The following is a 69,838-nucleotide window of genomic DNA, read 5'->3' as shown; positions in this document are numbered from 1 at the left end:
TGATGACATTTGAGTGTGGAAAGACAATTTAAATGGAGAATACACACCAAAAAATGCATAACACCGGAGCAATAAAGTTGGGTTTGAAAGTTATTTACTTTCAGCTAGTATGCAATTTTTTATCTAACAAGTTTGTCATAATTTTATTTCAACTAAATTCGTCATACATCGTCGAAGAGTGAAAGTTATTACATGTCTATGTTGTAGTGGGTAAGATAAATATATTCTTCATTGCCTCGTCCTTTGTCGGCGATTTGTTGAAGTGTGGTTTGGGTGTGGATTCCTCAATGTGTCTTCGTTGTGCGCTAATACTCTTTTGAGTAATATCAGAGATATAATACAAATGTTAATTAGTAAAATTAAGAGTGTCTCTCCTATCATAATATGGAACTATGGTGCACTCACAACAAGTTGGTGTTGATGGTATCCAACTAATAGTCTCAACTACAATTTCAGTTTATTCGCAATTGCAAGTTTCACGGTGCGCATTCAACAATATTGTTTCAGCCGCTTGAGTTAGGCCTGCTCATGAAGTATGTTGGCAGCATGGTGATAATGATTAAACGGTTCTCAATGTGGATGGAAGCGTTTTTAACTAATCCAGGTAAAGTAGACTATGGTGAATTGGTTAGGAGTTTTGCCTTCTATGGTAGTGTAGGTTTGTCCAATATTTTGTATGTTTTGCTAGTTATAAGAAACTGATTTGTTTTTCTGACTCTCTTTATGTGGTGCATTTAGTGTCAAACACTATGCGGACCTCTTGAAGCTCATTCAGGTGTATTTGTTTAAGAAGTGAGATATTTCCATTCATTGTAATTTTGGGAAGGAAACTCTTGCGTGTATGTACTTGCTAAACTCAGCACTAATCATTCAGAGTATTTTGTGATGATGCTTCAACTGTTACCCTCCTGATCCTTGTTAGCCGATGCTATAGAAGTATCCTTTGTTGGGATGTAGTTTTTAGTTTTTACTTTGCCTTTTTTTTTTTTTTTTTTATGGATTTCTCGTGAAACCTAAAAAAAGAACGTAGACTTTGTTAGTTGGTCTGACCTATTATTATCATTCTTATGCACAAGTGTCGTGATTTTTTTCAGCTGCATACATATGAACTGATGTTGGGGTGAGTCAATTACCCGGAACAAATAGTCCGTTTATACATAATTCTTTGGGTCTGTTTATTTTAGCTTTTGATAAAGTTAATTTATATAAAATTATATTAGTGAATCGATTATTTATTGTAAATTTGACATTACACAAATTTATCTTTATAAATAAGATTTCAGAGGAAGGAAAAATGTAAGCATGCTCTAAAAAATGAAGTCACGTCACGTATATATATAGAATCGGTTTATATTAGAGAAGAAAAAGGGTTAAAAATTTCATTTCAATCAAAAATTAATTTTATCCATTGTAATATGATTTAACTTGCAGCCATCTTCTACACAAACACTCCTGATTCAGAAAGTTTGCTGTCTTAGGGTGAGAAGAATCCCACTAATGGAAGAACACTTTTGTGGAAGAGATTCGCTAATGCAATAATTTGTTATAAAGAATTGATATGTGATGCCATGCAGCACTTTCCATATCATCTAAACATTCTGCACTTAAAAAAAAATAAACATCGAATATTGGATATGCCAATCAAGTTCTTCATTATCTCTGCTTTATTTATAGCTTTTAACAAGTAGCTTTTCAAGCAAGCAATTATAAACAATTTTTCTTCACCCACTTGTGGAAAAATTGATTTACTAAGTAAATTCTTAAAGCATACCAAACTTATTGTACCTTTCATTTTTTAGCACATTAGCATTCTATTTTACGATCTTCGGGCCACCCAAACTCCTCCAAGAATGCCAGCACAACTCCATTTGACCAGCCAAAACCAGTCTGCATTGCAATACAATCAGTCAGATTCATGTGGAAGGAGATATTATTTACTTTTTTCCCTTTGAAATAAGAATACACGTAATAGATATATTGAAAATATACTAGGCTAATTTCCTCCAGTCATCATACACAAAAGTCACATCCTAGGTTTCTCATATGTTTCCCTGGACCAAAAATCACAATGATAAAGTATAGCCATAGTCACAATGTCATACCTGGGGTACATATTCACCCCCACCTCCAAATTCTCCGCAATGTTCCACGTCAAACTTTTCATGCATTACACCTGTTTTTTTGTAAACGATATAATTGGTTGTGATCCATCTTATGGCAATTTCTTCAGCCAACGACCTTGCTTCTTCCAACCCTGATTTTACAAGGCCTTCAACTAACATGTGTTGAAGTGGAGCCCAACCATTCGGGAAGTCCCTATTGCAAGTTTCATATGAGTCAATATTAACAAATGCAGATTAAGTCAAATATTTTATCTCTCCTTTTCTGCTCCCTACATATGTAGAAAAAAGTTCACACTACAACATCCACCAATTCCAAATTGCTTATTACTTACCACTGCTGTCCTGAATCACTCAAAGAAGTTGCAACTCCAGCAGCACGAAGCAGGCCAGAGGTTTTGAGACTTTCGAGAACATTACTCACTAGCAAAGCATCTTGATAAATATAAAACACATTAATCATCAACACAAAATACCTGAAATTCTTTTTAACATATCAGAGAGAAAGATAAAGTCATTGTGTAAAGGATTTATGCATTACATGTAATCGATATATGTTTGTGGACTGCGGTGCATGTTTGGTATCAAGCAAAAAAAAAGTGAAGAGAAAATGTGCTAAAAGCGTTTTCTAATCTATATTCCTTCATGTGCATTTAACAGAAATTCCTTCCTATTATAAATCAATAAATGACATCAATGAAAAGTAAACTAATCTCACACCGTTGAATAGAAAATCATGAACATTTATATTCAATAACTAGCAAGTCCAACATCTAGAAAACATGTATACCAATCAACAGCGTAATCTAGGACGGACATTTCTTCAATATTAAGCATATAGACTTAAGGAAATTATTGACATCTCTATATGCTAACCTCAAATTATTTAGCATTCTATCCAAATGTTTAAAGTTGAATACTCATACCGAAGACGATCACAATCAATAATAAGTCATGGATGGAACAATTATATGTCTTACACTTCTATTTGATCCTAAGTTCCTAATTTTCCATAGATATGCATGCACATTCAAGGTAACTGTGTTAATAAACTTCAGGATCGCTAATTAGAAAAATAGCACGACTGCAACAACAAGCCATGCACTCAATTTAACTGATACTAGAGTTAATGTGGATATATTATCATGAATACCTGAGTAAAATGGCTTCATCCACAAAGGAACAAAATTGGAAGCAAATACATTTTGATTCTGGTGCAGGGTATCCCAAACTTGAACCTTCTGGAAGTATGAAAAAGACAGTTAGCAGAAGGCTAAGACAGCTCCCCATATGGTAGATTTATACAAGTAGCACTTGAAAATACCTCATGTGTGGTATTGCTGAGCCAGGAATCAAGCCATTGGTTCATGTTTGCATTCCAGAAAACCGAGTTAATTGCCTCCTTTCTAACATCGGAAATTTGCAGGAAGTGTTCAGCAGTCCTATTATCTCCAGTAACATTTGCAAAGAAGGCAATATTAAGTTCCATCTGAATCAATGATGATCAAAGAATTTAATGAGCAGGTTGCAGAATACTTATTTTAGGTCATCTTTTACTCCATGGTCTGCAACTTACCCCAAGTAGAAATGCATTTAAATCAACAGGTATCACTGATGTTGTAGACAATGTTGTGAAGTTAGGAGGGTGTCTGCATCAAAACATGATTTCATGTCATAATATTGTAAGTATTATTGATAACTTAAAAAAAGCAACGTGTTAGAAATAAGCTGACGTGTGTTCTATGAAAGTGAGCTTTTGATTGAAAGTGCATTGCTTACACACACTAGGCAGCCTAATAAACACACATTTAGATGACTCATATATAAGGTAGTACCTCATCCATCTTGTGCTGAAATCCCATCCTGATTCAGCAGCTGATGCTAGTTCACGGTAAAAATGTTGTTTTTCTGAAACAGTCCTGAACTTGGAAGCAGATGCCTTGTCCTATGGCATGGAATTACCCAAAGTTGAACATTAAATATTATTTCATTTATACCTCGGTTATTAACATACCACACACACCATTGTGGACGATTCTGGCCTTGGTTTGTCCCACCTTGCATAATAGCGATTTAAGGTGCGAGTGCAACCTTGAGCATCCGAAATGTTCACTTTATGTATATCTATAAGACGATGAAAGGTAAAACAATGAACATGGGCAACCTAAGAGGTGTGTATATTCAAGCATAATCCAACCTTAGATAATAAACTCACAAGTGATATAGGCACACATTTTGGCATAATACCTGAATTCCAAAACTCGTGTTCTTTCAGTAGTGCAGGCAGAGACCTTTTAACTAATTCTATATCACCAGTCCTAGCGTATATCTCATAAATCATAGCGCTTAAAAGGGGAGGCTGGCTGTAAAGTTATAGTTAAACTCATTGTTATCTTTCTGTTTGAAAGTGCAAAAATTAGGATATATATGTTGCAAAAATAATAATTAGTTTGATTGCAAAAGGTGCAGTGCAGTATAGATATGATCACGGTAAAACAAGGAGAGTAAGATTATGCTATAATATTCAGCTAGAATGCTTTCATTAAGTTAATCTTTAGATCAATAGAATAAATTACAAAAAAAATAAGTGCAGAAAAGGATCAAAATCTATTTCAACAAAAAGATAAGCAATTAAACACCAATCCTAGCTATAAAAGGTACTCAAATAAGTCGCGTGGTTATAAAACAAAACAAATTCAAAAAGGTTAAAGTTGAGACTTAGACAGTTAGACTAGTCATTTGATGGTTTAGAAAGTACGAAAATACTATTTTGAGAGTTATTCACGGATTTGGATTCCACGCATTAAATGCATGGCATAGCAATTCATCTTGGTTGTTATATGATCTCAAATCAAAGGTGTAGATTATTTAAGGATGATTTGATAAAGATGTAACAAATCGATCTCAAATGAATGGCTGAGATCAATTAATTCGTGTAAATGTTTGTATTTGTTAACACAGAGAATCTGGTTCCGTATTTCACACCACAGCACATTGATTCCACATTAGCAGTATCTTATTCTAGATTGATATAGTAATAAATATTTCATAATTTCTTAGAGATGACATAAGTTTGCAATCAGTTAAAATTAAAATGCTGGGGGTGCACCAATGACAATGGATAAAATTACAGAAAGTAATAGCAGGGTACCTCCTGTTAGTGTAGTATGCTCTAGCACCATTAAGCACAAACCCGTATTCCTCAATCAATGAAATGAGATTGGTGACAATAGATTTAGCAGTCTTATACATTTTACTCGCCAACAACCCCCTGAAAACCAAAGATAAAAACAGAAATGATTTTTGTACAACCAATATTAGAAACTTGGGCGACAATATTTTAAATAGTTAACACAGTTCAAATAGGTGATTAATTAACTTAACAAGTGCCAAAATTAATCACAGGCATGGACCTTATTTGTTCAAATAACAGAAACAAAAGAGTAAGAAAGGAACAAACAAACCTAATTACCCAGTAGGAATCCCAGTAATATACTTCACGAAATCGCGAACCAGGGATAACAACAGAACCAGGAACAGGAAGCAGAGTATGGTAGTTAGGGTGAGTCTTGACCTCAGTGGATACTTTCCTACTCAAGTTTTTCCAAAGAGAATGAACCTTAATCGCCCATGCTCTGACCTCAGGGTTTTTTACTTTAGGCAAAAAACCCTCAGGCTCAGGGACAAAATCCTCTGGATCAGAGTACACGAGATCATCACCTGCACCATCAAAATAAGTTTCTATAAAACGATTCAAATCATGAACGGACACTGAACCAGTCGAGGATTTAGGAAGATTCTGGAAAGCGTGATCCGTATCGGAAAGGGGGAATTTGAGAGGTAAATCGACGTAGGTTTTAGGATCGAAATTGTGATTGCCGAATGTGTTGAATGCGGTGTGTTGGAGAATTTCGAGAAAGGATACGAGTGGAGTTGAAGGCTTCACGTCGTCGTCCATAGTTGATGCTGTCACTGTAACGGTGAAGAATAATGTTAGTAAAATGTATGAAAAATCCTTGGCCATTGCTGCTTAGCGTAAGAAACAAGGTGAAGGTGATAATGAATCAATGATTTTGTGAAGACAAGAAAATGGTGATAATGATTATGATGAAGAAGAAGAAGAAGACAAGAGAAGAGAGTGACCTGTAGAGTCGGCTGTTGACTTGAAGCAAAGTGGCGGACTTTTGTTTGCTTTGCTTGGAATGTCTTTTCAATGTTCCCCTTCCTTGCTTCCTTCCACCAATGAGGAATGAAGAGAACAATGCAAAATCAATGCCAACAAGAAAGAATAAAAATGAATAAGCTACGTAAAATTTTCTTATATATCCCATTATAAGAAATTTTATCTTAAAAATATAAAACAAACACATGTAAAAGTAATTGTTACATAATTTTTTATGCAAGAGTTATTATTTTTGGTTAAAAATTTAATCTTTTTTTTTTTGGTTACGTTAAAAATTTAATCTATATACATTAACTTTTATGCTTGTATTGTATTTCATTATGGAACATGTATTTAAAAAAAATCTTAAATATCTTTATTTGTCTATTAACAAAAATTATTATAAAAAAATATAAATGGATATTTTAAAAATAAATGATAAGGACACTCATTTATGTGCTGCTATCATTTGTCTTTATATATTAGCAATAAAAAAATTATTAATATTGTGCGCTTTTCGGTTTTTTGAATTGGTCTTGAGGAATCCAAAATTTGATCGATCCAAGCGATTGCTACAAAAGTACATCCTAACGCATCCAAATTTTTTTATATTGTGCGTTTTTGGGTTTTTTGAATTGGTTTACGCTTTTTTGGATCAGTTTGGATGTGAACATCACATATAGAAATATACCAGCTATAATTTGATCCCCCACCTCTTGTCTGCTCTTGATTGTTGGAATTAAGAATTGAAGTGAACATTACGGTTCTAGAAGGTGCGAGTTCATGGGCTTTTGGAAAAGCTCCATAGCATTGGACTTTTATGCATCAGATGAATTAGGGCTTTGGTCTATTTTTTATTGATATATGCACACAAAAAAATGTCGGTAGATGTCAATCTCTTCAATGGATATTAGTTGTCAAGAGAATAGTGATTCGATCTGGATCAAGATACGAGCTTTGTGAAATACAATCGAGCATCACTTCGTGTTTCTTACAGGAGTTGATACATGTAAACACTTCAACGATCATGGCTTATTTCAGGTGGACACAATTGTCGGTGCTATGTCTGTCGATCCAAGCAAACCTGCAATATTTTGTTTTGTCTACTCCAGGTCGAGTTAGCATTGGCCTGGAAAATTGAATGCCTCATTCTATGAACTCGACGTTTGCATATTCTTTGAAAGTGCGTTCAACAAATGCGGCGAAATCTTCTTCCTTTGTTTTTCTGGAAGAGTCTCTTTGAGAGGTGTCCTTCTTTGGCCGTTGCAGGACATCCTACTCTCTTTGCTTGATTCTCCCTGTGTCTAGCTTCTCTTCGTACTAGTTTTAAGCATGTGCTCTTGCGGGTATTTTTAGGTTTTTGCAGGGTGAGTGAGAAATATAGAGGGTGGAAAAAGAAATATTTTTTTTTTATATCCTTAGGCTATAGCTGATTCTCTCACTCCCATATTATTTTTCTGAATACTAATAATTGTTTTCTCTTTTATTTATATATTCTCTCTTTTATCTATATATTATGTAAAACTTGAAATTGGACATGTAATATAATATATATGAGAAATATCAAATTACATTGATGTAATGTTTAAGTAGTATTACACCACCACTCAACAACATTTTATTTTACAAAACCGACCATTGAATTTGGAGATTATATCTTTATAAATTTTCACACAAATCTAAAATTATTTGATATATTATCGAGATGTGTCGAAATTAACATTTTAAATACTTTTATTATATGATGTTAATATCGACGCATCTTGAAAACATATCAAAGAATTCTTTATTTATACCAAACTTTATAGAGATGATCTATATCGTATAACCCACAAATTCAATGGTCATTTTTGTAAAATATCATTATGCGGTATAACATTAATCAAATATTACACCTGTGTAACTTGATCACTTCTATAAATATATATTAGAAAATGTTATAACAAATTGATATAAGGATGAAATGTGATTGTATGTTTGAACACAAGTTTTTAATATTGACAAAGGATACCAATTTAATTTATAAAAAAAAAATCATAGAAAAAAAGGGAGAGATCGGAGAGACCTCAGTTGCTTTGCGCTTACGAGTGAGGTGCCAAGCACTGATCTGAACAATTCAAGATCAGAAAACAAAATATTTGGAATCGGGAACAAGTGAGAAATTCAACCTTAAAAATATGAGCATGGATTCATTCCCTAGTGTTTGAGAGTAAGGAAGATAAAAAAGACAGTCTGAAGAAAGAAAATATATGGAAGTGAGAAAAAGATAGTAAGTGGTAAGTGTGTAATGAAAAAGGTAGATTAAAAATGGAGGGGTAATATTTTTTTTTTTTTTGAGGGAGGAGGGGTAATAATGTTATTCTTTCAATATATATTTTTAAAATCTTAAATATATATCAAAATATTGACTTAACTTTTCAAAATCCATCAAATTCAACTGTCAAACATAAGGCGTGGGAGGGGAATGAATTCTCTCATATTATTTCTTCTCATGTTGAATCTAGTAACATTTTGAATAAGAGATATCATACTATGTTGTTAAAAACATCGATTTATGATCAGGGGTTAAGAATATGATCCCCTCACATTATTAATTTTCCAACATGAGAGAATCCACAAGGGACTAGGATTCAATATGATAAAAAGTAACATTTGAGGGGGTCATATTTTTATTGCCTACCATCAATTCCTTATCCTCGCTTTTAAACACACTATCTCTCATTTATCATAGGGTTAAATGTGTGATTCATCCTTGCAAATAGGGGTCGCTTAAAATTTCGTCCCTGTATTCGTTAATCCTTGTTTTTTGCCATTGTAAAGTTTAATCAGTTAAAATTTCGTCCCTTGACCCAGTTAATTACTGCCACATCACTGATTAGCTAACGTGGCAGTGGGACTCAACAATTATGGACATGAACAGACAAAAATACCCCTAAACCTTCTCCTCTTTCTTCGCCTCAGCAGCTGCAGGAGCACCACCACCACTCGCAGGTGCAGCAGCAACAGCAACACCGCCACGACTATTAGACAAGCAAGAGACTGAAAAACCCAGAGAATCATCTTCATCTTCATCATTTTGTTTATGATCTTCATAAGAAAAAAAACCCAGAAAATCATAAAAATAAAAAAACTGAATCATTACATTCTTCATCATTTTCATAGAACATCCCAGGTCCACAGATCTACACAAGGAGAGTTACGATGATGATGAAGCCAAGAGAGAAACAACCCATATCCCAATTCAATTCAGATTTAAAAACAAAAAGAACAAAATGAAACAACCCATTTTCTTGAAACATCTTCCATTATCGATTTCAATTCCTTCATTTCCGCCTCCCTTGCCGCCTCCGACGGACGTAATCCATCCATCCGTAAACACAAATTTAGGGATTAGGGTTCTGGAGAAGACAAAGACAAATTTAAATCTCAATTCATCACAAAATTATGAAGAACGCAAACTTGAAATCAAAACATTGTTAGAAGAATCGTAACAATTGAACATTATGCAGGTTCGTCTATGTTTTCAGAGTTTGTATGTTTTGTTTATGATTTTGTCATCATGCTTTATGTCAAATAAAATTCTATTGCCTTAAGCCTTAATTCTCTTGCAGATCAGCGTATAGCAAATAAAATGATATCTTTACGTGACCTGCTTTAATTCTTTGTCATGGAAGAAATTACAAACTTGCTTTAGGTGACATTAGTTGTCCTTGACATTTGAAGCTCTCCACCTCCTTAATTCCATTTTTTTTTCTAACAGATCCAGTATATTGTTTATGATCTTCAGCTCTTCTAATTTTCAATTTAAAATTTTCAATTGGGATTTGGCAATAAGAACAGATCTGCAAAAATGTTTATGAATGATGAATTCTGAATTTTGGTTTTTAGTGAACTACCATCAATTCCTTATCCTCGCTTTTAAACACACTATCTCTCATTTATCATAGGGTTAAATGTGTGATTCATCCTTGCAAATAGGGGTCGCTTAAAATTTCTTCCCTGTATTCGTTAATCCTTGTTTTTTGCCATTGTAAAGTTTAATCAGTTAAAATTTCGTCCCTTGACCCAGTTAATTACTGCCACATCACTGATTAGCTGACGTGGCAGTGGGACTCAACAATTATGGACATGAACAGACAAAAATACCCCTAAACCTTCTCCTCTTTCTTTGCCACAGCAGCTGCAGGAGCAGCACCACCACTCGCAGGTGCAGCAGCAACAGCAACACCGTCACGACTATTAGACAAGCAAGAGACTGAAAAACCCAGAGAATCATCTTCATCTTCATCATTTTGTTTATGATCTTCATAAGAAAAAAAACCCAGAAAATCATAAAAATAAAAAAACTGAATCATTACATTCTTCATCATTTTCATAGAACATCCCAGGTCCACAGATCTACACAAGGAGAGTTACGATGATGATGAAGCCAAGAGAGAAACAACCCATATCCCAATTCAATTCAGATTTAAAAACAAAAAGAACAAAATGAAACAACCCATTTTCTTGAAACATCTTCCATTATCGATTTCAATTCCTTCATTTCCGCCTCCCTTGCCGCCTCCGACGAACGTAATCCATCCATCCGGAAACACAAATTTAGGGATTAGGGTTCTGGAGAAGACAAAGACAAATTTAAATCTCAATTCATCACAAAATTATGAAGAACGCAAACTTGAAATCAAAACATTGTTAAAAGAATCGTAACAATTGAACATTATGCAGGTTCGTCTGTGTTTTCAGAGTTTGTATGTTTTGTTTCTGATTTTGTCATCTTGCTTTATGTCAAATAAAATTCTATTGCCTTAAGCCTTAATTCTCTTGCAGATCAGCGTATAGCAAATAAAATGATATCTTTACGTGACCTGCTTTAATTCTTTGTCATGGAAGAAATTACAAACTTGCTTTAGGTGACATTAGTTGTCCTTGACATTTGAAGCTCTCCACCTCCTTAATTCCATTTTTTTTTCTAACAGATCCAGTATATTGTTTATGATCTTCAGCTCTTCTAATTTTCAATTTAAAATTTTCAATTGGGATTTGGCAATAAGAACAGATCTGCAAAAATGTTTATGAATGATGAATTCTGAATTTTGGTTTTTAGTGAAAGGAGAACAGAGATGAAGAGAAGAACATGACCCAAATGAGGAAAATGAATTAAGGGTAGTTTTGTCATTTCGCGTCATCAGAAGTTAATCACATGACATGGCAGTCATTAACTGGGTCAAGGGACGAAATTTTAACTGATTAAACTTTGCAATGGCGAAAAACAAGGATTAACGAATATAGGGACGAAATTTTAAGCGACCCCTGTTTGCAAGGATGAGTCACATATTTAACCCTTTATCATATCATATTAGATAATGAGTTGAAATTCAACCTTAAAAATATGAGCATGGATTCATTCCCCAGTGTTTGAGAGTGAGGAAGATAAAAAAGACAGTCTGAAGAGAGAAAATATATGGAAGTGAGAAAAAGATAGTAAGTGGTAAGTGTGTAATGAAAAAGGTAGATTAAAAATGGAGGGGTAATAATTTTTTTTTTTTGAGGGAGGAGGGGTAATAATGTTATTCTTTCAATATATTTTTTAAAATCTTAAATATATATCAAAATATTGACTTAACTTTTCAAAATCCATCAAATTCAACTGTCAAACATAAGGCGTGGGAGGGGAATGAATTCTCTCATATTATTTCTTCTCATGTTGAATCTAGTAACATTTTGAATAAGAGATATCATACTATGTTGTTAAAAACATCGATTTATGATCAGGGGTTAAGAATATGGTCCCCTCACATTATTAGTTTTCCAACATGAGAGAATCCACAAGGGACTAGGATTCAATATGATAAAAAGTAACATTTGAGGGGGTCATATTTTTATTGCCTACCATCAATTCCTTATCCTCGCTTTTAAACACACTATCTCTCATTTATCATAGGGTTAAATGTGTGATTCATCCTTGCAAATAGGGGTCGCTTAAAATTTCGTCCTTGTATTCGTTAATCCTTGTTTTTTGCCATTGTAAAGTTTAATCAGTTAAAATTTCGTCCCTTGACCCAGTTAATTACTGCCACATCACTGATTAGCTAACGTGGCAGTGGGACTCAACAATTATGGACATGAACAGACAAAAATACCCCTAAACCTTCTCCTCTTTCTTTGCCTCACCAGCTGCAGGAGCAGCACCACCACTCGCAGGTGCAGCAACAACAGCAACACCGCCACGACTATTAGACAAGCAAGAGACTGAAAAACCCAGAGAATCATCTTCATCTTCATCATTTTGTTTATGATCTTCACAAGAAAAAAAAACCCAGAAAATCATAAAAATAAAAAAACTGAATCATTACATTCTTCATCATTTTCATAGAACATCCCAGGTCCACAGATCTACACAAGGAGAGTTACGATGATGATGAAGCCAAGAGAGAAACAACCCATATCCCAATTCAATTCAGATTTAAAAACAAAAAGAACAAAATGAAACAACCCATTTTCTTGAAACATCTTCCATTATCGATTTCAATTCCTTCATTTCTCCCTCCCTTGCCGCCTCCGACGGACGTAATCCATCCATCCGGAAACACAAATTTAGGGATTAGGGTTCTGGAGAAGACAAAGACAAATTTAAATCTCAATTCATCACAAAATTATGAAGAACACAAACTTGAAATCAAAACATTGTTAGAAGAATCGTAACAATTGAATATTATGCAGGTTCGTCTGTGTTTTCAGAGTTTGTATGTTTTGTTTCTGATTTTGTCATCTTGCTTTATGTCAAATAAAATTCTATTGCCTTAAGCCTTAATTCTCTTGCAGATCAGCGTATAGCAAATAAAATGATATCTTTACGTGACCTGCTTTAATTCTTTGTCATGGAAGAAATTACAAACTTGCTTTAGGTGACATTAGTTGTCCTTGACATTTGAAGCTCTCCACCTCCTTAATTCCATTTTTTTTCTAACAGATCCAGTATATTGTTTATGATCTCCAGCTCTTCTAATTTTCAATTTAAAATTTTCAACTGGGATTTGGCAATAAGAACAGATCTGCAAAAATGTTTATGAATGATGAATTCTGAATTTTGGTTTTTAGTGAAAGGAGAACAGAGATGAAGAGAAGAACAGGACCCAAATGAGGAAAATGAATTAAGGGTAGTTTTGTCATTTCGCGTCATCAGAAGTTAATCACATGACATGGCAGTCATTAACTGGGTCAAGGGACGAAATTTTAACTGATTAAACTTTGCAATGGCAAAAAACAAGGATTAACGAATATAGGGACGAAATTTTAAGCGACCCCTGTTTGCAAGGATGAATCACATATTTAACCCTTTATCATATCATATTAGATAATGAGTTGAAATTCAACCTTAAAAATATGAGCATGGATTCATTCCCTAGTGTTTGAGAGTGAGGAAGATAAAAAAGACGGTCTGAAGAGAGAAAAAAAATATCAAATAACAAAAACATCATGCATCCATTTATGTTTAAGTGAATTTTTCGTATCAAAACCTCTCATAATTTGTCCACAAAAAAAAAAAAAAAAAAAATCTGAACATAAGATGTACAACTGCATGTCTAAAAATGAAAAGCTAAAAAAATGTTGTAATTCTGTTGACACAAATTAAGACTTGAAATCTCAAAAAATGTTATTTTTATTTTTGAGAGACGGGAACAGGAATCTTAGCGAGTCGGAGTGCAAGTGCAAAAGTATCATAAATAATCTGTATACTTATGTCTCTATCAAATTTGACAGTTTACGCAGAAGATAAAATTAAAACCACAGGCAGTGAGTCAAGCTTAAGCATTTAATTATATTGCTCTAGTAAATAAATATTAATATATGGCTTAGATGCTAAGCTGTTAATTTGTCTTTTGGCAGTAAATAGAGAAGCAGAGCACAGAACAGAAGACATCAGTCCTGGGATTCCGGACGTTAGACCAGAGATGCCAAAGACCACTACTCAAAGCACAAACTCAGCTCTATGTTTGACCAAAGAAAACAAACTTCAATTCCTTACTATATTGCCGTTACTATCACCATCTTCATTATTATTATTCAACCTCAACCATAATTTGAGTATTAACTCTTACCAACTCAACATACATAAACTGAAAGATTCCTTATACACACTCCTGTGCTTGCTCGACTCAAAGGAAGAATCAATATGGAACCTTCTACATCTTCAGAAAAGCAGCCACCAAAAGGAAGAGTTTTGAAGGAGAAGAGAGCAAAGTTTTACATTATTCGAAGATGCATAGTCATGCTTCTCTGTTGGAAGGATAAAGGAGACAAGGAATAATACCGGTAAAACACTCACTCACTTCAAAGAACACTGTTTCTACTGTTCATGTATATTCCATTATTCTAAGGTAAATAAAAATGGTTATAATATTGCAGCTGTTTTATTCTGCTTATAGATTACCAGAGAAGCACTGCAAGATGACTAGCCTATGAAGGTCAAAAGCAACGTATAAAGAAGGCTTTTTCACCTACTCGGTGAATGAGATGCTGTTGATCTACTATATTATTCTTTTTTACTTTGAGTAAGTTTGTACTTTTTGAATATACAAAAGCAATACATCTGTAATAGGAGCTATAGAGAGTGAATCAGTGATTTTATCCACACACAAGCACAGGCAAAGAAATAGGGTAGATGTAGAAGATGAAACCTAGAACAAAAAGGAAATATAGACCTCAGCTTAGCTCAAATTAGTCTTATATGGCATCCTCTATACATGTAACATGTTACTTTATAGAGATATTCATTACCCCATGTTTCCCATCCACCATAACCAAATGTAATGGGCAGTCCAGAATCGTTTTCATTTTAGCGCAAAATATGATTTGAGTCCTAACTAAAGAATTAAGAAGCTAAATTTCACAATCATAATTTTTGTTTATAGACCAATTTGATATAAAGTATTGTATTACATGAACAAATTTAAAGGTTTTGCTAACAAAGACTAATGTCTAGACTCTAGATTAAATAAAATAAAATAATCGACAATTTAAAGGTTTTACAGCACATAAAATAACTCTTTCTAAAAATTTCTACTATTTCAGAGGCTAATGGCCTGTAATTTCAGAGATCATTTAAAGGTTACACATAAAATATTAACTAGGCAGAAATTCTTGTATAGACTTCGTTAGCCTCTTTGTTTTAACTAGATGGGTAATAGCACAAATTCTTGTTCCACACAATAATCTTACATTTTAACGATGTGTCAATTGTTCTTTCTTAAAAGGATTATTTGTCAACTGTTAATGGGTTTAATTTGCACAAGTCTCGCTCCTAATGCTAATAGCAAATCTCAAGGACTAAGTAGAACTTTGAATCTGCGCTAAAATTATGACTGAGAAATTGAAAATCAGAGTTTGGAGGTAAACAATATGACCAAACAGTTGTTCCAACCCATTCAATTTTGTTACTGTCTTCCATCCTATCATACAATTTGAATCTGCACTAAAATTATGACTGAGAAATTGAAAATCAGTGTTTGGAGATAAACAATACGACCATAACAGTTGTTCCACCCCATTCAATTTTGTTACTATCTTCCATCCTATCATACAATAATTGTAGCTAGATATAAATTTTACAAGTGTCATAAAAATATCAAATACTTTTTTAGACAAAATTAAAAAACTCAATGAAAAACCTTGATAAGTGTTGTGAGGTGTTAGAGCCCCATCAGGTTCTAGCCATAAACTAACGCAACCAGGACTTGCAACTAGCTAACTGGAAAGCATCAAAGGTATTTTAATTTACATGTCCATCAAGGGCTAATTAGACTGAACTTTTATCTTAACCTCTATTGCTAGTACTTACAGATTTATTGTATAAAGTAGAGGTGACCAAATAACGGGCTGGGATGAGTTATACATGTCTTTTAGACTCTAACCCGTCCCTAAACCCAAACAAAATCCAATTCTACGGGTCAAATTTAGACCGAGTTGGTTCAAAACAGTGAAACACAATTGAAACAAAATTTTAAGGTAATGATTCAATTATGACTTAAGATTGAATGTAAAAGATTGAAAGTTTTTTGGCATTTTATGTACTCAAACTCAAAACATGATTCGTAGGATAGTACTTTACTACAAGATTTCTACCTAAAGTAACATAGATTTCACATCAAATAGTGTTTATAAAACCTCATTACCAAAGTGAAAGGTCTAACAACTAGGTGTTTGGTTGAATAATGGACGGTTGGGACGACTTATACTCAAGCCGAACCCATCCCTAAATTTTGGTCAGGCCAATTCTTTATACCATAACCCGTCCCTAGACCTAAACAAACCCAACGCTTTGCGGGTCAAGTGGGACAAAGACTAGACGGGTTTAGGATTTGGGTCCTGCTTACCCTTGGTATAAGGTGGAAGCAGCTCGCAATGACATATTTTTCATTCTTCATTCTTTCTTTTATCACTGAGACATCTTTCTGTACTCATCCAATAAATCAAAACATTTCCCTGAATGTCCACACCTTCAGATAAAACTCATCACATTGCATCGCATTTACTTAAACCCAATACTATGCTTCTAATCAAGTCCTAAACATAGCTAGCATACTCATGAACAGATTGAACTACATCGGTTTGCTACATTAGAATTAAAATCCAAATCATTGATTAATTTCAACGGTTTCCAACAATTTAAATTCAAACACAAAATCTATTCGAAACAATGCAATTCTAAATATGGAAGAAAGAAATCAAATAAAATCAAATGATGAATGAAAGAAATAGAAACAATAGCATAACAGCATCAAGATTAACATGTATGATATAATAGGCAGCACATATAAGCAAAAGAGACACAAAATGGAATCACATGTTCATAATTCTGACATCGAAGTTCTACAAAGATGATGTTAATAAATTTGAAATCCAAATCCCTTACTTATACATGAAATAACAATAAAAAAAAAAGGTCTGTACATCGAACCAGTAGCATCGTTTTCAAACGGGGAGGTTGGTGATATCGTTTGGGGTCTTAACGGAGGGATCAGGATTGTTGACGGTGGTGGTGACGGAGTCGGAGTAATCATCGTCTTCGTCGTTATCAGGAGGATCAGAAGTGGTGACGTTGACGCAAGAAAAGCGTTCCAAGGAAGAGAAGAAAGCGGAAGAGACGGTGGACCCCACCCAGGTTGCCATCTGATCCAACTTCTCTTTAGATATCAGGCTGCCGTTGTTCTCCATCGTGGTCGACGCCCAATCAGATCTAAAATCTTTTTCTGTTAGTTCTAAGAATTACAACAACCACCCAAACAACAAGAATAAACAACCTCCTAAATTACCAATTGCCCCTCTAAATATACTAATTATTACACGTTTCCGCTAAGTCTAATTTCAAATCATCGCGTCATTCTTTTTTTTTTTTTTTTTAATCGGCAAATATTATTAAACGTCATCCCCGCAAGACGTAAGGTATAGACGAAACAAGATACAAATGGTGCCGCATATAGACGGTACACCATAACCACCTAAAAACACTCATGAAGATAAACCCACCAAAATATATCGCCACCTAAAATAGACTCAAAAAAAAAAGCACTGTAAACACGGTATTCACCACCGTCCATCGTCACTACTCACCCACAAAGAACACCCTCAAAATAAAACTCCCAGACCCCAACACCCAAGTTGAGCCACATTTCGAAGAGCACCTAACCGAAGGATCATTCAGCTATCACAAACCTCGCGACCTCCGATCCACCGAAAGAGCACAACACAAAGCCCAAAAACCAATTTGAGTTAAAGAATTGACTCCCGATCTCGAATCAAAAGCGATCGGCCCACCAGACTATAGTATCAAATTAGCAGGGCACCCCTCGCCCCCGGTACACCAGAGAAAAACCAAATCAAGTCAAACAAAGATTGCAGCTAGACCCCGACTCCCGATCTCGAAGGCAAATGAACCGGCCCACCGAAAACCAGCACACAATATGTAAGACGAAAGACATGGCATGCGAAGTTTAAACAACAAACAAATCAAAAGGAAAAGTCATCGCGTCATTCATTGGTCCATTCCGCCGGATTTCATAACGTGGATTTTAAAATTTACAGTCAATTATTATCCAACAAAAAAAAAATTACTGTCAATTGTTTAAATTGATCTTGTACTACACGTTCATGTGAAATAAGAAAACACATTCTAATACTACTAATTTGAATTTCTTGTTATTTCTTACAGTGATATATGTTAAGTCCAGAAAAATGATCGATCTAGATGTTAAATTTTTCTTGATTTTTTTAAACATGTTTTGGATGTTACAAACTTAAAATATAGTTTTACATAAAAAAATTATAATTTTATATCTTGAAAAAATAGAATTTTTCGACTAACACGAGTTAATTTTGAATTTTTAAGACTTCAAAAACTCAAAACAAAACAAATGAAATCTCGTCATAGAAACCAAATTTAGACATATGCAAAGTTTCATAGCATTTCGAATATGCCTCGAATATTCCGAGTAACGGATCAAATTTCATTCCCTAATTTTGTATGCATGATTAGAACATTATAAGAATCATCATCATTAAGAAATTTTGGAGTTTTTAAATGATAGACGAATATGAAAAAGATGTGATCAAGAATATTTAATAAATATGTGATAAAAACATAATATTTTGACATTCTTACCCAAAAAAACCAATGTGAAAGAAATGAAAATGGCTTTCTTTGTCGAGGGAGTGAAAACTTGTTACTGGTAGTTTTTTTTCCGAAAAACTCCATCGTAAAAAAATAGTTGGAATGAAAACATAGTTGGATTCTAACTTGTCATGTTCATAATTTTATATTATAACCTTGTCATTTGAAAATTCTTTGATTTTGAACTTTTATAAAAATTGACTGTGTAAATTTGATGAGATGGTACGCTGACTTGGCTTTTTATAAAAAAAAACAATTTTTTTAATTTCAACTTCTTTTTTTATTAGACACTTTAAAATAAACAAAAAGATATGCATCAAGTCGTAGTAATAATAATTATATCCTTTCAATTGCCTTCATAAACCCATAATTTTTATCAACTCACACTCAACGTGCACTTTCAAATCTGGTTTGGATGTATTTTTGTCCTTCGGTCAACCTCTTTACTTATGATCTTGTTTGTCCTTTCAAGAATCATGGTTTGGGTTCATGCTCTCCATTGTTCACCCTCTCTCTTTCAGATCTATTTTTTACTCGAGCCTATCAGTCTGACGCTGAAACCTGGTGAGTCATGTACGAAATGATGTGAATATGACCATATTGTAGAAGGCGATGAAGGGGGAGAAAGAAATTATTTGGATTTTTTAGGTTTATAAATGATTAAGGAGGGAGATAAATAACATGGGTTTTCAATGTTCATTGATTTTGTGCATTAATTTATTTTTTTAATTTATGTTAACAGGATGAAGGAGGAAAGTGTCGAGTTGATTTGCAAATTTTTCTGGGTTCGTAAGCCATGTATTTGTCTTCTCGGCCTTTGTGTTCATCTTTATGTTATTCGCCTCGGTGTTCTTGTTGGTGTGTTTTTATTGTTGTTTTTATCGATTGTTTGCTTGGTGTTTATGGGTTTATGTTTTTTTTTGGTATATGGGTTGTTTGGTGGTGAAAATAAAAAAACAAAATTTTTTTGGTTCATGGAGAGTGATGGACATTAGGGTTTATACAAAAACAAAATGATGAAGATTGTGGAATTTTGGAGTAATGATTTGGGGGAGATGAAATTTTTTAGGGGTGGATTACAGAGAAAAGAGGGATTAAGGGTAGTAAATTATTCGTGGGGTGAAAGGATACAAAGTCGTGAGTTTCTTTCGTGAATTTATGGGCTTGTGCCATGGAGGTTTGAATTTTTAGGGTTGAATATAAATATTCTAGGTTTGAAGTATTGATCTGACCTCATAAAGAGAAGATCGTCTGGTGCAGTGAGCTTCTTGCTAGTTGTTTTTGGAAATGCAGCGGGGAGGGGGTGGTTGTACATGCAGGCACACTGACACTCTAATCAGTATTTTGAGCAAGAAGTGGGGGTTAAAGATAGAATGAACTGTGCCCTGGAGGATGCAAATAATCATTTTATACAGTGGAGGTGCAGGGAGTCAGTTGTTATGGCAATTTAGTCGTTGGAAGACGTGGTATGTAACCGCACAACAGGATAATTAGATGGCAGATTAGACTATCATGATTCAATGTTTAAATCGATCTAGTACCGTTGCGAGCACACGTCCCCAATAGAGGAGGGTGTGAATGATATGATTGGACCAAGTGGATTTGGGTCTAGTGTTTGGATCCTGGATTTTGAGCAAGACCCTTTAGGCAGTCAAAGACAAGTATGAAAATCATGATGGCAAGGATGATGAAGGAAAAAGACAAGGTAAAATAAAAAAGATTTTATTTTGTTTTTAATTTTGTATTGGTTTGTATTTAATAACAAAAATGTCGTGTGGAAATTAAAAAATGGGAAAAAATTTAAAAAGTAAATTCAACGTGTTGTATCATCATTTTACACATTCAGTTGTCATGAATGTTCAAAATAAAATAATTTTCAAAATACAAGGTTGGAATCTATATTTTTTACAGGGGTTCAACCAAATTTTGCTCAAATGACAGGGAGCAAAACACTATTTAACCTTTCTTTTGTCAGGTGTTTATGGCTGATCCGTTACGCTTTCCGTGTTCTTAGAGCAAAGTACCAACTAGCAACAAATGAGAATAACAAAAGGCTTGAAGTGTAGCAACAAATGAGAACAACAAGAGGCTTGAGGTGAGATGTATTGCATTTTTTTAATAATAAATGTTAGTTTGTTAATTGTTATGTTAATACTTTCTCTCCGGTGAAATGAATTATACATCTTTAACTAATACACTAAACTAATACCAAAAAAAAACTAATACACTAAACTTAAAAACAAAAAATAACAACTATCGAGATCAATTATTGGAACATCCACTCAAAACAAACAAACTTATAATATATGATAAAACACCTTTCTGATGCATATATTTACTAAAGAAAATAAAATTTTAACAATGCGTTTGTTTCCCCTCTACAAATTAAATTCCTGAGAATGTAAGATGGGAATCATTTATTCCAATGTTTGGTACACATGCATACAAAAAGGTTCCAAGGAATTAATTATACCCGGTAATTATTTTCAACTATATTATCCCATTTTTTATTCTCAGCACAAAGGATGGGAATAACTTATTCCCAGCGGTTAACATCCATTAATATCACAAAAGTTCATTTCTACCCCATGTAACTGCATGGCATCCCACGTTTCTACCTATTTATGTGCCACGTTTTCTTCTTGCCTTTACACAGGTTTTGCAACAAATTACACAATTACACACTTGTAATACTCAAGGTGGATAATTCAATTAGTACTTAACAAAACTCATGTGATTCGAATTGTATCAGTAAGAGTACATAGACATGGATGAATTGATGTGTAATAAATTGAAATTATCAAATCCGTTAGTTTGATTATTCGATGCTTTGAAGAAGAAAAAAAATAGAGAGAAAATTGAGGAGACATATGTTTTACATAGTAGGGGTATTTTAATAAATTATATCACGGCTTTAAAAAAGAATTCCCATGAATTTAAATCATCAAACAAACACTTTTATCAAACTTTCCTAGGAATAAAATTCCCACTCTAACATTCCTAGGAAAGTTAATCCTGGGAATACATTTTCATTCCATGTAACAAACACACATGCCACATCCCCACTATAGAAAAGGTTTGTCCCTTGCTCCCTGCTTGTGTCATGTTATGTTAGTGATGCATTATATTTTTCATTGATAGAAAGGTAAGATGTATTGTCTAAATTGTCATTTGTAAAAAAAATACTTTTTTTTACTCCTAGTGTAAAAAAATCTTAAACAAATATATTATTTACATAAATCAATACAATTTCTTTAAATTGAAAATACTATTATGTTATATAAATATTATTAGTGTTGTTGTTGGCTTGTTGTTGTTTTCGGTTGTTTGTTTGTTTGGTGTTTATGGATTTATGTTAGTTTTTTTTGCATATATGAGTTGTTTTGTGATTTTATGCAAAATGATAAATACGATTTTTTTTATGCGATGCATATGCAAGAAAAAAGAAAGAAGAAAAAAAGATAAACACGTTTTTTTGGGTTCATGGAGGGTGATGAACAATGGGGTTTATATAAACACAATGATGAATATTATGAGGTTTTGGAGTAATGATTTGTGAGAGATGAATTTTTTTAGGGGTGGGTTACAGGGAAGAGAGAGATTAGGGGTAGTGAATTAGTTGTGGGTTGAAAGGATAAAGAATTGTCAGTTTTTTTCGTGAATTTCTAGGCTCGTGTAGTGGAGATTTGAATTTATGGGTTTGAGTACAGATATTTTGGGTTTCATGTATTGATATGACCTGATCAGGGGAACAACATTCAATGCGGTGAGCTTCCTGCTAATTGGTTGTTGGAACGACGGTGGGGGAGGGACAGAGAGTGGTGGTTATACATGCTGCCACTATGACGCTCAAGTCAATATTTTGAGCAAGAAGGTGGGTTAATGATACAATAAATTGTACCGTGGAGGATGTAATTGATCCTGTTATATAGTGGAGGTGCATGGAGCCAGTTGTTGTGGCTATTTATTCGTTGGTCCACTGTTACATATGACGTGGTCTGTAACCGTCGAGCGGCATGATTTGGTGGCAGGTATTGACTGTTACGATTCAATGTTTAAATCGATCTAGTATTGTTGCGAGCACATGTCCCAGGTAGATGAGGGTGTGAATAGTGTGATTGGACCACGTGGATTTGGGCTTAGTGTTGGGATCCTAGATCGCAAGCAAGACCCTTTGGGCGGTCCAGAAGAAGTATGGAGACCGTGGTGGACGGTTGCTTTTCTGACATTTAATATGTCTTAGCAACACAAGTAAAAGACCAAAAAACCCAACGGCAGTTAACTGCCGCTGGGTTTCTAGTTATAACCCAACGGTAGTTAACTACCGCTGGGGGGTATTTCAGTAATTTAGTTGTGTTATTAGGAACTTCTGAATGTCAAAAAAGCAATTGTCATCGTGGTGTAGGGATGATGAATGAAAGAGAAATGAAAAAAAAAGAATTTATTTTGTTTTTAATTTTGTATCAGTTTATCTATACTATATATAAAAGGAATACATGGTTTTGGGTTGACTTTTAACTTTCAATTATACCCTCCTTAAACAAATTTGCCTAGAATGCTATATTGTTGATGTCTTTCAAAAGGATAAGAATGTATATCATATATTTGCTGTATTGTTGATGTCATTGAAAAATACCAGTATATTTTGTTACAATATGAAAATGCAAAATATCTATACATATAATTTTAATAAAAATCAAAATAATTACCCCCCCCCCCCCCACAATTTTGAGCAACATGGCCACATGTACTATAATTTTTAGTACACAAACACTTAAGCCTTCACATTGTACTTTCAGCCACCTCCCATAAAATTTTGTGTGTCTAACCACAATTTTGTTCATATAAAGTTCAACTCAAACCCAAACATATTTTCCACTACATCCCTCCATAGCTTTGACCTCAACTGTAACTGAACTTTCAACAGTTGTATGAAGGGGGAAGAGTACACTCTCACTCCATATTACGTGACACCCAAGCTTGGATTACAAATCCAAGTCACAACTATATCAATGATTCAACTTTCTGAATCCAAATGTCGAACCCAATTATTCAATATGAGACAATGGTAAAACCATTTTGTAGTTTCTTTGTTGTTGTGAATCTTGCTCTTTTCTACCGAATAAGCGATACCTAGATTTATCATCCGATATGAGATTTTTTATTTTACGTTAAAATGAACTTCATTCAAATATAAAAATGAATAGTTAACCATATTTTGAAGCCAACACAGTTACTAATTTATGTATTGCAAGAAAATTTATTTGTTTAATTTTGCAAAACAAAAGAAAATAAAACAGAATTATAAACGAATATAGCGAATTGGACTGATAGGATCAAATAATTAAAGCCTAAGGAAAGGGAAATATATCAACAAATAAGATCGCAGTAGAGCGACTTACAAAGGGAAATGACATGCTCCCACACACAAGAGGCAATCCCATTGGCTAAAACCGTCCTAAATCGATTTACAATTGGTCCACCTAATCACCAATGACATGTTCGAAATTAAGAGTAAACACTATAAAAAGCGCAGAGCAACACTCGTATCATCATCAATACATCTTTCTTTGAATCACAACAAGACGGTGACGAATACATCTCACAACACCGCTAATATACATCCTCCGCTAATATACTTTTAAACGTAAAAGATAACTAGAAACATAAAATGACAACTATCGAGATCGATCACTAAATCATCCACCCAAACAAACAAATTTGTAATATAGATAAAACACTACTGTGATACATATATATTTACTGAACATAATAAAATTATAAGGGGTGTCATTGACCATGGCACATTCCCCGCTCCAGAGAAGGTTTGTTTGTCCCTGCTACATTTTCAATTGATAAAAAGGTAAGATGTATTACCACTTTTTAAAGTTGAAAATTCTATTATGTTATATAATATGATTATTATGTTATATAATATGATATGATTCCCATCAACATTCTAACATATGTATCTTTCTTCTAATCCTACGGTTCTCTGCATAAACGCCCGGGAAAGTCACAAAACAAGCACACGCAAGAATGCAGAGCATAAACGCCAAACAGTACAGAAAGCTGTAAATGTATTATCTCATATAAAAAAAAACTAGACACAAAAAAGGAAGTTACTAAGTCATTTATCTATGAATGAAAATTTCATGGGAATTCTTAACTCTCCCATGATCATAAAAATTTAACAAACTAAGATTCCGCTTGACCTACTAATTCTCATCATTTCTAGCTCTACTTTAGAAGCGGGAGCCAAATGTGAGCAAACACAAATATCTCTAGAGCTCGTCGCGAGAGTCTTCATCTTCATCCTCTCCTTCCCCTGATGCACCACCTGGAGCTCCACCTGACCTCTGGTAAACAGCAGTGATAATTGGGTTGCAAACGGCTTCAACTTCTTTAAGCTTCTCTTCAAACTCTTCTTTCTCAACAGTTTGGTTGTCATCCAGCCATTCAAGTGCTTCTTTCACGGCAGCCTCAATTTTTTCCTTTTCATCTGATTCCAACTTGTCAGCAAGTTTGTCCTTGTCACTGATTTGGTTTTTCATGTTGTAGACATAGGTTTCAAGAGCATTCCGAGCATCAATTCTTTCCTTCACTTTCTTGTCTTCCTCGGCAAACTCCTCGGCTTCACGAACCATCCGGTCAATTTCCTCCTGGCTCAGGCGTCCCTTTTCATTTGTAATGGTGATCTTTTCTGATTTACCTGTGCCCTTGTCTTCTGCCCTAACATTTAGAATACCGTTTGCATCTACTTCAAAGGTCACTTCAATTTGAGGGGTACCTCTGTTCAATTACCACAAGAAAAATTGATTAATCAATTAATTAGAATACAAACACCAATAGAGAAAGTTCATAGAAGACATTATGATATCACAAAACAAACCTTGGAGCTGGTGGGATTCCAGACAAATCAAAGTTCCCGAGAAGACGGCAATCCTTTGTGAGACTCCTCTCACCTTCAAACACCTATTCATAATAAAAACAGACAACACCCCGGTTGAGTACAACACCCCTCATTACACAATATTGTATTTAGAAGGAAAATGTCCTAGCAATATGCAGTGGAATAATGGTACAGTACCTGAATAGAAACAGTTGTTTGCTGATCCTGGTAGGTGGTAAACACCTGGGATTTTTTGGTGGGGATGACAGTGTTTCTAGGAATCAACTTTGTCATCACTCCTCCAACAGTTTCAATTCCAAGGGTAAGAGGTGCAACATCCAAGAGAAGGATATCTGGATACACAGAATAGCACAACAATGAGAGAGTGTAATACTAGGAAACCTACTTGCATCAATAACAAATAATAGCTACCTAATGCAATTGAAAGGCTAGAGTATAGACTATAATGGTACCTTTGGTTTCTTCACCACCCTCCCCACTCAAAATGCTTCCTTGCACTGCAGCACCAAAGGCAACTGCTTCATCAGGGTTGACCCCCTTGTTTGGTTCCTTTCCATCAAAGTAATCCTTCAAAAGTTGTTGTACCTTTGGAATCCTTGTGCTTCCACCAACAAGAACAATCTCATCAATTTGATTCTTCTGTAATCCAGCATCGTCCATTGCCTTCTTCACAGGTCCCATTGTCTTCCGGAACAAGTCATTGTTCAACTCTTCAAATCGAGCACGGGTAAGTGGCTCAGAGAAATCAACGCCATCAAAAAGTGACTCAATTTCCACACGGACTTGGTGCTGGCTACTAAGAGCTCTCTTGGCACGCTCACTCTCCCTCCTCAGCTTTCCAAGTGCTCTGTTGTCCTTGCTAATATCCTTGCTATGCTTTTTCTTGATCAATTTAATGAAGTACTCCATTATTCTCTGATCAAAGTCCTCACCTGGTAAACAATTGAAGAGTTAGCACTTGGCAAGCAATAACAACAGAAGTAAATTTTACAAGTAGAATTTGTCTTAATTTAATCTTATTCTTTCTCTTTTACATATATAAGTACTCACCTCCAAGATGGGTATCTCCGTTTGTAGAAAGAACCTCAAAAACACCATTGTCAATTGTCAAGATACTGACATCAAAAGTTCCACCTCCAAGATCAAAGACAAGAATGTTCTTCTCTCCACCTTTCTTGTCCAATCCATAAGCAATGGCAGCAGCGGTGGGTTCATTAATGATTCTAGCCACGTTCAAACCAGCAATGACACCGGCATCCTTGGTGGCCTGCCTCTGAGCATCATTGAAGTAAGCTGTATATTCAAAAGAAGACCAGAAATGTTAAAATGAAGACAAAATGGGGAAGAAAGTAACCAAATTGCATGAGGAACAAGTTGTAATTCGCCAATTCACCTGGGACAGTGACCACGGCATCACGAATAGTCTTGCCAAGGAATGCTTCAGCGGTTTCCTTCATCTTAGTCAGAATCATGGCACTGACTTCCTCAGGGCTGAACACCTTGGTCTCACCATCCTTTACTCTGACCTGAATGTATGGTTTTCCATCCTTGTTGACAATCTTGTAAGGAACAAGCTTCATGTCTCTTTGAACTTCCTTATCCTCAAATCTGAAGAAAGAAGCAACTCAGTCAACATTGATCCCATTACATCAAATTATAACAAATCATTAGTCATTATAAACAGCAAACATATATAATGATGTCTTACTTTCTTCCGATAAGTCTCTTGACATCAAAGATGGTCCTTTCAGGGTTGACAGCTGCCAGATTCTTCGCAGCCTCCCCAATCAATCTCTCATCGTCGGTGAAAGAAACCCATGATGGTGTGATACGATTTCCTTGGTCGTTGGCTATGATTTCAACATGTCCGTTCTTGTAAACACCAACACATGAATATGTTGTTCCAAGATCTATCCCAATAACAGTCCCTAACTTGGTGGTCCCTTCCTCTTTTGCAGCAGATGTTGCAAATAGACATCCTGCAATAAACCATCGCAATATTATAACGACAAAAACTCAAAACATTTAAATCGGTGTCAAACCAAACCATGTAATCACATCCCATAAAAGCATTACCCGAAAACAACATAAATCAACTATTTAAAGGCAACATTACAAATAGAACCTTAAACGGGAAAAAACATGATTATGGTGCTATCAAAACAAGAGTATTAAAAAAAATGTATCCATTTGAAGCCAGTAAAATAAATCACTAGTAAGCATGTAATTAATTACATTTGTTTGTACATGAAAACTGATAATCCAAACAAATAAAAAGGTCTAATTGGCATCTTCTTCTAAGATTCAAAGAAACCGCGCGTAATTGTATTAATTAACAGTCTTTAAAAGGCAATAAGAAAATCAATAACACATAACAATAACAGTTCCACAAAATTCAAAACAAAACAATAACTAAACACTTTCGATTGAGTTTCTTAGATGCAGATTGCATAGATGCATATTAAAACTATTACTCATTGATACTAACTACTTAATAATAATAACAACTAATTAGAATGTGATGCAAGTAGGGTTAAGATATCGATCTAATCAGATCCATAAAATCAAAGATCTAAAACAACAAAAGCAATGAGAAAAAAAGGTGAACAAGATCTGAATAGTGATAAAGAGAAGATAGTGAGATATGTGATAATTACCTAAGGAGATGATGGTGAGAAGAAACAGAGACCCGCAAGAAGAAGAGCGAGCCATGGTGTTGTGAGATGTATCACCGTCTTTGTTGTGATTCAAAGATGAAGATGTATTGATGATGATGCCAGTGTTACTCTGCGCTTTTTATAGTGTTTACTCTTAATTTCGAACATGTCATTGGTGATTACGTGGACCAATTGTAAATCAAGTTAGGACAGTTTTAGCCAATGGGATTGCCTCTTGTGTGTAGGAACATGTCACTTCCCTTTGTAAGTCGCTCTACTGCGATCTTATTTGTTGATGTATTCCCCTTTCCTTAGGCTTTAATTATTTGATACTATCAGTTCAATTTATTGCATTCGTTTATAATTCTGTTTTATTTTATTTTGTAAAATTAAATAGATAAATTTTGTTTCGATACATAAATTCAAAATATGGTCGGCAAATGTCTAAGTCATTTGATTATACTACATTCCTTTCTTTTTTTGAATGAAGTTTATTTTAACGTTAATTAAAAAATCTCATATGAGATATAAACCAAGGGACCGCTTATTCACTTGATAAGAGCAAAATTCACAACAACAAAGATACTATAAAATCGTTTTACCATTGTCTCGTATTGAATGAATATTTGGGTTAGAGGTTTGGATTCAGAAAGTTGAATCATTGATATAGTCATGACTTGGATTTGTAATCCAAACTTGGGTATCACATAATATGGAATGAGAGTGTACCCTTCCCCCTTGCTACGACAATTGAAAATTCAGTTACAGCTGACGTCTAAGCTATGGAAGGATCCGATGGAAAATATGTTCGGGTTTGAGTTGAATTTTTTATACGAACAAAATTGTGGGAGGTGGGTGAAAGTCCAGTGTGAAAGCTTACTCGTTTGTCTAAAAATTACAATACATGTGGCCATGTTGCACAAAATTGTTTTAAGAAGTTGTAGAAACCGATTGTGACGACAGAGACAACTGCGGCGATTCGCAGTTATAGTTAAGTCAGGTGGGATCATAATTAAACTACAGCTGACAATATGGTCGTCAAGTATTGGGAACTCAAACAAATTCTCATAAATATAAGGATTTGTTCGTTGTTTCCAAAAGCAAAAAATGAGCAATTTCTAACACTAGATTGGGTAACAATATTAAGAAGGGAAAGAAAATCGTCGGAATTCTAAGATGCACAAAAGTAAAGGTAACAAATTTAAATTATTCCATCTGACCAACAACGAGGCTAGAAAGGAAGTTACCTTAACTTTTTCCAATATGACAGCGTCTTCTCGTGAGAAAGTTTGGATAAAAATAAGGAAATAAGACAAGATTTAAGAGCGACTGAGACAATGATTGAAGGGCCCAACAAGACAACCCTAAAATTAAAACTCATGCCAAATCAATTGATAATTCTACTTTATTGCATGACCATTTTTCTTCCCATAAGGATAACCTGTTTTACTTTTAAGCTATTATCCCTTCTCTGTTTAATAAACAAGAAAGTAGAAGTAAGCAAAATAGTAGCATGGCAAACAATGATATTTGTATCCTTCAAAGACCTAAACTTCCATATATAATTGATTTTTGTTGTGGTTGACATACATGTTGAAGTTATTCCTAAACAACTTGTTGATGGTATGGAAAGTTTAGACTATCATGAAAATATGGATTCTGAAAAATGACCAACATACATCCTCACGACCCAGCTATTGTTTGTCCCATTGTTTGTTACTGTGTATGAATGAATCATCTAATTTGAAGTTGTAGAGGTGCATGTGGGTGTCATTTTTTTGATTACATTTGTGATATAACTCGTCCTCATAATCTGAGTTTTTTTGCTTTATCAGAACTTTGTCTTATTGATGCTCGTGTATATAAAGTTGTTGATTGCTTAGGCTTCGATGGTGTTTCTATAGCTGAAACTACTAGTTTACCAGCGGTATTTCGTGTCTTTGGGAACAAGGTTACATTTCAATCAATGTAATTTCTATGTTAATGTGTGTATTTGAAGGTGTCTCCTCCCTATAAAGCCCCTTGGATTATAACAAGGGTTTATGAGAGTTCCCAAGTTAGAATCCTCGAAGATTCGTTGACCAAGCTTTGTAATATGCATCAATATCTTAACCTACCTCGAAGTTTGACATGTGATTTTAATATAGTTCTCTATTAATATGGAAAGTCTGTAGGTGTTCCTACTAATACACCATCGACTTCTAAATTCTCTCAATATCTAAATGAGTGCAATTTGGTCGATCGAAAAGTTAAAAAACCCGACTTTATTTATATTAGAGGCAACATTCGTTAAAGATTATATATAGCTCCTGAAAATACTTTATGAAATTTGTTTCCTAACTGGCCGATACTAATTTTCCACTCTTGTCTTCAGATCAGTGTGGTAATATGGATCAATCTGGGATTGTTCAAACAAATTATAAGCCCAGCTTCAAATTCTTGGCTCCTTTGGTTTGATCATGGAAACTTTTCTACCATTCTTTACTAATTTTTGGCGCAACCTTGATTGATACTTGGGAGGTCAATATGAACAGGCTAACACCCTACTTGACAATTGGAATTAGAGAAATGATATTTGTACAACCATTTTGATACAACTATTGTACAACTTTATCTCTCATACTCACATTATGTTTTTATCCTCTCTTACGTTTTCTTTCTATATTCTTTTGAGTAATGATATTTTGACATCCATTTGATGACAACTTTGTTGACAACCTTGTTTTTCTCACTTTTTATTGGTCAAAAACAATGGAGAGAGAAAAAGGAAGAGAGAGGATAACAATATCATGTGAGTATGAGAGAGAAAGTTGTCCAAAAGTTGTTAAAAAATGGTTGTCAAAATATCATTTCTCTATTCTTTTTGACCAATAAAAAGAGAGAACAACAAAATTGTCTCAAAGGTTGTACCAAAATGGTTGTTAAAATATCACTACTCATTAAAAAAATATGAATACATTGTATTTCCGGTTTTGTCCAATTTTATATCGGTTTTCTGCTTTATTTTCCGGTTCAGTGATGAAGCGGTTTTCAGGTATTGCAGGGGTCGTTTGGTACAAGAGAAAGAGAGGAGAGATAGAAGAGAAAGAGATAGAAAAGTAGAAAGAAAAAATTAATACTCCCTCCGTTTCAAAATGAGTGTCGTTTTAGCCAATTGCACACAGATTAAGGAATGGAATAAAGTAGTCAAATGTCATAGCAATTTTACCAAATTATCCTAATCAACTATTGGTTTGTTTTTCATCAAAGAAAAAATAATACTTTGAAAGTAGTGTAACATAGTATTAATTGAAGGGTACAATTGAAAAGAAAAAGTTATTATTGCATTGAAAACCGAAAGTGACATTCATTTTGAAACAAATTTTTTTGGCTAAAGCGACACTCATTTTAAAACGGAGGGAGTATTATTTTGCAAATGACATTAATATCCATACATACAAGTTAATAGTGTGATAATTAATAATACATCACAAATTTAAACAATACGTTACTGTAGTCCTAAAAATTAATTATTCAAACATAAGAAAAAAAATATTTCAAATTTAAATAGTAAACATTGATATAATTTTAGGACAAAAATTTTATATGAAGAAAACAAATTAAAATCAAACTAAAACACACATGCTAGAATCTTCCCACCTCTTCTTCACCAAAGAAAAAAACTTATTCATCAAAAAAAATAAAAACCTTCTCTACCATATGACTATCCAATTTACGGATGGAACAGATAGCAACATATGGGCTTCCTCTTTGAAATGATGGCAGAGGCAGCAAAGCAGGAACCACGTTTTTCCTATATTCTCACCGGAGCCACAAGCCTCAATGGAGTCGAAGACGGCATCGAGGGACAATATCGGAGATTGCATAGGGACATGAAGCTGAAGCTGAAGCAGCAACACCCAATAACAAAAGTGATTTGACAATATGGTTTGGTGTGTTAGAGACAAGGGTATTTTCGGAACACCAAAAAAATGGGGACTTTTTAGTCTTTCTCCTCTCACTCTCTTGTCTTGTATTTCTCTCCTAAACCAAACAGAAGAGATTATGTATCTCTCCCCTGCATTTCTCTCTCTGCAATTTCACCTCTACCAAACACACCGGTAATAACCACCTCACGTCAACGCCCGACTCACTAACAACAACATCACCCGTCCAAGGATTCGGGACCTAGATTGAGTAACTTCGTAGAATCAAAGCATAGCATATACCATACCGACCCTCTCGCAATTTCCACTTCAACAAACAACAGAGACAAATTCACATTCATTCATAATAATCACGATGAGGCTCTTGAAGGTAGCTACTTGCAATCTCAACCAATGGGCTATGGAATTCGATTCCAATCTTCTCCAAATCAAAGACTCCATCTCCAAATCCAAACAAGTCGGCGCCGTCATCCGTCTTGGACCCGAACTCGAAATCCCCGGTTATGGCTGTGAAGACCACTTCTTAGAACTCGACACCATTAACCATTCGTAATAACTCTCTCTTTTTCTTCTTTTTCACACATGTCAAAGAGTGTTTTTCTGTTCAGTTTTTGTCACTGAAATTGGTTTTGTTGCTGCAGATGGGAATGTTTGAAAGAAATATTGATTGGTGATTGGACTGATAACATAGTGTGTAGTATTGGAATGCCTATTATCAAAGGTTCCGAGAGATACAATTGTCAGGTTTTGTGTTTCAATCGAAAGATTATTATGATACGACCCAAGATGTGGCTTGCAAATGATGGTAATTACAGAGAACTTCGATGGTTTACTGCTTGGAAACAAAGGGACCAACTTGATGATTTTCAACTTCCTCCTAATGTTTCTGAGGCATTGGGACAAAAATCAGTTCCATTTGGTTATGGTTTTGTTAAGTTTCAAGACACGTAAGTGCCATATTCACACGTTATTTTTGTTTCACTTAACATAGTGTTTGCTATGATGCACTTACACCGACACGAACACGGGTCATGACACCGACATGTAGACACCAGTAATGATTTGAGAAATTACAAGTGTCAATGTCATTTGGTGTCCGATGCTCAAATTTTCCTTCAACGGAAGTGTTGGTGATATGTAGTGTTTGGGTTGATGCATAGGTTAAAGAGCCGCACTAACTTTTTTAGTTTAAGAGCACATGTTAAGGAATCTACAAACAGTAGTATGTCTTGAAAAAAAAAACATTTTTTAACTTTTTGAGAAATAGAATGCACAATTTCCAATACAAAATTTCTATAACAAGTGTCATAAGGGTACATGTTAGCATTTCCCTAGGTTAAAATATGACACAATAGTTATATGTTTTGTGCATGTTGAAAGTAGAACATGCCATGACATAATGTAAAAAGAAATGGTACACTGGTTGTAGGTGAAACCAGAGATAGCAAAACAAAATACGCTGTCCTGTTGTACCGTTCTGTTCTCCATCAGACACTAATGTTACGTCCTTACTTTCCCTGGCTCTCTTTTTCTATTATTATTGTTTGACGGTGTCGACGATGTGTTTACTCGGCTGAGTTGAATTATTTGTTGGTCACTGATACCTTTTACGCTCATGCATTCTAAAGTTATATGCATCAGCATTGCATCCATGCGGCAATCTTGTGATTGACATATCTACATATTCTTTCATACACCTAAGTAGTGTGTTCAAACTATTGTGTGTGTATGTGTTTCATTTATGTTTTTGGGGCTTTCCAACTTATACTCAGATGTTTATTATTATGTGCTTAACATAAAGCATTTTCCCATTCTTAGAGCTATTGCAGTGGAAGTTTGTGAAGAACTTTTTACTCCATCTCCCCCTCATGCTGAGCTTGCATTAAATGGGGTTGAAGTGTTTATGAATGCAAGCGGAAGTCACCATCAACTTAGAAAGCTTGATGTTCGTCTTCGTGCTTTTATAGGTGCTACTCATACTCGTGGAGGTGTCTATATGTACAGTAATCACCAAGGCTGTGATGGTGGTCGCCTTTACTATGGTAGGAAAATATTTCCCTTAACAGAATTCCGTTCGTCTTTTTTCACATTTAATATCCATTGTGTGTTTGGGAGGGCGAGGTAAATTCAACATTCAGGAAATCCGTATAAGGATATTTATTTTCCATTTAGATTGTTTAAATGTCAATTATATAGGATTTTTTCATTTGTCTAAAATTTATCTTGTTTTTCATTTCATTTGTAACAGATGGATGTTCCAGTGTTGTGGTTAATGGTGATGTTGTTGCTCAAGGTTCCCAATTTTCTTTAAATGATGTTGAGGTTGTGGTTGCTCAGATAGATCTTGACGTGGTATGCATTAGTTTCCATATTTAAATGCTTTGCAATGCAAAGTCATTTTGACCATAAACATTAAAGGATTTACATCAGATTGGTTCCTTTACTGGTAGGTTGCAAGCCTTAGAGGATCTTTAAGTAGCTTCCAAGAGCAAGCAAGTTGTAAAGTCAAGGTTCCTTCAGTAGATGTACCATATAGTCTTTGTCTTCCTTTTGACCTTAAAATACGCCTTTCTGTTCCTCTTAAGGTTAGTTTATTGTCATTTTGAGTTGCAATTTTCAGTTAGCTAAACATTATGAGCTTTAAAGGTGCACCTATGATGTCGCCATGAATACCGTATTCCCTTAAAAGAGTATTTGGCTCCAAGGTTTTATTTTTCACCAAAAGTTTTAATCTTTATATGTGCTTGTTTGGATTTGAGTTAAAAATCACATCACGTTGAAATACCGCATCCAAAGCAGTGAAATTGTGAAAATTTAGAAGCTGCTATTTGGAGCTTTCACGTTGCCGTGACTTTTTGTCGCACATTTGATCAAATCCACACAAGCACTTTATTGATTTAATAATGTTACTGCTGAAATTAATCAGGCCTCCAAGTTACTAAGTTGAAACATGATTATATATTTATAGATAAAATATCACTCTCCTGAGGAGGAAATAGCATTTGGACCTGGTTGCTGGTTATGGGATTATTTACGAAGAAGTGGAGCATCTGGCTTTCTGCTCCCTCTTTCTGGTGGAGCAGACAGTTCCTCTGTTGCTGCGATTGTTGGATGCATGTGCCAGATGGTCGTGAAAGGTAAGTTCAAATGCAATGACAACTGCAGTTAGATTGGATTGTGGAATGTGAATTACCTTTCTTATCAACTTGCGACAGTATTTTAAAGCTACATTATTGTGTATACTATTATAGGACTGCTTATTTAGTAATAAACAAATGATTCACGCGACCACTATAAAGATCTCAAAGAAGATTAGTTAAGAGGTCACACATATAATTGACCGACAGCTGAATTAATTGGAGAAACAGACCTGAATGTTTATATTTCCTTTCTCAAAAGTCTTGCAAAATTGCTTGAATATAGAGCATAGTGTCCTTTTAGTAGTTCACCGTGCTTTACTTCTTACAGAAAAACTGAGTTGTGTAATCATGGTCTATAGTTAAAATGATACTGACTATTTACCTCTCCTTTTCTCTTTCATTTACAATTTTTGAACGTGGCAGAGGTGAAATAAACAACATTATTTGACCTTACAAATCCGAACCTTGTAGTTTGGATATCATTAACTAGTGATTCATATTTTCCTTCAGAAATTGCAAATGGGGATGAACAAGTTAAAGCTGATGCAATACGGATTGGAAACTATATAGATGGACAGTATCCTACAGACAGCACAGAATTTGCCAAAAGAGTATTTTATACTGTGTTTATGGGATCTGAAAACAGGTAAGTGATAATTTTCATGTTCTAGTGTTTTACAATCATTGGCTGTGTCTATCTAAGTTTCCATATCGGCTATATTCCTTCAATACTTCATCAATGATATTGCAGATGTATGACCGTTAACATTTTTTCAATCCAATGTGTTTTAATGGGGTTGAGACTTGATAAGGTGCTTTTCATAACTTTAAACAATTAGAATAGTAATTCTATTCTACTGTACAGTGTAATACCTGAAGAAATCCTTTTATTTTGTCGATCAGTTTAAGTTCAAACAGAAGAACACATTCTAATATGTTATTTGAAATCAACTGGAAAAAAAACCCTCTTTAGATGTTATGGTGCACTAACAGTATTCACGTTGCAGTTCGGAAATGACAAGGTCGCGAGCCAAGGTACTGGCAGAGGAAATTGGTTCATGGCACCTTGATGTTAGCATTGATGGAGTCATATCTGCCCTTTTGTCTTTGTTTCAAACACTTACGGGAAAGCGACCACGCTACAAGGTGACTGAATTATGGACTAGTGCATTATTTCAATCATAAATACAATTCCAGAACTGTGTAGTCTATGATGTGGTTGCTTGTCACACTTGATTTTTCCACCGGAGTATGTTGATATTAATGAAAAATGGTATTTTGATTTTAAAACAAGTCAACATAGAACTCCACCTCAGGACCTCTGATAGGACACCGAATGAGAAAGTGGGCTCAGCGGGACAGTTAGCACATCAGTTGCCCAAACCAAAAGTCTGTGGATATTTGATGTTAAAAGAAATACTGAAGGGCATGATGGGAATATCACATGACTTATCCTATTGTATTTTCCTTCGTGTTTATGAAATAACAGTCTTTATTTTCCATTATTGCTCTGTTTTCTTCTATAAACTGTTTCTGTAATCCAGATTCGTATCAATGCCGGACTAAGATTAAGTTCATGTTATATTTCTAATGATATTTTTTGTCATCTTGTAGCCTCAAATGATATTTTTTGTATGATTTTGTTTATACAGGTAGATGGTGGATCTAATGTTGAGAATTTAAGCTTGCAAAACATTCAAGCTCGAATCAGAATGGTGCTAGCTTTCATGTTAGCATCACTCTTGCCTTGGGTTCACAACAAACCTGGGTTTTATCTTGTCTTGGGGAGCTCCAACGTGGATGAAGGGTTGCGTGGCTACTTGACGAAGGTATCTCAATACATCGTTAGATTACACGTTTTTATAGGGGACCTATATAGTTGAACTTATAGGGTACCTATAAGTTCAAAACATGTCGCTTTATTTTCACTTTGTTTTTTGGCTGAATCTATGGAAACAAGAAACAAATAAAAAATAAGATGATATTTTTGTAATTATTAGTCAAACATAAAATAGTAACATAAATTTTTTGTCTTCAAATGGCCACTTAGTTTCTCATTATTGTGGTCTGCTACACTCTAGTTATCAAAGTTCATCTTCTTACAGTATGATTGCAGCTCAGCGGATATAAATCCCATTGGCAGTATAAGTAAGCAGGATCTTCGGTCATTCCTGCGATGGGCAGCCAGCCATCTTGGTTACTCATCTTTGGCAGATATTGAAGCAGCTCCACCCACAGCTGAACTGGAGCCTATACGTTCTAACTACAGTCAGGTAGTGTTATGTTCTGTTACACTTTTCAGTACTCACCGGTCTTGAAACATCTCAATGAATCCTTTCATTTGCATATGTGTTGGCATACTGTATTTGGGACGTTATTTTTGTCTATGCTACAATGTTAGATGGAAGACAAGAGACAATTCAACAGAAGCAAGAGCTTAATTATCAGCTCACAATAACCTTTTAAAAATGTCTTGACTTCTATCTATCCAGACATTTTCTGGCAATCTGTTATAAGGGTGATGGTTTTGGGTGAAGTCTTGGAACTAGTTTACTCATTTGTTCTCCCTTTAACAGTATCTATTAGTTTTTGGTTATTGTGTATTTGACTTTTCAGTGGCCTTGTTCTCCTGGGTATTTTTTATTTTTTTGTATCCATTAGTAATATATTTTTGATCAATTTTTAAAATTATAATCGAATACCTCACTCGTTCTTAATTGAGCAGCTTGATGAAGTTGATATGGGAATGACTTACGAGGAACTATCTGTTTATGGAAGACTACGCAAAATTTTCCGTTGTGGTCCAGTTTCCATGTTCCAGGTATATCTCATGTTTGTCCATCCTATCTATTGACTTCTTTAACCTTTCCCTTGATTTTTGTCGTTTTTGTATTTTTCATATTAAAATGGTTGAAGGAACAGTGAAAGCATGTGGTAATCTTATGCATGACCATCTCACAATATCAATCTTTGTTAGGCCAGATACAATGAAGAATGATGCAAAGCCGAGAAAGATAAACCCCATAGGCTATAAGCCTATAACTAACTTACCTGCATGTCATTTGACAGGTCGATGAAATTGGTTTTATTGTTCGCTGGTCCTGCAAGGCCAAAATAAGTTCAATATCAGTAACTTATTGACTCATTTTTTCTGTTGGCAAGAAACTAGAGTAAACTGTCATTTTGCTCTTTAAATTTGTTAGTCACTGTCACAGTAGTCTTTGGACGTATCAACATTACAAAGGCATACCAAATGTGTCTTTTGTTAATCATTTTGGTCCTCGAATATGTCTTACGTTAATCAATTTGGTCCATAATATTACTAGCAAAAGAGACACTTAGGGATGTGTTTGTAATTTCGCACCTACAACTGTCTGTAAAAACACAATACCAGATCTTGTCTATATATTGAACAGACGGACATATCAAACATCCAGTTACAAAACTTTACCTGCTTTTTTGAAAATAAAAGAGGAGTTCCTTGTGTGAGCTTTTATTGCAAAAGGCTATTTATCTGAAAAATGGTTAGAAGTTAGCATTTTTTTTCTTTAGGACGAGAGCTAATGAAATAACAAAAGAATTCACATTTTTTATGCTAAGTATCACTAGAAGAAACTCCTTACCATGTATCCTAAGTCACATTAGATTGATTTTAGAACTGCCATGTTTTCAATCGATACGGAGAGCTCTACTTGGTAGAAGATTTTTGCATCTACTAGTTAGCAGTCTCTGTAGAAGCTTGTAATTTAAGGCTGTCCATCTTTAAGTTCAGTCCTAACCTTTTTTTTTTTAATTTGCCATCTCAGAATCTATGTTACAGATGGGGTGCAAAATTGACTCCATCACAAGTGGCTGAAAAAGTAAAACACTTCTTCAAGTATTATTCGATAAATCGGCACAAAATGACCACCTTGACACCTTCCTATCATGCCGAGGTATGTAGTTCTTATGATTTAAAGTCAGGGTTGAATTGCTAGGTAGCTATTCACGCTCCTAAAGATTTTGGCCGGTTCTCTCTCTCTCTGTTTTTTTTTTTTTTTTTTTTGACTGATGAAAATGCACAATCTTTCACTCAACTTGCAGAGTTATTCACCAGAGGATAATAGGTTTGATCTTCGCCAATTTCTTTATAATGCAAGATGGCCGTATCAATTTCGGAAAATCGATGAACTCGTACATGAGCTGGATGTCAAAAATGTTCAAGAATCAGCAAACCATGAGTCAGTGGCAGCTTCATTAGATGGTGTTGGTGGAATGGGAGTTGCTGCCGCAGGTTCAGGCAATCCAAATGTCGGAATCTAATTGAAATTAACCTCCCCTAATAAAACAAAATAAAGTAAATTATAGATTTGCATGTGCAAGACTGCAAATCTGGCCCAAACAAATATATAGATTCCATATTTTTATAGCACACTATGTGAATAATGAAACTCCCTTTCATCCCATGTGTAGTGTAAAAACATTTTTAAATTATCATTGAGTGTTTTGATTTATTACAAAGAGAAAGATTTAGATGACGATGCAATATGAAAGGAAAAGTTCAGATTTGACAACAACTATAACAAACTGAACTTGTTGGTTGTGATTCTTTAGTCTTATGCTAAAAAATTTATGGTGAAGGATTCTCAACTGAGTTGATTCTATCGTAAATGTATGAAATTAATTTGATGATATTGCAGCACCAGACGTTGTGTATGATTACTACAAGATTATCACAATATATCTTGTAGTTTTGTGATTGAGAAAAACCACCCGACTCATTTAGTTTAGAGGATTGTTTCTCTCACTTGTGTTCAGATTTCTGAAGTTGAACTATGCTTTTTGGTATGAGCTCAAACATGTGTATCACTATTTATTCCTACTCATTGTTCTATTTCTCTCGAGTGTAAAATATACAACATTGATTCATTATGTTATTTCACCTTTTAAACAACCACATTCAACTTAAACTTAGTCTAAATAACATTTACAATCAAAACATGCAAATATTTGATCATTTACTACCAAAAAAAAAAATTGACATAAACCCTGAACACTAACAATTTACCAATTTAAACAAGAAAATCCATCATGTAAAACAAATAACCTCAATACAAAGGGCTCATGAACACTTGTAATTTAATCAATGATTTGCTTGAAGTCAGAAATTGGTTTGTGGGGGTTTGAAGGGAGAAAAATTAGTGGTCTTTGTGTTTTGAAAAAAGTGAGGTAACTTTTATTACTCTAATAGAAAAAACCAAAACACAACAGCAGTCAACTGTTAATGGTTCATTTAGTGAGCGACATTAATTGTCGTTGGAAGCAAACGATAGTTAGTCATCACTGAGTTAACAAATTAAAGTGAAAAGAGCAATTTTCAAAATTGTATTGAATCAACCCAAACTATTGATTTGGTTTTTATTTTAAAAGTCAATCAAATCATACCGCAATGCAAACATAGCTTGACTCCTAATTAATAGGGGTTGACTGTGGTGTGGTCGTATTTGGTTTGTGTTTTTGCCTGTTTTTTCATTGCTCTGTTTTTTGCTACACTGTTTTACTCTTTTTTTTTTTTTTTTTTTTGTATCTAAACTTGCTTATATCCATTTTTTTCAATTTGGCATAACTTTAAAAAGGTTGCGTAAAAATAGATATTGATCAAAAGACCTATTGCTAATCAATTTGGATTATCACTTATCGCTATCTTAATTTTAACATTATGTTTTAAATGTTGTTGTTAGAGATTTCTTAAAAATGGAATTCCCTCTTAATTTTACGCAACAAGTTCTTATCGCACTAGAACTTGTTGCGCACTAGAACTTGTTGCGTAAAAATGGAATTCCCTCTGTTTGCATATTTCTTAAAATTTCTTATCCCCCGGTTTTTACACATGTTTTAAATGTTGTTGTTAGAGATTTGACCTTTATTATATTAATTTCCCTACTTTTGTTATTAGATTTATGTTTCTCTTTATTTCATATTTACTATGATTTGGAAGTTTTTTGTTATGTTTCTCTTTATTTCATATTTACTATGTTTTGGAAGTTTTTTGTGATTCATTTTGCCTTTGTTGTTCAACATTGTCATGGATGTTTTTATTATTATAATAGCAGTTAAAGCTAAAATCTTTCAAATCTTTTGTACACACATTTTGTGTTGCTATGTCTGCCTGTTGCTTTTAGTATTGGAGATATGTATGCACTTGATCAACACTATGGTCATTTCAAGGGTTAAGTCAAACCCAAATTTTTGTATCAAAACGTGTTTGGTTAGCGATTGACAATTGCCTCATTGAGTTTATAGCTCATTCACTGTTATTTTTAGAAGCTCTAAGTGTAGTTTTTGGTTCTCTGTAATTTTCTGCGTGATTGCGGTGTTTACTGAAGGCACACTTCGTGCATGTTTGGATTGACTGTGACTTTGACGAAATTACGTTGTCACGGGGTTTGGTTGAATTCCCAAATTGGGTGATTTCGCCAAACTTACTGCCAATCTAACCATTTATTTGTCTTGATTCTCACTTTTTAAAGGACCCCCTTTCATTAGATGATATTACTTATACCTCTTGTTCTCTTTTTTATTTTACATACATGTATGTTTAAATTTTTAGGTTTGGTTTGACTAAAAAATAAATAAAAAGAAAGGGAAGTTATTTAAGTGAAGGATGAAGAGTAAAGAGATGGAAAAGAGGAAAGAGATATGGACTCAGTGACTTGCCTACCTTTGTTTTGCTCCATACAGTGAAATTTATGTGCACAAAAGAAATTGTTTAGACTTGTGTATTGTCTACTATGTGGAAGGACCTTTGGCGACTTCTCACTAATCTTGTATTGAATTACCCAAACTTCGCTCGCAGCCTTCCCAATTATAAGAAGTTTGTGTTTTTCGGTTCTGTTTCATTGCGACAACTCAATTCCGTTGCATGATATTGATTTAAGGTGGAGTTTTTGCATTGAACCTAACTCTTATGATAGAACATATGCCATGATTTATAGAGTTTCTGTTCAATGAACCATTCCTCCTTAAATCAATATCATGCATGCAAAGAAATTGAGTACAAAACTGAATGAAATACAAATTGGCTATAATTGAGAAGGCTGCGAACGAAGTGTGAGTATTTTAATGCAAGATTAGTGAGATGTCGCCAAAGGTCATTCCATCTAGTAGACAATACACAAGTCTGAACGACTATGTTTGTGCTCATAAATTTCTTTATATGGAGCAAAACAAAGTCATGCAAGTCACTTAGTCTACCCCTTTTCCTCTTTTCTATCTCTTTTACTCTTCATCCTTCACTTAAATAACTTACATTTCTTTCTTATCCTTTAGTCACACCTAACATAAGAAATTTAAACATGTATGTATCATCACAAGACTCATTTAGAAGATATGTTTAAAATAAAAAAGTAAGATCTAATGAAAGAAGACACTATTATAAACACATTGATATCGCGTGTTGCATTGCTATGTATGTCTCCTAGTTTAACATTGAAAATATATATACACTTATGAAAGTCTGATTTTGGGATTGGCCTAATTGAGCACATTCGTTGGGGATGTGAAACTCTGATTTTCAGGTTCATGCTCATTGGCTGCTGTTCAATTCATTCCCATAGGAAAGGTTTGTCCAACATATTTATGTCGTTGTTTGTTTTTGTTTTTCAGGTTCTTACAAATATGTCTTTGTTTGTAAGAATGGGTCTACTGCTGACCTGTAACAGCCGTTCATGGTGGCGGTGAGATCTTCTTTCCTTACATTTCCTTTTTGTTTGTTCTGTTTGTATTTTGGTTCTTTTTCTTTTTAATTAGATAACTTTTATCCTTTGTTTTGTGTCCCAAAAAATGGGGTTTAAAAGTTATGGAACAATGAGTATAACTGCCACTCTCGTGAATTTATCCTTTTAAATTGTTGTCATAATTCACCAATGGAATAGTTGATTATGGAATTCTGGTTTTATTTTTACATAATTCATAATCAAATTTGCCTTTGGTGTGTGGATTAATGTCATCAATTCAAAAGAAATATTGGTATCCAAATGAAATTGATTCTTTTCAATATTATTTTCTCTTCCATTTTTAAATTGCTTGGAAACATCTAATTTATGAATGTACTTGCACGTTCTCTCTTTAGTAGTCTCTGTAGGAATTTTTTAGCATATCTAATATAAATTGCATGTCTTATATAAGTTTTTAAAAGTATTTTTCAGGTGTAGCTTTGTAACTGCTTCCTAGCTTGATCAACAGGTTAATAAAAACTTTTTTCTTAAAGTTTTTTATATATATATATATATATATATATAGTGTTTTAGCAACATTCACCTTAAGGTGTATTTAACAACTTTTTAGTTATATCTTCGCTAAAACACACCTTAATAAAAACTAGTGGGTGTATCCTAGCAAACCCCTATATATATATATATATATATATATATATATATATATATATTCTAGACCGATTTCTTCTATTGTCAATTTATCATTATCACAGAAAATTCTCACAATTGTTGGTCCCCCTTTTTACAGAGCTACTGCGCTTTTGGGCAAATCTGCTTTCATGATTGCATTGTGTATGTCACCTGCTTGCATGTTCTATCAGATTGGAATAGATGGTTTGACGTCGAAGACAAGAGTGCATAGTCACACGGATGAAAGCTAATAGCTCGAAGTTTGACACCTCTTTTGGAACAAACATGCTTCAAAGATAATGGGGGATGAAACAATGTCTTCTCATAACTTGAAACTGTCGGGACCTTTTTAGTTGATGAGGATGCGGCTTGTTTGTTTCAAGGCTCCGAAATAGCATTTTCTTTAATAATATATGGGAAGGTTTCTCGTGAAAGGATCTTATATTTGCATTCTAGTAGTGAGTAGGTATATGATTACTACAAGATTTTAACCTTATCTTATACTTTTGTGAAGTAATCGAGGAAAACTACCAATTCCTTTAGTTGCGGAAAGTGTTGCTTTCATTTTTGTTCAGATTTCTGAAGTTGAACTATGCTTATTCCTGCTAATTCACTGTTTTATTTCTCTAAACTAATAGCGGCTCACTTTTAACTGCATAAAACATCTGAGTTGTGACTCTATGACTTAAGTCAAATACTCTACAATCAGTTTGGAGTTGATAAGCTGATTTTAATAAATAAGTTTGGATTTATTTACTACTGTTATGTGGATATTGTTTATTTTTCAAATTGTCAAAGTAGACTTACATATGTCTCCACTGTTTGGGTATCAGTACTGAACAGAACCATGCACATAGTGAATCTTTTGTGCAGGAAAAGTGAACTAATCTAATCCCTGTGTGGGGATCCTATTCTTTAAGTTTTAAAATATATTCGAGAAATTTTTTGATAGTATCATTTTCTTATAATTTATCAAAATGCTTTAGAGGGTAAGACCTTCGGCAACTATTCTCGGCTTTACCATTTTTTTGTTTACATCTCATAACTTACCATCTAACTTCCTCTAACTTACTATTGGTGAATTGTTTAATACAAAAAATATGCATTTAAATACACTTTTTTCATAATTTATCATCTATTTTTTTGACAGAATCATTTAGCTTTTACTAAATATTGATTGGTTTTGGTCATTTATATACATATTTGTTCATTTTAGTCTCTCTTTTTTTTTTTTTATACATTTAGTATTGGTGAAGATGCTGTCTTCTAAAGAATACTATATCCAATATCGTATACCAGAAGTTACCATGTAAGTCGGAAAACATACATGGTTGAATACTTGCCAGTGTGTTTTAAAATTATAATGGTGGGAGGAAGAGGTGAGAATGCAAGTTTCAACTGTTATGTCATGAGAAAGAAAATAATCATATTGAAATAGAAGCTATGTACAAAATTGGAATGTGTTCTGCTCATTGGAAATTAAGAATATCTAGAAATATTGTTAGAGGAAATTTTATTTCAAATCTCTTAAACTACCAGATATGGGGAAGTAATTTTTCCAAACTCATTTATCCATGAGTAACATTACAAAGAACAGTTCGTACTAAATCTTTCTTTAATCTTAAACACATATGCAGCACAGCTTATAAAGAACCAGAACATGGGACAACCATATTCTCGTGTTTTTCCCCTTTCTGCAGCAAATCATTCAGTGAAGTATAATCATAAAGCTGGGTTCCAATCTAACGAACCTTCAAAGCCAAGGAAATAGTTTCACGATCCTCTAAAAAATGAAAGAATGAAAGCCACACAGTTAATTACAACAACAAAAAAAAGTATCTCAGTAGCTGCATTAGTAATAGTAATGAGAAGAAGATTGGTAAGTTGAGAATCGAGGAACACGTCTTTTTTTTTTAAATCCCGAGGAACACATCTAATCTGAGCTCAAACATTACCCTTCGCATCGAAAAGAGAATGAGGTAGGGTCAGAAAATTATACATTAATTAAACAAACTGTCTGGGAAGAAAATGAATGAACACCGCCCCCTCCCCCATCTTATTGACATATAATTTTGTCAGTCAAGATCTGCAGGACTACTTCGCTTAGGCAATTGCATGTTTACTATGTCTTCTCTTGGATGACAATAAATTGATCTGTTTACTTGTTCATTTACCATTTACCGACTTTCGGGTGCTATTTGTTAGAGCCAAAAGGTGTGCACCCTCTTTATTTTTGTGAAGTACAAGATAAGCTATACCAGCCAAATATACTGCCATGCCTGAAAATCCTAATATCCCAAGAAACACCTTGGCCACAATTTCTATTTCACTATGAAGAAGCAGCTTAATGAAACCATTCACCAAGTAGTATATATATTATTAACCATAATAAGGGAACTGGTTATCCAAGTAACAGGCGGATATCTTCAATTAAGAATTAGAAGTAAATACTATGTCAGACAACATACAAAACAAAAATCTTTTTCTAGCAAGTTCTCCAATTCATTAACTTTTCAAGAATTATGGTCAATGGAAGTGCAGGAAAACAAAATGAAAAATTGAGTCTCGGTCAGAATTTTGATCCATTATTGATCCATTATATTTACAGTAAATAAAACAATGTATGCATATATTATAATTACAGATTTAAAACAGCATATCTGCAGAATGATTCCGAACTTTTTGAACAATTTTGTCAGGTATGTATCAATTTACCATATGCTTGCAAGGTAGAAGTACAAATTTGTGTTAACAAAGAAACTATACCATGGTAGAGTTGACAAAAATGACAGCATATCTTGGTTTTGCTACTAGTGAACTTGAGGAGTGGAACCAAAGCAAAGGGAAGCTCAAATGACAGGAACAACAAAAATGATGCTGCAATGACAGATATTTTTGTTAGAGAACAAATCTATGCTTATGTAACTTCATATTGGTTCTCAGCCCCTAAAACAGCATATCTTCAGACGAAGCCAAACAGTGCAGTTATGAACAGTGGCGGCCACAAGGCAGTTGAGTTACAAATATACGAGAAACTTCCGTGATATCATAACATGAAGATTTAAACAATGCATTGTTTATAACATGGACATATTCTCAAGTGAAAAGCATTAGAAGATATTTCAGGACCAAAACAACTTGATTAAAATTGATGGCGAGGATATCTTACAGATGCAATTATTATGAGCTTCCCAGCCCCCGCAGAGCCACTGATGACCGCAACAATCAAACTAGGAACTATCGCTAAGCAACGAGTTAACATATTCCGAATCCATGGAATCAGTCGTAAATGAAGAAAGCCATAAAAGAAGGAAATGATTCATAGGGGGGGAAAATAGAAACATCATGAGGTGATCGTTGCTTAAAAGTGGACACTATGCAAGTGAATTTTGGCAAAATTAAGAAAAACTGTTGAACTCAAAGCCCATTAAGGACACATATTGCTACTATTAAATTTTATAAAGGATACGACAGATTGACAGGTATCGTATGTTGAACATAAAAATACCCAACACAATGGTACATGATAGCATTCATAATGTAATTTGAGGAATTAATGCATTATAATTGAGGCTCTGTACTTTTTTTAAAACAAAGATCACAAATTAAGTTAAAATCAATTCAAATCGATGTCACTCAAACATGTCAAAACCAATTATATATGATTAGAATCACCTTTCACTCTCCCTACCGTGAAAACCAACAGATACAAAAGCAAACGAACAAGTTCAGAATATAAAATTTGTATCCCAATTTGGACCGGAACTAACTACAATTCAAATCCCAACTTATATCTTATTAAAAGCAAATAAATATTTACAATGTTAAAGCAAAAACCAGTAGCACAAAATGAAGAAACTCAGATGAGAATTGATTTTACACAAATTGGTGACTCAAAATAATGCTTATTAGAGAGATCATATTCCAATCACATCAAGGGGTGTCCAACAAATAGCAGCTAAGCATAACCATGCAAGCCTCAAGCCTCAGATAAGTACCAGAGGACTTCAGTCGTATGAGGTTCATATGTGTACCATCTCATCACCAATAGATTAGCACTAGCACAAGCAGAGGACTTCAGTCATGTGAGGTTTCCATCAATTCACTTAACTGAAAATAGGGGACCATTCCAATAAAATCCACTCTACTAACCAAAAACACTCTCTTCACTGTGCTTGAGGACCTCAAATATATGGTTGAACATAGAAGTGTGAAGTTAAGTAGTGATATTAGTTAGCACATCAAGCAGATAACTCCGAACTGGTTGTAATAGTTAGTTTGTTACCAAGCGATTAGCATTAACCAACCTCAATCCACCATTTTTATCTTCACAATGCTTCATGTGATGAAAAAGGGAAGTAAAATCAGTTGTTAGGTTGGCCCTACAATCATACTTGGGAGGATAATGGAAACAAGGCTCCATGGACTTGGCTCGTTGACAAGGTGGATTTGGGATGGTTTCACCATATGCCCTGTGCAGAATCCATGGCTTCAAACCTCCAAGACTATGAGCAACATACCCAAAAGTAGACTTGGGGCTTGTAATCAATGCATCACATAAACTCAGTAGATATATTTCAGTCCACGCTTTAATATTGTGTGTGTCATTATTTGATTTTTGACGCCCTTCGTGACTTGGCTGATAAACTTTTATTACCTCCCCGGTTACAGTTGTATTTGCCTTATATATAGTCTTCAGCTGCTCACCATATTCGGAATATAGAGAAGCCACTAGAACAGCTTTTGATGTCTGCCTCTTCAAAAAAGATTTTGCTGTCTTCTGCACGTTCAATTCGGGCAACAACTTATGCTGAAGACTGCAAGCTATAATTTCATTGACGATGGTGCGATGTGGTACTTGGTGAGGGTTATACACTCTAATCTGCAATCCAATTTTCTCATTTGCCTTGGCTAAGTGCGTCTCATAGAACCTGCTAATTAGTTCCCATGCCTCATTGGAAGGGTGAAAAAGGTAACGTCCCAAATGGTGAAAAACAGTGTCTTTCTCGGGAAACATTTTGCTTAGTTCTTGGCTAAATGAAGGAATCATAAAAAGAGAAGGGACAAAATATTGATCCGACCACAAAATTAGAACAGGAACTTTCTGGAGAAGACCTTGACTTTTATCACAATGAAAAAAGTTGTTATGACCATCATGGGTGTGCTGTAGATTAAGAACGAGAAACTGTGGCAAAAGCTCCTTTGATCTGTTTTTCTTGCTATTCATTAGCAAGCTTTCATAGGTTTCAATATGTTTCTGATCTTTCCAATATGGAAAGTTCCTAGGCAATAACCACGAGGAATCAGGAAATGGCTCACAAAAGAGACCAGACATGTCAGCGCCAAATTTGACAAGTAGAACCCGGTCCGTAAGAATAGCATAAAGAAACGCCGCAGCCAAGGTTATCATCCTATTCCCCAATCCATTGGAAGCTGTCCATACAAGGTATTTGCACTTTGTATTGGCATCACCTCTGCTAAATTTTGGACCCTTTCTCATGATTTTGCTGTATGGTTTGGTATTTGGTCCACAACTTGTATGAAGATGTTCATAGTTCCGTAGCTTGGATAACAGATATGCAGAAGGTTTATAAGGGGAAGCTTTGCGGTATAAGTGAGATTTAAATCTACTTAAGCACGATGCTTGATCAAATGTGGAAACTAGAAGTCCATCAAGTAATCGGTCATTAGCAATTCTGGCAGAAGGTAGAGATGTATCCTTCTTTTGGTGTTCAAGTGAATCGTACTTTGGACCTGTAGTGTGGAAATAAAATATGCATCATGCACAATTCCTTATGAAATTTAACTCCAGATTGCAATGTTAATAAGCTTGAAGCAGTACTACTACTACTACTACTACTACTATTGGTAAGTAAGCAAGTTTTGAAATTTAACAAAAATAAAACAATTCATTCAGAGTAATTTTGTTTAACCTTTACTACTAATATCCGAGAAAGTTTGAGATTGATTGATCCTAGCAGGCATAACATTTTGATCTTTGTCGCCCAATACCTTATCTAATGATAAAAATTAGAGACATGAAATGTTAACAACATAACTAAAAATGAATTAAAGGACAATAATAATAGGAAGATTGAAAACAATGGCCTGACTCACTCACTCACTCACCTACCAGTGTAACATTGTTGTGAGGTCCTTGTTTGAAGAAATTTGCATTTGCAGTAGTAGTAAGATTATTTGGAGGCAATAAATTGATGTCGGAAAATCCATCAAGATTGAAGATTGAGTTTGAGTTTTGGTAAATGAGAGTGAAAATGAGTAATATAGAGAAGGTTATAAAACCCAGAATCAATAATAATGTTTTGAATCTCCTCAAACTCAAACTCAACCCCAATTTATCCATCTTGAAAAGATTCCCAGGAAGAGGATTTAATCAAACAAAACAAATATCAACAATACATACATACATACAGCAGATCCCGTCTCTCTCTTTATTGTATGACCGACCAATTATTATTACCAAATTTACCCATTTGTGAATTTTACCATAATACCCCTCCCTAAAAATAAATAAGGGTTAATATGTCTTTACCCCCTGTAATATAGGCGAGTTCTGGTTTTCCCCCCTGTAAAAAAGATTCTTTCGATTCCAACCCTGTAATATAAAGATTCCGTCGAAAACCCCCCTGAGCACATTTGAGACCCCCCCAGCTGATGACGTGGCGTGACGTGGCGCGCTGAGTCACCTTTTCTGCTGACGTGGCGTGCTGACTGTATAATTAATTTTATTTTTTATTTTTTTTATAGGGTACACGTGGCATTTGTCATTTTTTTTATGTCTTTACCCCCTGTAATTTAGGCGAGTTCCAGTTTTCCCCCTGTAAAAATTTTAAAAATAAAAAATAAAATCTGAAAAATTTTAAAAAAATAATTATTTTTTTAAAAAATGCTGGAAAATTAATAAAAATTGAAAATAATGAAAAAAAATAAAAAAATTAAAAAAATTAAAAGTCTGGAAAAAAAAATTCACATGACATGTGTGTATATACATACCACATCATTAAATCAGATTATTTTTTCGAAAAATAAAATAAGTTCGGATTTAAAAAATTGTAAAAAAGTTCAGATTTTTTTTGAAATTTAGAAGATATTTAAAAATACTGAAATTTAATTTTCAAAATAAAAAAGTTTAGATTTTTTTGCGAAATAAAAAAACTGGAAAATATTTTAAATTTTAAAAATCTGGATATATTTTTTTTTTAAAATCCAATTACAATATGAAAATTAAATTTAAAAAATCATATAATCTGAAGAAGAAAAAAATTGATTTTAGTTTAATTAAAAATTTAGAAAAAAAACTGAGAAGCTTGAATTACATAGGAATATTTTTGTAAAAAGAATTATTAATGCGTGTAAAATTTTAAAAAGTGTCCGCTTACACTCAGGTTCATCGAGCTCGAAAGAGCTTTATGCTTGCTGCTTGAGCAGGGAGTTGTTGGCACTTGGGTTTGTTATTGTGTTGGCAGTCAATCCATTCGCTAAAATTAAATCCTAATTGTTTTTGACAAATGTTCACTGTTCATATTTTTTTTTGTAATCTGGTTTCGTTCCCGTACGCGGGTTCGCTATGTTATGCTCATGATTAGTGAATTTTTGTTAGGATATTTTAGGACTGTTTCGCTTGATCTGATTTATAATGATGTATGTCCGTTTTGGGTTTTAAAAAGTGTTTCGCTTAAATTTTTTTTTAAAAAGTGTCTTATTTAAGAGACATTAAAATTTAAAAAGTGAGTACCTCAAGTTGCTCTTTCAATGTCTTTTGAGCTTCGCAAAAAAATCTAAACTTTTTTATTTTGAAAATTAAATTCCAGTATTTTTAAATATCTTCTAAATTCCAAAAAAAATCCGAACTTTTTTATAATTTTTAAAATTTCAAAAAAAATCTATTTTTTTCATTTTATTAATTTTTTAAATGTTTTTGGAATTTTTTCATTATTTTCAATTTTTATTAATTTTCCAGAATTTTTTAAAAAAATAATTATTTTTTTAAATTTTCCAGATTTTATTTTTTATTTTTAAAATTTTTACAGGGGGTAAAATTGGAACTCGCCTAAATTACAGGGGGGTAAAGACATAAAAAAAATTACAAATGCCACGTGTACCCTATAAAAAAATAAAAAATAAAATTAATTATACAGTCAGCAAGCCACGTCAGCAGACAAGGGTGACTCAGCGCGCCACGTCACGCCACGTCATCAGCTGGGGGGTCTCAAATGTGCGCAGGGGGGTTTTCGATGGAATCTTTATATTACAGGGTTGGAATCGAAAGAATCTTTTTTACAGGGGGGAAAACCGGAACTCGCCTATATTACAGGGGGTAAAGACATATTAACCCAATAAATAATTAGGAAAAGAAAACCCTATTACTATTAATTAGGTAGGGGGTCGAACAGAACAGAAGGAACGCAGCAGCACCATGAAGCTCATCGACGACATCAATGGAACCACTCTCTGTCTCTCCCTCTACACAGACGTCACCAATTCAAAGTTAGTCTTTCTCTTTTTTATGTCATTCTTGTGCTAAGCTCTTAAACATTATGTTCCTATAAAAATTATCATTTTCTCTTACCGCCGGCTTACTGTATTGCTTCAGTCAAATAAAAATTGTTGCTTTGCATTTTTAGTCCGGACTGGCCGGCCAATCCAGACCGAGAATTAAGTGTTTCTCATCCCGTTTTAAGTTAATTATTATTATTATTCAAATGTTGTTATTAACAGCATAAGAGCAATATATGAATTTGGAGTATAAGCAATATTTCTTCTATCCAAATTTAAAGTGTAAGAGTACGTACCAAAGAACTTACTTGACATCGTAATATTTTCAAGTGTTGGTGGACTGGAGAAATTATAGGAACATTTGGCCTCACCACTCCCACTAACTCTCCACACTATAAATAAGAGTTCATGGATGGACTCACTTCTTCTTCCCCACATCGCCAATTCACAAGAGAATATGTAGGACGAGGGTCCTCCCTGTCGCGCTACAATCAAAATACCCGACCTTACTGCTCACTGCTGCCAAGATCCCTTTAGCTCAAAGCTCCTCTCACCACCAAGGGGGAGGGGGTCGATGCCCTTGTACTTACCACAAGTATAACAATAGAACATTATTGTGCAATTTCGTCTATGTAGCTAATCCCATTTAGTGGGATAAGACTTGGTTGTTGTTGTATTTTGTTGCAAGTAAAATATGTGTCTTTCTTATGTATTAATATTATTTGTGTATGAGTTTCTTTGATGTAGAACCAAACCCAATTTTTTATTTTTTAAACTTTTATTGTGTTGTTTTTGTTGTGAATTGAAGAATTTAACTCTTTTATTTTATATTATATAACTAAACTCATGCATTTTATCGTCGTACTCATACCTTAATATTTTTCAAACTGTCAGCAATATTCTCGTTTATGTAACTATGCAACATAGGATAACTATCAACGAGGTCTTGTTCAGTACATAGTTATGTTTAGATTTAAGTTTCAACACTTTTTCACTTCTTTGGTATGGCACTATGGTAAATGGTTATCAAGGAGTGTGCTTGATTTTAGTGGCCATCAAATATTGCTATTGAGTGTTACAAGTGACCACTTAATCTCAAAAGTCAGTTTAACTGTAGTTACTAGTTAGAGTTTCATTTGCTTCTTTTTATTAGTGTCGCCATAACTATTCACAACATTTGGTGCTGGTTGTGCTGTTGCAACAATTCATTTGCGATCAATTGTACTTCGTATGCCGATTCCTCCTAATCAAGATGGCGATTGCAAATAAAATTCTATTTTTAATCACATACACCAATCTATAAAAGTAGATATACAGAATACATTATGAAAATACTATCTATTTATCTGTAATTGATCCATAAAATTAGGAACCAGCTCTTAGCTGAAGTGTTTATGTAACTATGTTTCTTGCAGGGAACTATTGGAAAGCATGCAAGCTGGGACATTGGAGCCAGAAGTTGCATTCCTCAACGCTTCACTTGTATAATTTCTTATGACCCACATTCAATTATAGAGGATCTACTAATTTTTGCTTCTTTTTCTCTCATAACATGATCCTCTTATGTTGGTAATGAGAGAATCCGAATGATGCTAGGACTTGTATTTTTAACAATGACTGTATCAACACGTTTGCTTCTTTCTAATGTTACCACTGTTCTCAACTGCACCAGATTCCAGATATTTTCCCTGTTCTAGCAGCTGCACACAAGACACTTGTAACCAAGTCACGGGACTCTTTGACCACACGCACTCTTCATTCCGAGCTCGTTTACAACTACTCAGGGTCCAAACATGTAATTATGTATTTATATTTAACTTGTTATGGTTCGTATTTCCAGTTAAAGTTTCTAATTTCAGCATGTCTTGCAATTAGATTACTGAATCTTTAAAAAGATGTGGCATCTCTGAAAGCACAACCTATATCCTTGCTGCTCGATTTGATGCTACTCCTGATGAGGTGAGAAGATTCTACAGTAAAATATGGCACTTATTTTTTGTCACTTACATAACTAAAATGATATATGTCTCTCTTTACTAGATAAAAGCCATAGAGAAACTCGTCATTGGAAAAGAGATTGACCTAGAGGAGCTGAAAGGGAGAGCAAACCTGCCCCAGATACAAAAGGTTTGTCAGGGCTTTCATATTACTTTGCACCTTTTTTGTGCCAACTAGCATATTCAATAATTTGTTATGTTTCAGCATTACAAGATATCTGCCTTGGAACTTGGAATATCATCACTTGAAGATGCAATAACTTGCCGAATAGCTGCTCGTGATGCTTTGTAGAAGAATGATTCTGATCTGCTTGTATGTTTAGCTCCTAGCCTTATCGTGTAAGGATGATTTAGATTGAGTTGATCTACCATTAAACATTAGTTATGATGAGATATTATGGCATCATTTTGATATATGAAGTTGACTTCCATCTTGTCGCAAAGCATATTTATAGCTGAAAAAGAACACTTTGTAGTAACTGCCGGCACTTAGACTAACGGTTGTTAACTGCCGCTGGGGTAAAAACGTCATTTACTTGTGTCAATAGGAAGTATTCATTGTCAAAAAAGCAATTTTCCCGAAATTATGCTACTCATAGCGGGAAGTTATATTATGGACTCTAACTTATAAGATTTGGCCTGCCTTAATCATTCATTTACTTGATTCTTTTCTAGCTTTGTAGTTTGGAAATTATAGTAGTTGAGAGTTGGTAATGGAAGAGCTGATATTTCTTCATGAGAAGCTACTAGCGTGGGTTTCTTTTACAGTGGGTTTTGATAGAAGTTTCATTGCCAATCTCAACTCATATAGATAAACCAAATCACCTCCTCAATATACTTAGTCGGATGCTTGGCGGTTTTCATGGCTAATCAGACCGGACACAAATCATTGCTAAGTTTAAACATCTTGCTATACTTTTGATTAATTTCATAACAAAACATGTTTGTTTTTGGGTCAAATAATCTAATTGCTAAAAATTCATCCCTTAAGGTGAATAAGTGAAACATTCCTGACATTCCTGTCAACTGAGTTACACTCACGAAGACAACATAACATGTTATTAATTACTAATATTTATTTATGCTATTATGTTTTTTATTCAGTTTATAATTATGTTATTATGTTCAAATCAACTAAATTTATAAGAAGTCATAAGTTGGAGGCTCATCATCAATATCATAAAGACAGTCTCTTATATAATCATGTTGATGTTTCTATGATAAAAGCTCAAAAAATTCTCAGTAACAGTTATATGTGCAGTATGAATTTTGTTTTAAGCAAATCCTGGCAGGGGACGGGTTGGAGTCCTAAGAAAAGGGAGCGTACATCCAAATGATACAAGGTTGGTTGCAACCCTTTTCTTTATCAAGTCCTAATCATTCAGTTGATTACGCACTCCAATCCACATGCCACCGATCACTAGCTATTTCCGTTTTCCAGTCCAGTTTGCATTTACCAAATCTAGTGATGACAAAATTAGATCCCTCGGTCTCCACTGCCCAATTATGCAGTGCAAGTTTGTGGAGCATTTTTCCAGTTTTTGCAACAAAATAATGACGTTGATTATTTTTTACAGACATTGCACTTAGGCTGTAGTGGAGTTCTTTTGTATTATTTTTCAAAGCTATGTTCACAAAACTGAACAGAATGATATAGATAAATCGTATGAGTCAAGTCATTGGCAATTAACACCACTTCTTTTTCAAAATAAATTAAACAGCTGCTTTTGACACAAGTCTCAGATTCATAAACAGCTAAAAACTTCACATGTTTTTTCAATTTTGCACGATATCTAAGATTCATAGCATAGTCTAATACTCCCTCTCCTTCTTTGACTCTCAGTTTCGCATCTGATCTTTTATTTTCTCCTCAGATAATCAACGTTTAAATTCTCTTTTTAGACTATCAATGCTTTAGAAATAATGATATAAATAAATATCACCTGCAAGACTTTGAAGAACATGAGATGTTAAAATCGAGGACACAAGTTGGAGCATTAAAAACTATACCTGATTTGTGTTATTCTTTGCTGAAATCTAGAAAAGCACAAGGCTATCCTCTTGTGTATCGTGTGATGACTCTTATTCTCACAGTTCGTGTTTCTACACCTAACAACCACTGGTTTTCAGTGGCAGTTAACTGCCGTTGTGTTCGTAGTATATTCAAGTCCATAATCGAGACACTCACTCCATCATCACCATCTTTCTCTCAAATTTTCACTCTCTCTCTAAAAAATCTCTACCAAATCATCCAAAAAAATTTCCACTAAATCACAAGTAAGCTATCACTTATGCTATTGTCATACATTTTAGTTAGTATATGTGTTTATATGTTTATAATTTTAGTTGTTGTTTAATTATTAAATTTTGAATTTTTGTTTTTAATATAGTTATGTTGTAGATCTGAAATGCTATTAACATATATTATGAATACCTGTTATAATGAAGTTATATTGCTTGAATTTATACTTTTTTTCGAATTTTATAAATTTTTTAGGGTTTGTTTAGGACTTTTAGGGTTTATGTCAAATTTTCACTACAAGTGTTTGAATGAGTTTTTCATTGATTATTTTTAATTTCTAATTGTGTAGATATGAAGCAATGGCCGGATGGATCGACGTTTATGCAGAATTTAACGGCGGAGAACCTCAAAGGTTGAAGGTTCGGTGCCTTGATGTAATGTTAAGAGGTCTCAAGGATCAACTGAATGAATTCAACCAAGCACTCAACCCCAGAGACACAAGGAGGGTGCAAAACGTTCGGTATAAACGTCCAAAGCTCGATGAGGGGAGAGTATCATTCACTTGGGTGGAGTTAAAGAACGACGAAAACGTGACGAGCATGTTTTGGGAGCACAGCATGTTCCAGTGGATCGATATGCGGGTAACGTTGCAGAGATCAACTGAAGATATCATCAACAGCTTGATTCCGCCAGAAGATCGTCATTAGTTAGGGTAAGGTGCATTCCAACTAGAACAATTGTCTTACCTCTGAAATGGGGTAATTCAAACTTGCCAAACGGCCAGGACTCAAGCATTTCGCTCGGCATTCATGTTTTTCCTTTGAAAAGATTAAATTCTTGTTAGGCTGGTTTAAATGAAGGTATTAAGTGTCGAGGAATGGACCTTATTTCGTTGGCACTTGAATACCATCATCTAAAGCAAGCCTAACAAAAATTTATTCTTTTCAAAGGAAAACATGAATGTCGGGTGAAATGTTTGAGTCATGTTGTTTGGCGAGTTTGAATTTACCCCATTTCAGAGGCAAGACAATTGTTGTAGTTGGAATGCACATTCCAACTACAACAATTGTCTTACTCTGGATGAGGCAATTCAAACTTGTTAATCAGCATGACTCCAACATTCGATAAGCATCTTGAATGTTGGTATTCAAGTGTGAAGGAATGGACCTCATTTCGTTGGCACTTGAATACCATCATTCAAGATGTTGATCGTACGTTGGAGTCCTGCTACTTAGCAAGTTTGAATTTGCCACATTCAGGGGTAAGACAATTGTTGTAGTTGGAAGGTGCATGTAATGTAATGTAATTGTTGACATACATGTCGTTTATGTAATGTAACGAAACCTTAATTCGAATTTTTATTCGAATTCACGCTATCGCAATATTTATTCGAATTCACGCTATCGCAATATTTATTCGAATTCACGCTATTGCAATATTTATTCGAATTCACGCTATCGCAATTTTTATTCGAATTCACGCTATCGCAATATTTATTCGAATTCACGCTATCGCAATATTTATTCGAATTCAAGCCATCACAATATTTATTCGAATTCACGCTATCGCAATTTTAATTAATCGAGTCCACGTTAGATTTAATTAGTTTTTATTCGAATTCACGTTAGATTCACGTTAGATTTCTTTAATACACATTTTTTATTTGAATTTTTGTATTTCATATAAATAAATGCAAATAAAAACTAAAATAAAGGAACACACGTAATAGATATAAAATCACATTTTATTAATATAATAATACATTTACAATGGGGTAAAACTAAATCTGCTTCGTCGTACCAATAACATTAAAAATAACATCTTCGTCGTACATTTATTCCTTAATAGATGGAGTCATCTTTATTCCTAGAACTTCTGGATACTCTTCTCCAAGATACTCATACAAGACAACACCAAGATGACCCAAAATTGTTCATCACCTTTTCACTCTTGTTGTTTAATAATACATTTAACTCTAAAGACAAAAAAGCACAAACTATAAACCCTAAATCCTTAATAGGCGGAGTCATATTTATTCCTAGAACTTCTGGATACTCTTTTCCAAGATACTCATACAAGACAACACCAAGAAGACCCAAAATTGTTCCTCACCTTTGCACTCTTGTTGTTTAATAATACATTTAACTAACGCTTGGGTTAAAACAAAGGCAAAAAACCACAAACCATAAACCATAAACCCTAAATCCTGGGGTAAAACCAATTCAAAGAAACCTCTTGAAATTTTCAAATTTTCAATGAAAAGCGAATGATGACAAACCAACATTTTGTAGAAGAAAGAGTAAGAATGAGAGTAAAGAGGAGAGAATGATAGGAAATGAGAGTAAGGAGGAGAGAATGTGAGGCTAAAGTCAAATCACTAGCTGAAGAAAGTCAAACTAAACTGGGACATGATGAATCTGAAGAAAGTCAAATCACTAGCTGAGGACATAAAGAAATTACGAAGAAAAAACTAAAAATAGTTGGATAAAAATTGTAGTATTCCCATTTGATACTAGAATATTATGCTGTCATTTGATCAATGTAAGGGGCTCCACTTGACTTGTTGTTTTTGTTGTCAGATCTTTCAGTGTTCAGAGAATTAAATTAAATGAAGAGGATAGGATAATGAGAGGGTCTATTTCCATACACTTGACTATATGTCCAAACCGTACTAGTCTGGGATGGAAAGACAACGCATACAAGAACGGAGAGTACGCAAGCACGAACACAGGCAGTCAGGCGTGATAATAAGAGAATTAAAGTAAACAAAAACTCAGGGTCATAGAGCAGAATAAGTTCCCTCATAAAACCAGCAAAAGTAAAGTACAAATAATTTTGCAAGTATATTCGCCAACAAAAAAGTAAGCACAGGGGAAATTTTTAATTCCCACCTATCAGAAAAATTAACAGACTCTGCCTATTCTATTACTTCTCATCATTATCTAGTCTAGAGTTCATCATGAGATTCATCCTCCTCGTCTCCCCCTGATGCACCACCCCCAGGGGCACCACCAGATCTCTGATAGACTGCGGTGATGATTGGATTACAAACAGCTTCCACTTCTTTAAGCTTCTCTTCATATTCTTCTTTCTCTACACTCTGGTTGTCATCCAACCATTCCAATGCTTCCTTAACAGCGGTCTCGATTTTCTCCTTTTCATCCGACTCCAACTTGTCAGCCAGCTTGTCTTTGTCACTGACTTGGTTTTTCATGTTGTAGACATAGGTTTCCAGAGCATTCCGAGCGTCAATTCTTTCCTTGACTTTTTTATCCTCCTCGGCAAATTCCTCAGCTTCACGAACCATCCGTTCAATTTCCTCCTGGCTTAGACGTCCCTTTTCATTTGTAATGGTGATCTTTTCTGATTTACCGGTGCCCTTGTCTTCTGCCTTTACATTTAAGATACCGTTTGCATCAACTTCAAAGGTGACTTCAATTTGAGGGGTACCTCTGTTCAATTGCCACAAGAAAAACCAATTAATTACAAAACAAAACATCAAAAGAGAAAAATTCAGAAGACATAGTGGAAGTAGGAAACAAACCTTGGAGCTGGTGGAATTCCAGACAGATCAAATTTGCCAAGGAGGCGACAATCCTTTGTTAGACTCCTCTCACCTTCAAACACCTATACGTAATTAAAAACAAACAAGACCCCGGTTGAGTTCAAGTTCACCGCCAAGCAACTTGTATTTATAAGGAAAACATGCAGTGGAATAATGGTACCGTACCTGAATGGAGACAGTTGTCTGCTGATCCTGGTAGGTGGTAAACACCTGGGATTTTTTGGTTGGGATAACAGTGTTTCTAGGAATCAACTTTGTCATCACTCCTCCAACAGTTTCAATTCCAAGGGTAAGAGGTGCGACATCCAAGAGAAGAATATCTGGTACACAGAATAGCACAACAATTAGAAAGTGTAATGCTTGGAAATCTACTTGCATCAATAACAAATAATAGCCAACTAATGCAATTGAAATGCTAGAGTATAGACTATAATGGTACCTTTAGTTTCATCTCCCCCCTCGCCACTCAAAATGCTTCCTTGCACTGCAGCACCAAAGGCAACTGCTTCATCAGGGTTGACTCCCTTGTTTGGCTCCTTTCCATCAAAGTAATCCTTCAAAAGTTGTTGTACCTTTGGAATCCTTGTGCTTCCTCCAACAAGAACAATCTCATCAATTTGATTCTTCTGTAATCCAGCATCGTCCATTGCCTTCTTCACAGGTCCCATTGTCTTCCGGAACAAATCATTGTTCAACTCTTCAAATCGAGCACGGGTAAGTGGCTCAGAGAAATCAACGCCATCAAAAAGTGACTCAATTTCCACACGGACTTGGTGCTGGCTACTAAGAGCTCTCTTGGCGCGCTCACTCTCCCTCCTCAGCTTTCCAAGTGCTCTGTTGTCCTTGCTAATATCCTTGCTATGCTTTTTCTTGATCAATTTAATGAAATACTCCATTATTCTCTGATCAAAGTCCTCACCTGGCAAAGAATGGTAGAGAATTAGCATGCATTAATAGTAGAAGAAGGAAAATTTTAAGCGAAGTCTAAAATTTCATAATTTCATAGTATTCTTTCTATTACTCACCACCAAGATGAGTATCTCCATTTGTTGCAAGAACCTCAAAAACACCGTTATCAATTGTCAAGATACTGACATCAAAAGTTCCACCTCCAAGATCAAAGACGAGAATGTTCTTCTCTCCACCTTTCTTGTCCAATCCATAAGCAATGGCAGCCGCGGTGGGTTCATTAATAATTCTAGCCACGTTCAAACCAGCAATGACACCGGCATCCTTGGTGGCCTGCCTCTGAGCATCATTAAAGTAAGCTGTACATTTCAAAAGAAAATGAGAAACGTTAGAATAAATACAGAACCAAAGAAAAGAATAAGACAATAGAGAATGCCGGAGGAACAAGGTTGTAATTTGCTTCTTTACCTGGGACGGTGACCACGGCATCACGAATAGTCTTGCCGAGGAATCCTTCGGCAGTTTCCTTCATCTTACCGAGAATCATGGCGCTGATTTCCTCAGGGCTGAACACCTTGGTCTCACCATCCTTTACTCTTACTTGAATGTATGGTTTTCCATCTCTGTTGACAATCTTGTAAGGAACAAGCTTCATGTCTCTTTGAACTTCCTTATCTTCAAATCTGAAAACAGAAACAACTCAATCACTATTGATCCCATTAAATCAAATTATAAAAAATCATTAATCATATCATAAATGAATAAAATATCAAGGTCTTACTTTCTTCCGATAAGTCTCTTGACATCAAAGATGGTCCTTTCAGGGTTGACAGCTGCCAGATTCTTGGCAGCCTCACCGATCAATCTCTCATCGTCGGTGAAAGAAACCCATGATGGTGTGATACGGTTACCTTGGTCGTTGGCTATGATTTCGACGTGACCATTCTTGTAAACACCAACACACGAATAGGTTGTTCCGAGATCTATCCCAATAACAGTCCCCAACTTGGTTGCTTCCTCTTTCGCATTGGAACATGCAAATAGACATCCTGTGGCAACTTTTTAAATGTTAGTTACATCATTACAAGGCCAAAACAACGCACGGTAACATAATTAATTTTACATTTCTTTCCTATGATATCGATATCATATTCAAATCGCAAACATGAACTCAGATAAGTCGAACAGATGCAATGACAGTGATAAATCTTATAAAACAACGATAAAACAAGCATAATGCACCCTAACATAATAACGATAACAAATCACTGCTGATGAATTTTCAAGATTCCAAAAAAATGCATGTATAGTAATCACAAAGAGCATCACTAGTGTTATTAAATTTTATAAATCATCACTAATTAGCAACGTAAACAACCGGATCCAAAAATGTTGATAACAAATTAAGATCTCGTTGCATTATCCACATTAAAACAGAAAATTAAAATAGAAAAGCGATTAGATCTAATAAACAGTGAGAAAATTACCGATTGTAATAATGGCAAGAACGAAAAGAGAGCCGTGTTGCCACGAGCCAGCCATCATTCTCTCTCTCTCTCTACTTTCTTCTTCTAAACAGCTTCGAAGATTGAAACGGTGAAGTTGAAGGTGGGAATGATAAAGAGAGTGCGATCGGTTTTTTTTCTGATTCTGATTTTTTGAAGCAACGGTCTGAGCCGTTTTTATAGTCCCGTTCGATTCTTCCCGAACCTCCTTTCGTCGACTGAAAGCTTTATTACGCACGAACATGTCATTTTGGATGACGTGGACCAATTGTGATTCGTCTAACGATTGTTTCGACCAATTGTATAAGTCCTTGACTTGGGTACATCTCCACCGTTAATTCTGATGACTTCAACGTATCAAACAATCAACATTTCTTTGACTAAAATTAAACAATATCAACCTTGTGAGGGAAATAATCTACAACACTCATAAGGTGATACTATTAGCTATTTTATCTTTTGAAGAAATTATTAGGGGTGTTTGTTTCAAGTCTAAGAATCATATTTTTGTTGATAAATTTAGACGTTTAAAAGTTGAGATATGATAATTAGTATGTGAACAAAACATATAATAGACAAAGTCATCGTGACTTTTTAAAAAAAATATAATAAGACATAAGTTTAACTTTTGACGAAAATCGCAAGGTTGGTGTTATTCGTGCGTTTTGTTAATTTTGGCCTTCGTAGCAAAAAAATGTTTCCTTTAAAAGAGCTACAAACGAACAAAATAAGGAAAGTAAGATCGCGCGCCAAATGGGAGGAGAATTTAAGACGATTATTATTTTCCGCGCGAATGGGAGAAGGATTTAAGACAGTTATTATTTCCCGCGCGAATGGGAGGATGATTTAAGACATATATTATTTCCCGCGTGAATGGCAAAAGTGTCAACGCATTAGTTTGTTTCCAAAAATATATAAGACGGGTTTTGCAAGTTCAATTATTGTCGTCGATTGGATAAATAATGTTCTCCAATAAAAAACGGTTGAACGTGTTGGCAGAAAACTTGACTATGTTCATGGCAATCACAAATTACGCTTCAATCTCAATAATGAAGTCCTAATATTTCAGCGAATTAACCAGTTTGGTGCATAAATATCAGGTTCGGTTCTAACATTTTACAAGGCCTCGAACATGGTATGAGCAAAGGGCCTCTTACATCATACGTCGTAGTCTTTTTTTTTTCTTCTGATAAACGATGAATGACGTATGCATTAGTTACGGCAGTTGACGTGATATTGGCCTTTTTATCACTAGTTTTATCATTACTGTCATTACTTAATTTTTTTTTTAAAAATAATTGAGACATGAAAAATGTCTAAAATATTTGTCATTGGGAAATTTAACATTCACTTCTCTATTAGGCCCCTTTTAACTAGAGTTTTCTTTAATGTTTTAACAAGATTCTTTCAATTTTTTGGATCATAAATATCAAAATGATCAATTTTAATATTAGATTCATTTAACATGTCATCACCAAGATATAAGACGAAGGATTTCGCAAAGGTTTTTTGTTGTGCTAAGTTTCAGTTTGCTAAAGCTTTGAGTTGCTATACATACCCCCCCCCCCCCAATCCTCTTGCATTGGAATGGGCCCTTTTTGATAAATAAAAAAAAAAGACGGTTTAATGGTCGTTGGACTGAAGATTTGGTGTTGCTGACTTTTAGGCCCTTTTGGTACATTTGTTATACCGACCCCCATAAGAAGCATGTATTACTATATACACCCCCATAAAAATATACGGACCTCTTGCATGCATGGGTCTTGGGTTGTCGCATCCCGGGCATATGCCTAGAGTCGGTCCTGATAGATATTTACCTTATGATTGAGCCATGGTTGAAGTACAATAAATCGTGTTACATATAAAACCCTTCAAAAATCTACCAGAGATATCTCAAACAAGGTCAACACAGGCTACATGGTTGGAAATGCAATTGAAAGAATCATCCAAATTTAGTTCTACAATATTACTCGAATGAGTCCACCACTGAATATTAATTTATAACGTGCTCTATTCGATGAATGTGGGGATGAGACGACTTATTTTTGTCGTGATAGTTTTGGCTTGCTCAAGATGTAATGCTTTGCGGAGTAAGTGAAAAGAGTTACGTGAGAAAATGTAAAAGAATTGTTGTCCTTCAAAAGGATCCAAATGGTAACTCCAAGGAAAAAACTCCAAGGCAAATCATTGTTACCAGTATAAAGCTCAAAAGGGTTAAAAGGACATTTTTACTAGCTGGTGCTAAATAAATTGTCATAATTATCCTTATTGAAAATATAAAACCACGAGTTAGAAGCATCAAGACACTCCCGTAAAATATGAAAAAGAGTTTTAGAATATGCATTGCATCCAATACAAATATGAGTATAGGTCACGAGCCTCTTGGAAAACAAAAAGTTGATTTTTTTAAGGGGATTCCCACTTTTAAACACGATAAGAAAAAATTTGGATTTGATTTGCTTAGTAGCATTGAGGTCAGGGATATGATGAAAAGTTAATTTAATAGAGAACCAACCACTTTAAGTTAAATTTCAATAAGGAAAGGCAACTTATGGCTACTTCTACTCTTTTTTCTCGAATCCAATAAATCTCAACGTAAACACACTAAAAACACATTTAATTGGATTCATTTTTAAATTGAATATTCTCATTCATTCGAATGAAAGTCCTTGAATGTTGCAAATGGTTTAATTTTGACTTTGATCTGACCATAAAATCATCAATGTATACTTGCATAAAATCGCAAATATAGTCATGGAAAATCATTCATTGCTTTTTCGTATCTAACTCATGCATTTTTCAATCTAATGACATTATATTCCATTCGAAATGTATACGATACATATGATGTTCATCCTTAGGAGTAGCAACATCTAAATGTATAAAGTTTATACATACTTCTGATTATCTGTTTTTCTTTATAACAAGTACAACATTTTAGTTCCAATCAACGCACATTGTAGTTCGAATGAAGTTGGATTTAAGTAGTCTTTTAAACTGTTTTAATCTCAACGACAACTTCAAGTGTGGATCTTCTTGGTCCTTGCTTGGTTGACCTCTTTCCAGGCTTCAAAGGCGTCTTGTGCTCCATTATTATTATTATTATTATTATTATTATTATTATTATTATTATTATTATTATTATTATTATTATTATTATTATTATTATTATTATCATTATCATTATGATTATTATTATTATTATTATTATTATTATTATTATTATTATTATTATTATTATTATTATTATTATTTATCCAAGCTTGACATGTCTTTATAATCACAAGAGACGCAATATTTGCAATTTTGAAGGATTTAAATGATTTATTTCTCGATATCATTGTCAAATATTGAACTGATATATGCCTAAAAATAATCTTATATTTCCTATTTCACAGCATTTCGTTGACACGGTCATTGCATGCAGCTCAACTAAGATGGTGCTCCGTCCCTCATCCTCACTGCGGTTAGTGGTGCTTCACAGCATTTCGTTGACACGGTCATTGCATGCAGCCCAACTAAGATGGTGCTCCGTCCCTCATCCTCATTGCGGTTAGTGGTGCTAAAAACATTAAATATAGGATTTTTACGTCATTATCCAATCTCACTTTGCCTTGACCGAGTTTTAGGTCACTACAACCTATACACAAAGTTAGTGGCTTTGAGAATGAACCAGTTTTCCTCACTCGACTACTTCAACATCGCATAACCTTCTGTCGATTGGAAGACTTCCTTATCTGAAGACCAGTCACCTATTTGTTGAGGTCTTCTATGTGATAATTATTTTTAGGAGAACAGCTGACACTATCACTATGTATTAAAACATCATGAATATCATATTGTAAGTTCAGTTTGAAATTTATGAGAACAATCGTCAGTTTCCACCTATTTATTGGAAATTATGGTAGGTAGTATGATAGTTTCCACGATTGGAAACAACCCTTAATTTTTCAAAAAATACACTGTTTCCTTAAGAAATTCCGTGTTAAACCTATAGAGCAATTTTTTTCCAGTTGTTGCATGAACCCTACCATCACTTGAATCCAACAAAAATACTTCAACATAGAAACAATATAGTTGGTCTATTTAAACTTGACACCTCCTACATACGAATTACTTTAACCGTAAATTCCATGAAGATTGTTTGCCATGTTTTAGTGGAAGAAACTTAAACACATAATTATTTTTTGCAACAAAACAAAATTTTTATGTACTAGTTACCAATATGAAAAAGTCGATATGAGAATTATATTTTTATTTTTTTAGGCGGGGTTTGATAAAATTTTTAAGACTGACGATTATTTTTAAAATATCAACATTAAAGTAGTTTTTGTTTTACAAAACTAAACGACATTCATTCAGATTGCAAAGAATGGATGCAATACAAATCCAAAGTCACTAAAAATAAAAAGGAGGAATCTCTGAGCAAACTAACAACATCCATTTTGACCGCATAAAACAACATAATACTTATGCCTACAAATATGATTATATTCAAGCCACCAAAATACTCATGTTACCGGATCTGCAACGTTGACGATGCAGGAGTCATTTATTGAATGCACTTGAGCAAAGCTAATCTTTAAACCTCAATCAAATAAACACCACACTAAGACGGGAAATAAAAAATGCTCCGCACAAAGACGAGAAATCAAAATAAACAAAGTTGTGCTAGACGATGAAATCACCAAAACGAACGAAAGAAAACCGAAAATATATGAAAATCACTTATTTTGCTAATAGAGAAATAAAAACAATCTGGAGGGGTAATTTTGGATCAAAATTGACCCAAATCACCCTTTTTTGGAAGATCAATAAGAAGAAAAGTTGTGACGACTGTGATTTGGAAAATGGGAAAGTGAGAGAGGAAATATATTAATGTAGTGTTTTTATTAACTATTTTTTATTTTACATGTAAATAAGTGAGATTAAGAGATTAGATGAGATGTGAATAAACTTTATTTCCTATATCTGACGTAAGAGAAGAGAAACATCTTATTTCCTATATCTATGACATAAAAAGGAAAATAAACTGATTTCCTATATTTATGTTATAACAAACTATTTTTTTTGACACAAACAAACTAATTTTTTTATTTGCAAAATAATTATGAGGCATATAAAACCAAATTCTCTCTCTTTTGTGAGCCGTCAGCTGAAACCTTAATTTCTTCTCCTTCATCCACCAAAGAGGGATGGTTTAGGGTCAATTTTTGACCCAAATCACCCGTCTAAATCGTTTTTGTCCTTCCCTTTTATTTAAATAAGTGATTTTCACATCGAATAAGACTTTTCTTTTGTGATTTCGTCATCTTAGTGCGACGCTGTTTTGTTTGTCGTCTTTGTGCGACGTTGTTTGTCTTTTCTCTCTTGTTCAGGTGTTTGTTCGGTTCAGATTGTCATATCAGCTTCGATCCAGTGCAGATCCAACCAATGACTTTGGCGTCAACAACGTTGCAGATCCGGAGGCACGACTATTCCGGAGATTTTAATATAGTCATATTTGTAGGCTTATGTATTTTGCTGTTTTATGCTATTAACATGGATGTTGTGACTTGTGAGTTTGTTCACATATTCATCCTTTTTGTTTTTAGCGAATTTGTATTGCATCGATGTACTTTATTAATTTGAATGAATGAATGTCGTTTGTTTTGTGTCAAAAAAATATAAAATCAAGATGATTATGAATTAAACTAAGGTTAATTATGAAATATTGCCGGAGATTGATTTTCTTATAATAGTAGTAGATTAACCGAGGTTAATTATAAAATTTTGCTGGAAATTGATTTTCTTACCGCAGTAATAGATTAACTAAGATTAATTATGAAATTTTGTTGGAGATTAATTTTCTTAAATAGTTTATAGCAGTAGTAATAGATTAACCGAGTTTAATTATGAAATTTTGTTGGAGATTGATTTTCTTAAATTTTGTCGGATATTAATTTTTTTCAAATAACAGTAGTTTTATGTAAAAGAAAAATGGCAGTGTATTCACATTATATCATTTTTTTAGTATAGTTCATTCATAGTATATCATATCATTTCCTTCTCCTTAAAAATAAAAAGCATATCTTGTCATATGATCATTTGTTTTGAGAGAATATTGTCATATGATCATATTTTGTAACCAAAAAGAGGATCATATATTTGCACCCCATATGAATCCCCTGCTTGAAAAGCACGCGCAGAAAATGTGGTGTGCACTACTTTACAGAAGAGAGAAAAAACAACTGGGCTTAGGCCCTATTTAATTAAATTAAATTTAATGAAAAACAATTCAAAATGAAAATAAAGCCGTTGATGAGATAATCATAGGGCGGAGATTAACAATATTTGAATGAACGGTAGAGATTGATCCGTGTCGCTACGTGTGTTAGTGGTAGAAGCGAATATAAAAAAGGGGAAAAGAGAAACAAAAATTTAACATTGGCTTCTCTGCTTTTTCCCACACTCTCTCCCTTGCTAGGGTTTCAGAGTAGCCGCGCTTCACTCACTTTTCATTCCTTCAAAAACTCGTTCGTTCGCTCGTTCTATCGCCGATTTAACTCGCTTTCTCGCTGTAAGTTTCTCTTCCTTTCGTTGATTTTCTCTTATCGTATGCTTTGATTTGCTTATTTTTTTCTTCATTATTGCTTTGTTCCACCGTTGATCCGAGTTCGTTATTTATCTAGGGTTTGATATTTTTAGTTTCGTAAATTAATTTGATTTGTTTATTTCTGATTACAATTAGATTCAGTTCATTTCGTTAACTATCATTTTTAGGGTTTTTAATTAGTATTTTTATCTAATCGGTACTGTTTAGTATTACTCATTATTGATGCTCGCTGTTTGTTTGGTTGCTGATGAAATGTTGAAAATTGATTTTGACCTAATCCCCTTGTATTTTTTGAGGAATGTTTTGTGCTCTATTTTGATTTTGATTATGGGGTTAATATAAAGATTGTTTCTTTCATTTATTATATTCTTATGGATCTGTTGTCTTTATATTGTGGTATGCGGTTTATGGCCAGTGTTGGTCAAATTAGGGTTTATGATTGGTTTTGGTCTAATTGGGGTTTATGATTGGTGTTGGTCAAATTGGGGTTTATCAGTGGTATATGTCAAATTATCATTCTTATTGAAATGGCTGTGTTT

The 69,838-nt window shown here is 34.3% G+C and overlaps 8 protein-coding genes and 2 long non-coding RNA genes across 16 annotated transcripts in view; 5 read left to right on the top strand and 5 right to left on the bottom strand.

Annotated features, from left to right (window-relative positions):
* LOC146934372 (uncharacterized) overlaps positions 1–1,178 on the top strand; it is a 1,259-nt gene extending 81 nt beyond the window's left edge. Inside the window, exons 1-2 of the long non-coding RNA XR_015007746.1 lie at positions 1–604; positions 739–1,178. The exon at positions 1–604 is cut by the window's left edge and continues 81 nt beyond it. This is a non-coding gene — a long non-coding RNA (uncharacterized LOC146934372). The remainder of the gene's footprint in view (positions 605–738) is intronic.
* Positions 1,179–1,539: 361 nt separating this feature from the next.
* TRE1 (trehalase 1) lies at positions 1,540–6,410 on the bottom strand. Of its 4 annotated transcripts, none has more exons than XM_085706252.1 (12): positions 6,264–6,410; positions 5,585–6,092; positions 5,272–5,391; positions 4,368–4,483; positions 4,144–4,244; positions 3,956–4,065; positions 3,697–3,769; positions 3,445–3,609; positions 3,274–3,361; positions 2,456–2,555; positions 2,103–2,316; positions 1,540–1,887 (listed from the first exon to the last, which is right to left on the bottom strand). In XM_085706252.1, exons 2-12 carry the CDS (start codon positions 6,076–6,078, stop codon positions 1,804–1,806), a joined length of 1,665 nt encoding a protein of 554 aa, XP_085562378.1. In that variant the 5' UTR covers positions 6,079–6,092; positions 6,264–6,410; the 3' UTR covers positions 1,540–1,803. The 4 variants fall into 4 exon arrangements, with proteins under 4 accessions (XP_085562378.1, XP_085562379.1, XP_085562375.1 ...); XM_085706253.1 differs by having other exon boundaries at positions 3,274–3,358; XM_085706249.1 differs by lacking the exon at positions 6,264–6,410 and having other exon boundaries at positions 5,585–6,197.
* A 10,686-nt stretch (positions 6,411–17,096) lies between these two features.
* LOC146934370 (uncharacterized) lies at positions 17,097–17,575 on the bottom strand. The gene has a single exon (XM_085706248.1). It carries the CDS (start codon positions 17,494–17,496, stop codon positions 17,254–17,256), a length of 243 nt encoding a protein of 80 aa, XP_085562374.1. The 5' UTR covers positions 17,497–17,575; the 3' UTR covers positions 17,097–17,253.
* Positions 17,576–25,012: 7,437 nt separating this feature from the next.
* LOC146934369 (heat shock 70 kDa protein BIP2-like) lies at positions 25,013–28,631 on the bottom strand. Its single transcript, XM_085706247.1, has 8 exons — positions 28,520–28,631; positions 27,571–27,841; positions 27,256–27,470; positions 26,913–27,155; positions 26,315–26,794; positions 26,040–26,194; positions 25,842–25,924; positions 25,013–25,741 (listed from the first exon to the last, which is right to left on the bottom strand). The coding sequence occupies exons 1-8, from the start codon at positions 28,572–28,574 to the stop codon at positions 25,234–25,236; spliced, it is 2,010 nt and encodes a 669-aa protein (XP_085562373.1). The 5' UTR covers positions 28,575–28,631; the 3' UTR covers positions 25,013–25,233.
* A 3,963-nt stretch (positions 28,632–32,594) lies between these two features.
* On the top strand, positions 32,595–40,141 carry LOC146934368 (glutamine-dependent NAD(+) synthetase-like). Of its 2 annotated transcripts, none has more exons than XM_085706241.1 (13): positions 32,595–32,994; positions 33,087–33,392; positions 34,275–34,487; positions 34,694–34,797; positions 34,896–35,030; positions 35,414–35,582; positions 36,096–36,231; positions 36,593–36,731; positions 37,238–37,414; positions 37,691–37,858; positions 38,311–38,406; positions 39,392–39,520; positions 39,669–40,141. In XM_085706241.1, the coding sequence occupies exons 2-13, from the start codon at positions 33,245–33,247 to the stop codon at positions 39,885–39,887; spliced, it is 1,833 nt and encodes a 610-aa protein (XP_085562367.1). In that variant the 5' UTR covers positions 32,595–32,994; positions 33,087–33,244; the 3' UTR covers positions 39,888–40,141. The 2 variants fall into 2 exon arrangements, with proteins under 2 accessions (XP_085562367.1, XP_085562366.1); XM_085706240.1 differs by having other exon boundaries at positions 34,264–34,487.
* Positions 40,142–43,473: 3,332 nt separating this feature from the next.
* On the top strand, positions 43,474–44,511 carry LOC146934367 (uncharacterized). The gene is made up of 2 exons (XR_015007745.1): positions 43,474–43,808; positions 44,088–44,511. It is a non-coding gene; the product is annotated as an uncharacterized LOC146934367 (long non-coding RNA).
* A 3,233-nt stretch (positions 44,512–47,744) lies between these two features.
* Positions 47,745–50,399, bottom strand: LOC146934366 (galactoside 2-alpha-L-fucosyltransferase-like). Of its 3 annotated transcripts, none has more exons than XM_085706243.1 (3): positions 50,099–50,399; positions 49,903–49,986; positions 47,745–49,723 (listed from the first exon to the last, which is right to left on the bottom strand). In XM_085706243.1, exons 1-3 carry the CDS (start codon positions 50,331–50,333, stop codon positions 48,243–48,245), a joined length of 1,800 nt encoding a protein of 599 aa, XP_085562369.1. In that variant the 5' UTR covers positions 50,334–50,399; the 3' UTR covers positions 47,745–48,242. The 3 variants fall into 3 exon arrangements, with proteins under 3 accessions (XP_085562369.1, XP_085562371.1, XP_085562370.1); XM_085706245.1 differs by having other exon boundaries at positions 50,103–50,399; XM_085706244.1 differs by lacking the exon at positions 49,903–49,986.
* Positions 50,400–52,342: 1,943 nt separating this feature from the next.
* Positions 52,343–54,926, top strand: LOC146934365 (EKC/KEOPS complex subunit tprkb-like protein). Its single transcript, XM_085706246.1, has 6 exons — positions 52,343–52,477; positions 53,902–53,968; positions 54,159–54,281; positions 54,362–54,445; positions 54,527–54,613; positions 54,689–54,926. The coding sequence occupies exons 1-6, from the start codon at positions 52,407–52,409 to the stop codon at positions 54,773–54,775; spliced, it is 519 nt and encodes a 172-aa protein (XP_085562372.1). The 5' UTR covers positions 52,343–52,406; the 3' UTR covers positions 54,776–54,926.
* Positions 54,927–59,507: 4,581 nt separating this feature from the next.
* LOC146934364 (luminal-binding protein) lies at positions 59,508–62,851 on the bottom strand. Its single transcript, XM_085706242.1, has 8 exons — positions 62,687–62,851; positions 61,981–62,248; positions 61,668–61,882; positions 61,316–61,558; positions 60,730–61,209; positions 60,456–60,610; positions 60,270–60,352; positions 59,508–60,177 (listed from the first exon to the last, which is right to left on the bottom strand). Exons 1-8 carry the CDS (start codon positions 62,742–62,744, stop codon positions 59,673–59,675), a joined length of 2,007 nt encoding a protein of 668 aa, XP_085562368.1. The 5' UTR covers positions 62,745–62,851; the 3' UTR covers positions 59,508–59,672.
* Positions 62,852–69,126: 6,275 nt separating this feature from the next.
* Positions 69,127–69,838, top strand: part of LOC146934363 (importin subunit beta-1-like) — a 4,527-nt gene continuing 3,815 nt past the window's right edge. The window contains exon 1 of the mRNA XM_085706238.1: positions 69,127–69,263. The gene's annotated coding sequence lies outside the window, so the exon portion shown is untranslated. The remainder of the gene's footprint in view (positions 69,264–69,838) is intronic.

Source organism: Medicago sativa, chromosome 4, assembly GCF_051527215.1.
Source record: "Medicago sativa cultivar Bolivia chromosome 4, Bolivia_mono, whole genome shotgun sequence".
Lineage (NCBI taxonomy): Eukaryota > Viridiplantae > Streptophyta > Magnoliopsida > Fabales > Fabaceae > Medicago > Medicago sativa.
The sequence above is the reverse complement of the archived record's forward strand: the minus strand, read 5'-3'. Positions and strand labels throughout refer to the sequence as shown.

What these genes read in the sequence shown, in the direction of transcription:
- TRE1 (XM_085706249.1), bottom strand. Translation starts at nt 6,144, where the DNA reads ATGGCCAAGGATTTTTCATACATTTTACTAACATTATTCTTCACCGTT. An exon ending in TAAATGCATTTCTACTTGGG is followed by an intron (nt 3,610 to 3,696) that starts GTAAGTTGCAGA and finishes TCATTGATTCAG; the next exon opens with ATGGAACTTAATATTGCCTT. An exon ending in TCAGCAATACCACACATGAG is followed by an intron (nt 3,362 to 3,444) that starts GTATTTTCAAGT and finishes TCATACTTCCAG; the next exon opens with AAGGTTCAAGTTTGGGATAC.
- LOC146934370 (XM_085706248.1), bottom strand. Translation starts at nt 17,496, where the DNA reads ATGGAGAACAACGGCAGCCTGATATCTAAAGAGAAGTTGGATCAGATG.
- LOC146934369 (XM_085706247.1), bottom strand. Translation starts at nt 28,574, where the DNA reads ATGGCTCGCTCTTCTTCTTGCGGGTCTCTGTTTCTTCTCACCATCATC. An exon ending in GGGTGGTGAAGAAACCAAAG is followed by an intron (nt 26,195 to 26,314) that starts GTACCATTATAG and finishes CTGTGTATCCAG; the next exon opens with ATATCCTTCTCTTGGATGTT. An exon ending in GGAATCCCACCAGCTCCAAG is followed by an intron (nt 25,742 to 25,841) that starts GTTTGTTTTGTG and finishes GTAATTGAACAG; the next exon opens with AGGTACCCCTCAAATTGAAG.
- LOC146934368 (XM_085706240.1), top strand. Translation starts at nt 32,801, where the DNA reads ATGAGGCTCTTGAAGGTAGCTACTTGCAATCTCAACCAATGGGCTATG. An exon ending in GTGCCAGATGGTCGTGAAAG is followed by an intron (nt 35,583 to 36,095) that starts GTAAGTTCAAAT and finishes ATTTTCCTTCAG; the next exon opens with AAATTGCAAATGGGGATGAA. An exon ending in GAAAGCGACCACGCTACAAG is followed by an intron (nt 36,732 to 37,237) that starts GTGACTGAATTA and finishes TTGTTTATACAG; the next exon opens with GTAGATGGTGGATCTAATGT.
- LOC146934366 (XM_085706243.1), bottom strand. Translation starts at nt 50,333, where the DNA reads ATGGATAAATTGGGGTTGAGTTTGAGTTTGAGGAGATTCAAAACATTA. An exon ending in CAACAATGTTACACTGGTAG is followed by an intron (nt 49,987 to 50,098) that starts GTGAGTGAGTGA and finishes TTTTATCATTAG; the next exon opens with ATAAGGTATTGGGCGACAAA. An exon ending in CTCGGATATTAGTAGTAAAG is followed by an intron (nt 49,724 to 49,902) that starts GTTAAACAAAAT and finishes TCCACACTACAG; the next exon opens with GTCCAAAGTACGATTCACTT.
- LOC146934365 (XM_085706246.1), top strand. Translation starts at nt 52,407, where the DNA reads ATGAAGCTCATCGACGACATCAATGGAACCACTCTCTGTCTCTCCCTC. An exon ending in CATTCCTCAACGCTTCACTT is followed by an intron (nt 53,969 to 54,158) that starts GTATAATTTCTT and finishes CAACTGCACCAG; the next exon opens with ATTCCAGATATTTTCCCTGT. An exon ending in TTGATGCTACTCCTGATGAG is followed by an intron (nt 54,446 to 54,526) that starts GTGAGAAGATTC and finishes TCTCTTTACTAG; the next exon opens with ATAAAAGCCATAGAGAAACT.
- LOC146934364 (XM_085706242.1), bottom strand. Translation starts at nt 62,744, where the DNA reads ATGATGGCTGGCTCGTGGCAACACGGCTCTCTTTTCGTTCTTGCCATT. An exon ending in AAGAGACTTATCGGAAGAAA is followed by an intron (nt 61,883 to 61,980) that starts GTAAGACCTTGA and finishes TTCTGTTTTCAG; the next exon opens with ATTTGAAGATAAGGAAGTTC. An exon ending in TGCCGTGGTCACCGTCCCAG is followed by an intron (nt 61,559 to 61,667) that starts GTAAAGAAGCAA and finishes TGAAATGTACAG; the next exon opens with CTTACTTTAATGATGCTCAG.